At 33.6% G+C, this 72,089-nt stretch overlaps 4 protein-coding genes and 1 long non-coding RNA gene across 5 annotated transcripts in view; 2 read left to right on the top strand and 3 right to left on the bottom strand.

Moving 5' to 3' along the window:
* Positions 1-3,160: 3,160 nt before the first annotated feature.
* On the bottom strand, positions 3,161-10,499 carry LOC106674361. The gene is made up of 2 exons (XM_014407010.2): positions 10,404-10,499; positions 3,161-3,722 (listed from the first exon to the last, which is right to left on the bottom strand). Exons 1-2 carry the CDS (start codon positions 10,453-10,455, stop codon positions 3,295-3,297), a joined length of 480 nt encoding a protein of 159 aa, XP_014262496.1. The 5' UTR covers positions 10,456-10,499; the 3' UTR covers positions 3,161-3,294.
* A 10,612-nt stretch (positions 10,500-21,111) lies between these two features.
* Positions 21,112-26,451, top strand: LOC106674363. The gene is made up of 2 exons (XM_014407011.2): positions 21,112-21,217; positions 25,711-26,451. Exons 1-2 carry the CDS (start codon positions 21,169-21,171, stop codon positions 26,235-26,237), a joined length of 576 nt encoding a protein of 191 aa, XP_014262497.1. The 5' UTR covers positions 21,112-21,168; the 3' UTR covers positions 26,238-26,451.
* Positions 26,452-28,850: 2,399 nt separating this feature from the next.
* On the bottom strand, positions 28,851-35,162 carry LOC106674430 (glycine-rich RNA-binding protein 8-like). Its single transcript, XM_014407147.1, has 4 exons — positions 34,908-35,162; positions 31,842-31,963; positions 29,234-29,370; positions 28,851-29,166 (listed from the first exon to the last, which is right to left on the bottom strand). Exons 1-4 carry the CDS (start codon positions 34,981-34,983, stop codon positions 28,995-28,997), a joined length of 507 nt encoding a protein of 168 aa, XP_014262633.1. The 5' UTR covers positions 34,984-35,162; the 3' UTR covers positions 28,851-28,994.
* A 28,623-nt stretch (positions 35,163-63,785) lies between these two features.
* The window catches only part of LOC106674431, a 20,414-nt gene continuing 12,110 nt past the window's right edge, over positions 63,786-72,089 (top strand). Inside the window, exon 1 of the long non-coding RNA XR_001341522.2 lies at positions 63,786-63,827. This is a non-coding gene — a long non-coding RNA (uncharacterized LOC106674431). The remainder of the gene's footprint in view (positions 63,828-72,089) is intronic.
* Positions 65,406-67,795, bottom strand: LOC106674429 (glycine-rich cell wall structural protein-like). Its single transcript, XM_014407145.2, has 3 exons — positions 67,678-67,795; positions 67,262-67,374; positions 65,406-67,193 (listed from the first exon to the last, which is right to left on the bottom strand). Exons 1-3 carry the CDS (start codon positions 67,778-67,780, stop codon positions 65,640-65,642), a joined length of 1,770 nt encoding a protein of 589 aa, XP_014262631.1. The 5' UTR covers positions 67,781-67,795; the 3' UTR covers positions 65,406-65,639.

The following is a 72,089-nucleotide window of genomic DNA, read 5'->3' as shown; positions in this document are numbered from 1 at the left end:
CAGGAAATTATAGCGAACGACCCAGCAGTAGCACGACCAAACAGAAACCATAACCTTTGTTGGGATTGATTCAAAATAAACACGAGACACACAAGTAACACTGTATTGCATCGCACTAGCTTACAGGACTAACTAATAACAGAGGTTACAAAAAGGTTCCAATAATTTACATTTCTATTGGGGTCCTTCTGAGCTGAACCTTGCGGGCCCTCACAAGGGCCGGTATTGTACCCAGGAACTAGGAAGGTCCCAAACTCCCAACTGTTCTGCCCTACCGGGAAGGCCCGCTACCGTGAGCTCTACGGCACAAGACCCCCCCCCCTTTACCGGATAAAATGTCCGAGTGGATCGAGGTCACGATAGCTCAAGTGGTAGAGCAGCGGCGTATCTAGCCGAAGATCGTGGGTTATACATTACAATTAATTAAGGTTGGAGAATCTAATCCGATTACACGAAATTTTGAAAAATGGCAAAAAGGAGGGAAAATTCAAAAGGTGCCCCCCTTTACCGGATAAAATGTCCGAGTGGATCGAGGTCACGATAGCTCAAGTGGTAGAGCAGCGGCGTATCTAGCCGAAGATCGTGGGTTCGAATCCCGCTCGTGCCATTGACTTTTCTATCTCAACCAAAAAACCTTAATTAATTGTAAAAACTAAAATGTTTTCTATAAAAGATAACAGGTGAAAGTATTTATTATAATCCGTAAATTAGATTTGAGGATTTAGCTTTGTTTACAAGCACCTGCAAAAATAAAACAAATTTTAAAACTGCATTAATATTGCATCAACCAATAGTTCACCAATGTATGACAACGAAAATCTAATGATTCATTTTTGGTGGGTTGGCTGAGTCCAATTGTTAATTTTTTATTCTTTCTACTAGTAATTTTTCCTTAAATATTTCTTGGAACCCATTGTTTTAGCTAAGGTTTTAATTATTTGTAATTATTTTTTATAGTTAATAGGTGCTAATGGAAGTTTCAACATAAGGTCTATGAAATGAAATCAGCGTCTATTTCAATTAAGTTATTTAAAACAACCATCTTTATTTATTTCCAATCTAAAATTTATATTCGGGTGTAAAGAATTAATTAGTTGGAGAAATTTTTTTACATCCTCTATTGTTCTTGACCATATGCATAAAATATCGTGTACATAGCGTTTCCAAAAAAGAACAGATTTAATTAATTTTTTATTTGGTTTGAAAATAATTTTTTCGAAGTTATCCATGAATATTTCGGCACGAAGTGGGGATAATGGAGACGCCATTTGTAACCATTTCGTTTCATAAAATATATTATTGAATTTAAAATAATTAGAAAGAAGGCTATATATTTATTTTTGAATTTTTACAAATTGTTAATAGAATTTCTCCGTAAGTTTTGGTTTTATTAGTTTTGTTTATTCTTTAACAGGGATATTTGTGAATAAATTAGTAACATCAGGCACTAAAACACAATTGATAGGTACATATATGTTCTTTAACTGTTTTATTAATTCTAAATAATTGTTATTACTGAATGCAGGTTTGAAATTAGAGTGAGTTTTAATGATTTTGTCAATTATAATCGCGAGTTTTTGGCATTAAAAATTATAAAAAACACCACGCGTTTTATAGGTTTGTTTTCCTTGTGAATTTTGACCATGCCGTATAGCATTGGGAGTTTTGGGTACATTGGTATACGTTTTTTAATTGCATATTGGTCATTTGAGAATACGAACTCACTATTTTTTATGGCTGTTTGAACATTAGTTATTAATTTTAAGGTGGGGTCTTTTTGTATTTCTTTACAATCATTAGTGATTAGGAATTCTTCAACTTTAGAAACTTAATTATGGTGTCCAATGCTAACTATACTATTTCCTTTATCAGCTTTTAAAATATCGTTGTTGTTACTTTTTAACTTTTTATCAATAGCAGTAATTGTACGTGGAATATTGAGTTTTTGGCGTTTAGAGTTGCCAAGTGTGGTTTAATTAATTCAGCACATTTATATTTTATTTATTTTACCACAATTAACTGATGAACCAAGGGATAGTGTTTCGTTCTAACTAGTTCTGTTTTTGGGACAAATTTTAAGCCTTTATTTAATAAATTATTTTCTTCTTTGTTCAGGACCACGTTTGTTGAGTTAATAACACTTTGGGAGTTGTTTCGTCTTTGTGATTATTTTTAAGTGGGTCGTACTTTATGGTTTTAATTTTTTTTATCCAAGGTATTTTATTTTTTATCAATGATAAATTTAACTTTTGAAAGTTTCGCATAATCGAGTTTATCCCAATCTACTGGAGATAATAATGAGGCAAGCCTAATGTGAATAAGATCTTATCTCTTTGATTAAATAATTTATGTAATTCATTATTTAATATAGTTTTATGGCATTTACATTTTAAGAGAATTGAACAGTTCAATTTAATTTAGCCAGGACGAATTTTTGGGTTAGGTTTAATTTCAAGCATTGGGAATTGAACCAGATTAATTTGTTGATTTTCGTGCATGAAAGTCTTAATTTATAATAAGTTTTATAAGTTCCTGTTTACTGTTCAATTAAAATTTGCTAATCAAGGCATTTAATGGCTTATAAAACAATTAAAAACCATCCAGTAAAAAAAAACTTTTAAAATTTTATGATAAATCAAGACTTATGCTCAAAAATTCCCCACTTCAAAAGTCGGTTTCATGCTCAAAAATTCCCCTGTTCAAAAAGTCCCGGTTGTGAACACCATTGTTCGACCGTGTTTGCTGTTTTTGTTTAGTGCTCTTTGAGTGAGCTCTTTTAATGTTGAGTAGAATTTTCCCTGTCATCTGCATAGCCTTAGCTATAGATTCCGCTTTCATTTAGTTTGCATATGAGGTCATCCACTACCACATTCCACAACATAAGCGAGAGTATTCCTCCTTGCGGACATCTTCTCGTCACTACTGCTTCTACCTTTTCGTGTAACATGAAGGCCTGCACTTTTCTGCTTTTTAGCACTGATTCTATCATCTGCAGCAGGTTTCATCATTTCCTCGCTGTTTCAGTGATGTAACCATTGCTTTAAAATGTTATCAAATGGTCCTTCATTGTCTAAGAAGACTTTTAATTAAACTAGATGTACAATTACAAAAATTTCATTGGAATAAATGAGTTTGTTTGTAAAATTATGAAATAGTTTTATTGTTACAGTTCGAAAGACTAGACGTAGTTACATCATTACATTTTGATTTCAAAATAAGTTATTTTTTATAATCATTTAAAAAATTAGGAATAATTTAAAATAACCATATTCTAGAATATTCTAGAATTACAAATTATTCCTGTTTGGGTTCTTTTACTTCATATTGAGGAATTTCTCTTATTTGGCCGATTGCCTTTCTGGTCTCTTCCTTTGCCTTATGGGTCTGCTCGTCTTTGTTTTGAGGGGTTTGGTTCTTCTCGACAGGACTGGTTTCTACCAGTTCGACTTCTTTTTTCGGCTCTTCTTTCATTACTTCGTCCTCTTTCTCTTTCGTGACTTCGAGCTTCTCGGGGACTTCGAGTTTCATTGGTACGGGCTCAACCTCCTGCTGGAACCCTTCGGCGAAGTCCTTTCTTGGCGAAGTCTCCCGCTTCGGCGGTGAGAGGACTACGCTTTTGTACAAGGCCTCGATGTCTGGGGGCGTGTTGCCGGTTTGGATGTAGACGGGAATGTAGCCGGGGACGGCAGGCAAGACTTGCGGCTCTACGGGCCTTGCATCCCCTAAAAAAATCATAAATTAAACTTTCTGTAATATTTTTTTCATATAATTCATATTCGCAATACAATATATGGACAGGCAAAAGCAAGAAAAAATCTTGTGTGCTTCTGGATTACGCGATTTAGAAACATCCTTAACTTCCAAAATGTTGCTAAAGACATTTATAGAAAACCCCCAAAAAATCATACTTTTTTCAGTATACTGAAGCCTCTCTTACATCAAAACAAAAAAGTTTTGATTGGAATATTTTTAATTTTAAACTTTTTTCTCGTTAAATGGCTATAATCTGTACAAAATTCATCACACTTCAACAAACTCCTAGTGATAGATAATAAGCGTGTTTGTTGCAAAAATTTAACTTAATTTTCAATTAAAAAACAACAGTAGGACATGATAGAAATGTTTCTATTCAAATAAAATCAAAAGTGGTTAGCGTGTATTCTCGGCTCGTAGACCCCTCGGTCGTCAAAATTTGACAATTCTGTTTTTCATACAAATACTTCAGTGTTGAACACTGGAATTATCAAATTTCAACACTATTTCAGAAAGTTTTTAAAGCCTTGGATTCAGACAATTACACCTTAGAGACGTCATACCGTTGACCTAACTCGAAAGTGCTCTAAAATCCCGTTGGGTGACCCCCAATCTGCAACCAACACTCCTTTCCAGAACCGTTGGTTTTTAATATAAAAAAGAAAAACTGTACAAATAGTAATTTAAAACTAGAGAAAATAGTTTTTTATAAAAATAGGTGGCTACACACAGCAGTTTTTATATTTTTAGCAAGGAGGTACTTTGTAGGTAATCTAAGTTGCAGTAAGTTTCTCTTACGTTAACTATTGACTAAAATATTTATTTAGAAATCGTGAGATGGGGTCTGGTGTGATGTAGGTTTCAGAAAAGCATTTTCTTTATCGTGCCAACGTTTCGATCTTTATTTAGATCATCTTCAGGGCCTGGGATTTACAAACATTGTTTACATATAACAATTACATTTTGGATGTGGTAAAGTGAATTTATACAATGCAAAATATATTTTTTTATATATTCAATCAAAGTATTTCTACTCACTTAAAGTGTTTTGTAAAGTGTGTAGAAATACTTTGACTGAATATATAAAAAAATATATTTTGCATTGTATGAATGCACTTTTCCAACATCCAAAATGTAATTGTTTATATTCAATCAAAGTATTTAGTAGAAATATTTTGATTGAATATAGAATTGGAAAAAATATTTTTTGCATTGTATAAATTCACTTTTTTCCACATCCTACATGTATTGCTTAAATTTAAACTATATTTGTAAATCCCAGGCCCTGAAGATGTTCTCAATAAAGATCGAAACGTTGGCGCGATAAAGAAAATGTTTTTCTGAAACCTACATCACACCAGACCGCATCTCCCGATTTCTAAATAAATATCGATTAACGGTCACTAATCCCCATACATTGACTAAAATATTTTTTTGTATTATATATTTTCAACTATTGTTATTTTGAGCTATGCAGCTCAACTCTGGGATTTTGATGAGTATGCTGCGTCGGAAGGTGTCCTATGTATGTTTCTTAGGAATTTTCTTTACTTTCCTCATTACGTACTCAAGACCGAACTGAACAAAGTGTTAACCTACACATTGAATCTCTATCTTAGTTACTTAGTAAAGTTAGCCTACATGCCGAGCAACAACCTTTCGAAGAACAATGGTGGAACAATTCTCAGCAAGAAAGTACAATATCCTATACCACCTTTCACGAATGAATTGAAAGCCAGAAAAAAGACAAACTTCAGCGCCCTTCTACAAGTTTAACCTGTAACGCAAGATACCAGGTGTGCAAGCCTGAAAAGGATGCAAGCATAGATATCAAAGTGACGAGGTGGATTTTCAGCATAGGACAAACCGTATGATGGAGATAAGTGCAAGTGCTCGGTGTACAGCACAAATGAGGAGGACACTCTCCACTTCCTTTGCTCGATTTTTAATGAATTCAGAAAACCAGCGCTGGGGAAAACGCGGTTGATTTTTAAGGAAACAGTTGGCCTTCTGTGAGGAACAAACGGAGGCTGGAAAACCCTATCGAACTTCTGCAGATCCGCCTTTGGTACCGAATTTTGGTTGGAGAATTCAACTTTTAATTTCGTTTTTTGAATTAAAAATGATGATTTTCTTGATACCTTCCAGGAGTTCGTTTTATTTTAATTTAAAACTTTCAGTTAAGTTAAAAGTGTCAAGTTTGAGATTAATTTATTCAGTGTCGATTCAACATTTATTTTATTTAATTTTTTAAGTATATGTTAAATTTCCTAAAAACCTACAAAAGCCTCGGGAAGTCTCCTAGATCCATTTTGCGAAAAATGTTATATTTTCTGATCCACGGTGTAATATTATCCATTAATGTGTGGTGATAGTGACCGTTAGTCGATGATTATTCGGAAATCGTGAGATGCGGTCGGGTGTGATGTAGGTTTCAGAAAAATATTTTCTTTATCGTGCCAACGTTTCAATCTTTATTGAGATCATCTTCAGGGCCTGGGATTTACAAACATTGTTTAAATTTAACAAATACATGTAGAATGTGGAAAAAAGTGAATTTATGCAATGCAAAAAAATATTTTTTATATTCAATCAAAATATTTCTACTCACTTTTGAGTTTTCATTCATTTAATTCAATTCTGCATAACTATCTTGACAAGATGCTTTTTTAATTTTGGATTTTAAATATTGATTAAAGTTTATTATATATTTTCAATCATAACATCGTTTTTAAAAAAACAATTTAGAGTTTAGTACAGATTTAACATAGTAAATAATGATTTTTAATTAGTGATTTGGAATAGCAAGAATAGACATTTCAATAGACAACAGAAAAATATCGATTATAATATGTGTGTAATAAACTATGTATTAGCGTTAATAGATTCTGATATATTTATTAAAATGTATTTTTTGAATTGATCATTAAAATTAATTGTGCCAATGATTTATTTATTTAAATTGATCGTTAAAATTAATTGTTCCAATGTTTTATTTATTTTTTTTAAAGAGGAATTCTATATCCACTTTATTTCTTAATTTAATAATGATTTTTAATTAGAGATTTGGAATGGTAGGAAGGCATTTTTGTCAGAAAAATATTGATTTAATATTTGTGTAATAAATTATGTATTAGCGTTAATAGATTCTGATATATTTATTAAAATGTATTTTTTGAATTGATGATTAAAATTAATTGTTCCAATGTTGTTGTTTTTTTCACAAAAGGCACCGAGAAACAAGATAACGTTGAACCCCACACCTTACAAAAAGATTGTATTTCAAGATGCCGAAATGCTTCTTACAGACCAACCCAGGAAGATCAAAATGATCGATAACGACCAAATTCCAGGTTTATAAGCTCACTCTCTAAAAATTAATTTCGTCGGTAATTTTTTAGTTATTTTGAGTATTATTATTTAGTTGTTGCTTAGTATTACAAATTTCATTCATTGTAATAGAAACGTTAGGTTAAATGAAAATATATCGAAATACCATTATGTTATTAGGAATTTTAATATATATGTTTAAAATGATCTACTTTTTATTTATTTTTTAAATTTTAATTCAAATGCAATTTTTAATGGCTTATTAGTGAATCATTTAGACAGAAGAAGTATATAATTTAAAAATATTTTTCCAGAGATTTTGAAAATTAGCTTCTTATTAAATGTCGGAAAAATGTTTAAAAATAGATATTTTATTTTATTATTGATTTTGTGTATCAAGTTGTAGCTAGCTTGAGTGCTATGAACGAACATTTTTTTATATTGTGTTTATTTAATTGCTTAAATATTTTTTAATAATATATGACCTTTTCATTACTTTGTTTTAAAAATATTGTTTATTAAAACAAAAATAAGTAAAACATGACTGTTTCTAGAAGAAGTGTTTTTTTTTAATTTATGTATTTTTTTCCAGAGATAATTAAAAATCATTAGCCTCCTATTAAAGTTAGGAAACAATCTTTTTAAAAAAAATATTTTAAAAAACTATTATTTTAACATTAATTTTGCACATACATTTGTAGTAACCTTGAATGTTATTAAATGCAAAAACGTATTATGTATACAATTAAATCCCGCGAGTTAAAGCGTTAAGGTATAATTAACTCAGAGTGCAATCAACTTTAAACGGCAAGGGCAAATGGAAATCCTGTTTTATGTTCAATATGCATCAGCTCGGTGTTTTTATTAAATAATACCGTACACTCCTCTCTACCAGTTTAGCCATTAAGGATGAACGACCCTTGTGAAGAAATCTTGACCTAAACCTTTCTCCTATCCGGCGACTCGGCTTAATAATTTCAAATGATTCTTAACTGTGAGAAATCCCGTCCGTAATTGCAAGAACAACTGAACTGACTCAGGTCTGAGAGACAATTTATTGACATCGAACTTAAATCCATGGTGGAATGCTTGTGGAAAATGGAGGACAACGTTTAGGATTTGATTTGGCGAAGGCTTTAGCTTAGGGGACTTTTTTCTACAGATTAGGCCAGGTGCTATTGACCCAGGAGGCCGAACGGTCGGAAGAGCTATAAAATTGGCAACGGCACTTAACCAAGAAACGGGTACTGCAACATCGCTTGGTTGTACGGACAGATTTAAAAAATAAAAGAAGAATGGAATGCGATTTTACTTTTTTTTTTTAAATTGCGTTTCGGAAAACGTAAAAGAAAAATGTGAAATATGTACTTTTTGCTGTTGTCGAGGATATTAACTTTTACAGGAAGGTAACACCAATAAAAAATCACACAGATATTATTAAAATTTAAATAGAATCCGGATAAAAGGTAAATTTAAGTTCTTGAGTCATTGAGCTTCAACGCTGATAATTTTTTTTTTTTGAGATATTTACATCAATAAATTTTCATTATTATAAACTTTTACATTTGTTTAAAGTAATTGTGCTGTGAGATTTATATAAAATACCATAGCAACTTTGAAAAAATCCTTTTTCCTTTTACCCACGGACCTTTCTGGCTGTAAAGAAGACTTAGCCCATATTAAATATAATAAATAAAGTATATATAATAATATAGATTTTTTGAAACTGTGATAAAGCAAGAGCTGAATTATTTCTCAATAGCACATTATAATTATTATATAAACTATTGATTTTTTTATATTGATTACAGAACTTCTTCTGAGGGATTCTCATGGTTTGTAGGTAGAATTTCTTTTCGTTGAAATTTATTTTTAAGCATTTTTACCAATGACTGGTACTTTTTATGTTTCGTGACAGAACAAGTCGGCCTTTTTTCAAATATTTTAATGTTTTGACAATTCTGAATTGTAGCACAGCTGATTTAGAAAAAACATTCTAATCGACTATATTTACAACAAGCACGAAATGTATTTCAAGAAACTTATATTGGCAAAGCAAGTATTTCAGCATGTTAGGCGATTTGAACTCTAATCCTTTAAGGTTGCTCATGGAATCTTCCCCTTGTATGTCTTGAGAATGCAAACGCTTGTATGGAACGAGAGTTTGCGGACCAGGTGGTAAATGGCCGTCCTGAGCTCATTTAAGAACAAAATATGTTATGGTAAGTAAACAAAAAAGAAGAAAAAAGTGTTACAAGAAGGCTTAACGTCCAACTACCTGTTGGTTGTAGCGGATGAGGGGACATAACAATAATTTTTTCATCTTTGACCGCTAGAATGTTATGGTTAAATAAATCATATGTATCCATTTAATCTATATTTTTTATACCAACGTTTCTGTAAATACTTTTCAATTAATTAAATTCTAACCGTTTTATCTCTTTAATCTTTGTATTGTTCCATGTGTGAACATTATCCTAGCATAACGAAACGATTCGAGCCCATCTCGGTGTGTCAAGGAAATTTTAAATTAATACAATCTCAAGGGCTTTTATAATTGAACAAGGAAATCACAAACAATATAAAAAGTTGTGAAAGAAGTTGACCAATATTAATCGAGATTAGTCATTTTACACCATTTCTATTTGTTAGCGGTAAAGATCCTGTTGAGGAATAGCAAAGGAGTTTTGATATTTAAATTGAAAACAAGTCTGGAAAGTTTTATATAAAATGAAACACAAAGATAAATAAAAAACAATAAGCAAACCAATAAAAAGAAAATTCTTTGAAGATGATTATAGATTTATTGATCTGAAAAAAGGTCTCCCTTCTATCTCTTTTTCTTCTCTATTGCCATACTGTTGCTGTTACTAGCTACTAAGGCGTACTTAAAGGAGATGAATAACGAAAGCCATGGCGTGAACTTATTAAGTTCACGACCGAAGCGAGGATTAACCAAGCCATTGACGTTGGAGAAGCGTTACTACAACCACTTTAATCGGTAGTTTGGTGGTTCCCGAAATTTTTGCTATGCCCTAGACGTCATTGTCTGAAATGACAAAGATACAATAAACCTGCAGATCTAATCAAAAAATCTCACTAACAATCTACTCTGAGTGGACTTTTAAATAGGGATTTAATTGTACATGATTTCCATTGAAAAATAAATTTGTCGCGATTCTAAGGGCTAAAAGCTAAAAATTAAACAAAAATATAAACATGTTTGGTTAGTCGACATTGAAATCAATTTAGAGACCGAGAAAAAATTGTTCGTCCTTTTCAATATGTTAGACGTTTATGAACTGCCGAAAAGTACTTACCGACGGGGGAGTGCGCCAAGAAAAGAATGGGAATGAGCTTGATGAAGTTCATGGCTGATATGGCGGCTTGGAGAAAGAGCCAGCGAGATTTAAAGGACCCCCGCCCCGTGAATACCGCTACCAGCTCTAGTTTTGCCCCCATCCTCACCTTACCGTTCTCTTCTTTCCGTCGAGGGCCCGCTAAACACTAATTAATCCAGCGATTCTACACAGTCTGATTCTCACAGCACTGCATTTATATTTTTGTAGTCACAAAATCGCTTTTGGCGTTTCTCGAATTTAAAAACAGGAAAACATGATGTTATATGAATGTACATCTTCTCGACCAAAAATTTTTGTCTAACCTATTTTCGCATTGATTTCTTCTTGGTATTATTTTATAACTATGTATTTATAAATACTAACTTAATATACAAATTTTCGTCTACCCTTGAAGTTCAATACTAAAGCAAATATGAATTCAATACGAGATTGAGGTATTTGTCTTTTACTAGGTAAATTCCATTAAACCGAAATAGAATACATTTGTCAAGAAAACGATCTAATTTCAGTAAATCTCCCCGGTATAACTGTGGAAAAATTCACATACGAAGGAAAGTAAATTATGTCGGTATTCCGACCCATCATAATATAACATTCTTTAATATACTTATTATTAATAAATTCCAAAAGTCTTACCGTACCCACGTATGAGCTTCTTCCTGTTTTACTAAATAACTTTTTTTTTTCAAATCTCGCTAGAGGATAATTGTCGGTGTCCAGAAACTGTGCACTTCTTCTTCACCTAAATTGTTTTACCACAGAGTGATTTCAAACTTCACAGAAGGCGTCCTGCCAGCCTTCAAATCTTTTTTTTATTTTCTAAATGATTGTGTAAAAGACTGAAACTGATTTTTGCATTCTTAAAGTAGTGGTTTTGAAATTCAGGTCCACCTTCGATCAGACGATTTTCGTATTAGATTCAATGATGCTGACTATTAGACATGAAGTAGTTTGTACCGTTAGATCAAATTGCATTACGCTCACCTTTCGTGTGAACTTCTATTTGAAAGTTCGTGTACATGCCCATGCTATTCTAGAATTACATCGACATTGTTCTCCTTGGCCCCACGACAAAGCGTAAGCGTTACAGCTTTACTGTACTGGAGGTTTGCCTGAAGCGCCCTCAACATCATTCTTTACTATTCTTTTGATGACCGTTAGTGTTATCGTTGCAAAGCCAAGATAAAGTTTCAAGTTTGCTTTTCTTAGAGCCTCAAAGCAATCTATGTCTACCACAAATGTTAGACTTTTGCTTTCTACTCTCTGGCTGACGATCCTCCATTGCCCGATATTAATACCCGGGCTTTGGGATTTCATCAGGACGAGAATAGTGGCAGTGTCCGAGTGCTGACCTTCTGTACACTACGGACGCTGCCACTATAGTGGTCTTTTTAATTTCTCTATAGGGGCTCTAACCTGAGGTGCCGCTTTCCACGGGTGGACAGAAGACATCGTTTCCATGAGCAATTCCTTTACACTTTTGTTCTCACAGGTTATCGGGACAACCTTTTTTCAACGCATCCATTCCTGATGTGAGATCGTTTGGAATTTTTGCAGCTAGGATGGCCTATTGAACGGCCCTTCACGGATCGTCTGCGGAATTTTTTGTCCGAGTATTCCTCCAACACCACCTCTTTTTTAGCGCTTTGAGATATGTCCCGTTGCCTTCCCCGACAACTATCTTGGAGGGAAGGTTTGTTCGCTTACATCTTTTTTTTTGGGGGGGACATGTCCTCGTGCACTTCTGTTTGATGATGGGGTGCTATCCAGAGACCTATCCAAACACCTGGCAAACAGCATATCCAGATTTCTCCCCTTACTTGATTACTTTCCGAAAACAGGATTAAACAGCGAAAGTTGGTTTTATTTCGTTCCGATTAATACTCACTGCAATTACGGCGAAAGTGTTTTCAATTAAACATATCGATGTGCAAATTAATATATGTTAATTCGGTTTTATTTTGCGTAAAAACTTTCTGATGGGGAAAAATAGTACTTTGTATATAACCTCATGGTTTTTACCTCAAACCACCCCCTGGCTTCTGGGATTATGGACTTGCTTATACTTAATACTTATACTAATACTCAGTCTACTTATAATTCGTTGTTTTTTGTTTGTATATGTATCTCCACTGTGTAGATATTGTGAACAAACACAAACACACACACACACACACAACAAAAAACAAAGAATTATTCCTCGACTCACTCCATCGTAAATCGAAAAAAATAGTCTGCTTATTATTCAAATTCTTAAAGAAAAAGCTTAGGGCGACGCCAGGGGTCGAAATCAGGACCATAATACGAATACCAAATTTAAAAAAACATCAGATCTGATTATTAGATATGATGAACTGTTGAAACTTCCCTTGTATTGTTGTACCTGGAGTGCATTTTTTAACTATTTCTAATGGTCTTTCTCCGGATGTTTCTAATTGAAAATTGCCATGCAATTGCTGACAAAAGGTGTGCATGTAATTTCGACGTCAAGAAATATTAATTATTTTTGCGACCTAGTCGAAGAGAAATGCTATTATTGTGTCGTGTAAATGAAAGGTGAACGTGAACAGGCTCGAATTCGCTGAGATTTTCTCAATAGTACATTTCACAACCCCTAGGGTGAACTTGTTTCATTTTTCGTTACCAAAAAAGAATTAATAAGATTATAAATGGGGGGGCTGCAACAGTTTAGGCGTTGACACGGCAGTATCACTGAAAGGTAAGGTCCCGGGTTCGAATCTAGCGGCCCTGCATTCAAACTCACAATACTTACAAATAGGCATTTTTCAAAAACAAACACTATAAATGGAATGAAAACAGTATATACAAAAAGTGTTTTTATATTTTTAATTTACGATTTTTTAACTGCTTAAAAGTTTGCAATATTATTTTTCGTTTATTAATTGTACTTTCAATATGGAAGTGTTAAACCAAAAAAAAATTGCAATTCTACCAAACCCTTTCTACCGATTAATAACAATAATTACTATGAAAATACCAACTTGATTAATTGATTTCCAATAAAGGGTCGATTACAATTTCCGTGCTTCAATCAACAAGTTGAAATTTCTAATTGACTCCTTCCAAAATCTAAGCTAAGGTCAATAATTCCATAAATAAAAATGTATCAACAAGAGTGAAAATACTTTCTGCATTTTGATAATTGCTGATAATTTCTAATACAATTGCTTTATTTGAAATTTATCATAACTGCCTCTTTTTCCTTATTGCCGAAGTGATGGATCATTTGGATCGATTAAGTTCAGAATTTCCTAAATTAAAATTTCATCTGTTCGGTATCTGGTTTTACTCGTATAGTTTCATTTATAACACACAATCACAAAACATTAAACTGACAAGAGGAAACTACAGAGGTGAGATCATTTTAAATAGTAATAATAGGTCGAAAATATTATTAAGACACGTACGAGCGTAATTGCGAAAGGACAGTAAGAAGCGAGAGAAAAAAATATTTTAAGCAATTTACTCGCTTTTAATATGGTTCTGGCTTTAGTATGTATGGATTTTAAGATTATTATGGCATATATATCAGTCGAATTCGTTTTTTACTTATGATACGATAAAAACAGTCGAATTTGTTTTTTACTTCGATAAACAACTTTGTTTGGATTAGTTTGTAACCCCCATTCTCAAATACATATTTGTATAACTTAAAATAGACATGTTTGCACAGGACACAACATTGTTTCTATTTAGGTTTAGTAAATATTTTCAGTAATAATGACAGTAACACTAACAAAAATACATAATCCTTAAACAAATTACTACTGCCTTTAATAAGATATTTTTACGATATTTTTTAATTGGTAAATAATACATTTGTAAATTGTTACATTGACAGAAAAAAACGAATCTCTATGATGGTTAAAAACCTCGTTAATTTTCTTACTCCAAAACAAAATTCTCTTTAATTTATATTACAATAAAAAAAAGGAATTTTTCACTCTGTTCTCCTACAGTTTATGTAATCCTTTTTAGATTCGTGGTATTTTTAAAGTTAGTTTTTATAAAGGCGTTCTATTTAAAATATGGAATTTTTAACACTAAATTTCACTAAATAACACTATTTTCTCACTAAATTATCTTATGTAAATTGTTTAGGTTTATGTTACAAAAAAATTTGCATGAGGTGTTTTAATTTACAGTTATTTGGCCGTTCGTGAATTAACACCTATGTTGATGGTCTATATTTTTTTATAAAAAGATAAGTACAACAATGACATTCATATTTTACAATATTTTATTAAAAATATTATAAATATTATACTGAATTTATAATTAATATTATTAATTTTTAAGGGCGTTTTAGCGACTAAGGTCATTTCACGCCCTAACTGATATATTTAAAACTTCTATCTTAAACTAGCTACATCCCTTCTGAGCTCTATAAAGCTCTAACTCCAAACATTCATTCATAAACTACTCTGTCATATTGCCATCCAAAGCTTTACTTAGCCTTTTAAAATTTGGAAGGCCAAATGTATGCAGCAAAATTAAATTATAAAATTTATTCCTGTTCTTTAATTGGAATTTCGAATTTTTGTTACATAATTTAAAAATTACCCATTATTGCCAATAATAATAAATAATCTAATAATGGCAAAAATCAAAAGTCTCAGCATGAATATAGGCTCGTAGCACTTTTATTCTTCCACATATATACACAATAACACTTTTTTTTTGAGGGGGGGCTATCTTTCCTTATTTAAATTGCGATTTTAGGCATCGTAGTTTATTAGTTTAATTTGTAATTATGTTTTTTAAATTTCTTCTTTGAGTAAAGTAGGCACAAAATTTCTTAAAAGAACTAGTGGATTCGTTTTAAGCACGCTTTAAAGCCCTTAAATACTTAAATTTGTTGTTTTCTATTTTGTTGTACATGTACATCAAGGTTACATGTGTTATAATATACAAAGCATACAAAAATACATCATTCGTTCGGTTTTTCCTTAAAATAAGCTTATAAGAAGGAGGATTGGATTGTACAAAATTATATACATAAAAGGTTACAAAAACAAAAAAATTCTTTGTGTAATGTAGGCAAAAAAAGTGTCGGTGTATATTAGGTTTCGTTTTAAGCACCCTTCAAAGCCCTTAAATAATAATTTGCAAAGCAATAAAAAATTTAGAGTTTTTTGCATTGGTTCAGCCGAGCAAATGTTTTATTTATATATTCTTTTTTTGTGTCGGGGCGGATCCTGAGCTATATTACCAAGAAACAAAGTGAATATTAATTTTCAACCGTTGTGATTATATGTCCGTAGCTTCCCCTTATAAGAATTTATATCAATTGAAGAATGGTTAACAAACTTGTTGTACTAATACTTTTTTTTTGAGAGAGAGAGAGAGAGAAAACTGTACGGACAAAAATCAACCTGATCCACCTCCACGAACAGTTTTTCGTTGTGACAATTTTCAACTGTAAGTATTGCAAGAACTTTGGGCAAAGCAAGCATCAAGTTTGGGAAAGTGTGAAATATTTTGTATGCGTTGTTTAAACGTGGTTGTGACAATAGTTCAAAATCGTACTTTTATCTAAAAGGTTACAAATTTATTTTTAAGATGTTTAGTATGGCTTTGGTATAAAGCCGCTACAAAAATTGTCAGTGAAACCGAGCTAGATTCTGCATGTCGTTTAAGATAGGTTCAACAGAAAAATAACCATTACTAATTGTTATTAAAATGTAATCAAAAAAATTGGAGTAAATAATTTAAATATTATTTACATAATACGGCAATACACACATTTATTTTCAGAAATTATTAATTGATACTTTACTTAGAAAAAATGTAGGTTTTTCACCCACACAGTTGCCACTCGTGGAATGTATTACTTATTTATTAATCTTCATAATGATGATAATTTACTTTCAAACAACTGTAACATGAATGGTTATCATTATCATAACGACAGTGGTAAAACAAAACAATTTAACCCGGTTAATCATTGTGAAGCCAGCAGATGAACTTGCGGCTGAGCTGCACTGATGATTGGCCTTTTTACCAGTGTCGCATAACGGGTCGCACGGGGGTTTCGAGAACGGTTCATTCAGAACCCATTGTGCAAAAGCAGGAAAACAAAGCTTGTAGTACAAGATTCTTTATGTCATTGATGAAGAGATTTGTTTTTATTGTGTTTTTATTATACGATTAACGTATAAAATCCTAAATCAGTGTTGTTGATAAAATATGTAATTACAATGATTATTTTTATTTTGACACCTGTGACCTACTAAGACAAAGTCTTTTTTTCGTAGGAAAAAATAGCAAATGCAGGAGCGCTGCCGGTCTCTATGCAAAAATAAAAATGAAATGAAAATTTCACACATTAAAGAGTCCGATACGTTTTTCCTGATTTGACATAGGAAAAGATAAACGAATCAAGAAAGCAAGGGCTACACTGATGTTTTATATGCGATCTTGACACTCGCGGGAGCAATGAAAAAATTTGATTAGTTTTAAGTAGAATTGACTTTAAAAATAAACAGCTGGTTTGTAGGAGTCAAAAAGGGATGCGAACAGAACGACAAAACCGACAAACCACAGTGCGGGGGAGAGAGAGAGAGTGTGTGTGTGAGAGAGAGGGTGATGACGTGAAAAGATTATCTGAATGCAGAAGCCTGATTTCTGGAAAAAATCAAACAATTTATATCTTCGATTTTGGAGAGAACAAAAATTACTGAAAACAACAATTTAACAACAAAAACAGAGGAAAAATGTGATTATAACCTGTGTTTGCTAAACAAATGCGTCTTTAAGGACTTTAAAACATGCTTAAAACGAATCCAAATAGTTTTTTAAAACTATTTTTTTGTATGCTTTACTAATAGCATTTTTTAAAATTTTAATTTTTAAATTTTCTTGAGATACATCCACAGCAAAAGCAGAAAACCATATTAACAAAATTATTTAAATTATTTTTCTCAGTTCCTAGGGCCTAGGCAGTTTGGCAAGAAACGCTCAGACACATGTTTAATATGTTTTGACCTAGTATCTCACAAAATGTTTCATTCAAATCTTTCGGGATTATAATATTTTTTATTATATTATCAAACTAAATTACAATACAACGAAAATACTTATGTGCAGGATAATAAATTTAGTTTATAAATGTCCAACGTGACCACAAAATTTTTAATTGATTGATACAAACCACAGATGAAGATTATGGAATGAACTGTTGTACGAATGAATTTATAAATGATTGGATAAACCATATAGTGGAGAATTTCTTTTTTTATCGCATTATAAATTCAAGAGAATTTTGTTTCGAAGTAAGAAAAACAACGGGTTTTTTTTTAACCTTCATATAGACTGTTTTTTCCTGTTCATTTATAATTTTCAAAGTTCAAAATATAATAACCGTGGAAAATCGTAAAAACCAGGATCTGTGAATGTACAGTATGATGTTAATGGATAGTTTATTATGTCGTTATTAGTGCAGGTCCAGTTTATTGCATTATTGAAAGCAATAACAAAACTTAGCATTGAGTAGAACTTACAATATTTCACATTTGTTTATTTTAGTTTTATATGGAAATTTAACTTTTTAAAACTTTGTTATTTATTTTTTTAAATTGAAAGTTTTTCCTACCTACTTATGTCGTGCTTTAAAGTAGTAACGCCGCTCATAAGCTGACGATAAAATATTTATGAAATATATAAAACTGTAATTTTTCTTTTTTTGTTTTTACACAAAAGATGGCTGTTACCCCTATGTTTAAATAAAGATCCTTATTTCAACATTAAACGCTTATAATCAGGTTGAAGGAGTTACAAGTACGTCTCTCGTCGTGAATTGTGATTAATTAATCTAAGAAAAATAATTTTAAGTCAGCAATTAATATGTACGTCAAACATTATTTAGGGACATGTTTAAAATAGGGGGTAAATCCTAATCTATTATATTATTTATACATTCATTTCCATGTTTAATTTTACATTTTTATTTCAAATTTCTCAAACCAATCTAGTTCGCTCCCTTGGTTGAAACTTGGTAACACTTATATTTAAATTTAAATTGTGTTTTGTTTCATTTAGATGATCCTTAAATTCAGAAAATTTGCTCTATTTAGCCAAGTGTTCTTTAAGTTAGCGTTTTAATCTCGTTTTAATTTCTCTGTCTTAAAAACCTGTAATAGCCATCTTTTGCATAAAAGTGAATCGACAAACTCATCCCGCCTTCATTATTTCTAATAATTTTATTTTTGGCCAAAACACCTTTACAAACAGCTTTCGGTTTTCAAACGATTTTCTTGAAATGGAAGAACAATGGTTGGATTTTATGTCATCATATATGAATTTTTTAAGTCAAAAGTGAAATTGTATTTCTTGCTCGTATTTTAACGTACTTTGCAGCTTTGTCGGTAGTTCACAAAATAGGCATTTTCAGCTTATAGCTAGTTGGGAGATTCTTTCGTGTTTTCGGAGAGTTAGATAGATAAAAAAAATTCTGGCAAGGAACAAAGTTGATAATCGTATTCAGCACCTCGAATATAAATTTTTAGGAAAATCAAAATAATAGTTTTCACCACATTTTTTCCCTTCCAAATGTCTCGGTTTTTTTGGAAGCCACACAAAAAACTTTAACTTTTAACCGCATAAATAAATGAAAGGAGATGTAACATAAAACGTATGAGGAGTTTTTCCGTCAATTTCATCATCATTTTTCTGACTTATAACATCAAATTAAAACATTTACATAGTCTGAAAACAAAAAAGTCCAGTTTTCAAACGGTTTGTAATCCCATGGAGTCTGTAAAAATCCTGATGAGTTAGGAATATTTTAACTGGAAAATTAAACATAGAAATAAACATTGCCGCTGGCTAATACTTTACTGGATGGGCCTTTTTGACTACGTAATTTTGTCTGCACCAAATCTCATCAAATACAATCCTGATTATTATTATACAAATTTATTAAACAGTAATTTTTCTTTGTTCAAAATAGATTCACAATCACATTTCAGTTTCCAAATGATTCTTGAAATGGTAGATTGTTTACCGATGGTTAGATTTTATGCTCATCCAAACAATAACAAATAGCCCAAAGGTGTTAGTAAAAAGTTGATTCACGGTGGTTTCGTTAGATAACAACCGTCATCAAATAGATGGTGTAGAAAAAGTCCAGGGTACGTGCAAGATCGTTCTTCCGCATCTTCTTCCTCTTCCAAAAGCAACAAATCGACCCGATTGAACATTTCCAAAGGAAAGAATTTGTCCCGATGTTTTGCCGGAGCCGTATTCAGATCGTATGCAGCTGGGTTATTACGGGAAGGAGGTCGGACGTCCCGATTCGAAAGGTCGCAGCTCAACTCTCTCTTCTTTCACTTCACCCTGACCCTGAACCGCTCCGGTTCTCCGTATTTTTAATACATGAATATTTGCAACGTTGGAATACGGAACATTGTTGTTGTGAAAATAAACATTGAGCTGTAACGCAAGTTTCCGTTTTTTTGAACGGGTAGTAAAAATAAATTTACTAATATGCTAAGGCTTCGCTATGGTTCACTTTTGCTATGGCAGATATAACAAACTTTTAATCACGAGATCAAATAAATTTTTTTCTGACATGTGATATTCGATGGGGAGTAGATCAGAATAAAAAAGTACAAGCTGGATTTCATACCTAGCTTCTTTATTTTTTTCCCCAGTATGTAATATTCTATGATGTCGTCAAGGAATCTGAACGAACTTATCCTGCTCACCTGAGCCGGCTGCTTGTTTAAAAAATAGTGATGCATTTGGTCAATTTCTTGGTAGTCGTTGTTTCCTACTTCGGTAACTAAAAAATCGAGAAACCATAACCACAGATCACTATTATGTTTTTTCAGGTTAGATTCTACATCGGCATCCGGTCAGCTTATCGACATCTAACCACAGCGGCGTCAATTGTCATACATGATCCATTTTTTTTGTTGATATGTAAGCAGGTAAATAAAAACTCTTGACGTTCATTCGATTCATGCGGAACTAACTTGTCGAGCTGTTTAATTTTTGCGATTAATGTAAACTGCTTGAAATGCGCCGCCAGTCCTCTGTCGGTACGAACTTTCCTCAAGATGTTCGTCATCGATTGATGTCGGCGAAGTTGTTTTTCATAGGTGGTATCCTCTAAAGTAATCTTTCCAAACCATGGATAGTTCTTTCGTTAAAACTCCCTTCATCACAAACGTGATTGAAAATGAGTACCTACCTTAAGGTTTTGGCGCTGAGAATTTTAATATTACTAATTTTTATCATTGATTTTCCTGGGATTCCATGAGCTTCTTCTTGGTAGACCAAAGGTAATGTTTCTCTCGGTTTGCACAATTTAAATGTTAACAAGACAATCTGTAGACATTTTATGACTCTCGTTAAATCCCACTGGCTAATCAAAAACAACGGTTGACACACCTCGTCGATTTATTCCTTCGAGGTTTATAGAATAGTTGCGCCATTTATATCCACGGGGTCAATTAACGGTTCGAACAGTAAAATGTCTTTTTCGCCTTTGGGCTTCCAAAGACGCAGTCAATGATCCATGTCCTATTTCCGCGACAAAACGGATTCATTTTGCGATCAAAACCAATTAAGTGATAAAGAAATTGGTTGTTTTTTTAATATAAAAGGATGACGAACTCCCTTAATGGCGAATTTATCTTAATTGACTGCAAATTTTATAAGTTGGAATCTTTCCGTTGGAAAGTTAAACTGCCGAAGGATGCCGTCCAAACTGTTGTCGTTCTCCATCCTGTTGCTCGCTAATTTAGGTAAATGCATCACTGCCTACATTTTTTACATGATTTTTACCTACATATAAGTTTGAAAAATATTACTCTGTTCAGTATAGTAAACAGTATTTAATGATTATTTTCAAAACTTTCAAACTGGTTTTAAATTAAATAAATATAAAACAATTATTGAACTGTTTTTCAAAAGATATATCTTTGTTTTTGGCTTTTGAAGAAGAATCGATGTAAATTCTAAAATCAATTATCATTTAACAACTCACAAACTTAAATTTAAGTTGAAACTTACTTTTTGAAAGTTGTTTTTATACTGAAATCATGCCGTTAATTGTTATTGATTGGTTGTAACATGTAAAAATATCATAATAATATTGCTATTAATTTTTTAATGACATATGCCCCTTCAAAAATGGGATAATTATTGAAATATTATTTGAATATATGTACCTATAGAGAGTTGTCCTTTCCAGAAGGCCCGCTAAATGTTTCTTGAACAGATAACAATAAATATCGCAAAACTCAAAAGTACGTACTTAATACTAATTTTTACTGTTTTTGTTTTTTTTTAATATTTGTTTCCAGGATACTTCAAAGCCAGTACAACTTTGAAAATTTATATGAGACAATATAATATTTTTACCTGTTTTAAAGGTTTTTACACTGAAAACGATGGCACAATCAGATTTTAAAATGGTCAAATGGTTATTTTGGTCACAAGGTTATGGCACAGAATGTAAAAAGAAATATCTTAATTTCGGTTTCTTATTATTTTCAATACGCTATGATGGCTACTAAATACTACGCATTTTCAATAAGTTTAGTTATTCAACAAAATGATGGGTTCTTGATGGGCCCAAAATACGTTCTCATTTTAAAATTTCAAAGGTGTACTGGTTTTGAAATAGCCTGGAAACAAATATTTTAGCAAAGCAGTAAAAATTTAAACTGGACTAAAAATGATTGAATACGAACATTTTTAAATTGCTTCTTCGTTAAACATCTAGCAAAAGTGCTAGTTGGACAAAAGAAACAAATGAATAAATTAAATAAATATGTAGTAACAACAATAAAGAATTAAATAAAGAGCAATTTCAAAATCAGCAATCATAATTTACCTAAAAAGACTAATTGACAGGCAGTTAGTTACACCTAAGTAGAGGGCGTGGTACCAACTTTTTGGTTTTTTCGATAACGTTATTTGTTCAAGAGGAATTCGACCGGGCGAGTGACACCCTGTATATGGTAATATACTTTGAAATATCACATACAAATTTGAATTTTAACTTTTATAACAGTGTTCTGGCGTATTTGAAATTTTTGTGGCCTAGTCATTTCCGATCATTTTGATCGCTGTTTTCATCTGACCAACGCATTTCAGCTTTTCGTCATATTCTGGAATGGGTTTGAATTATTTAGTTCGCCTTACTTAACAATTTATTTAATCAAAAAATCAAATACAAACCTAGCCCGGAATATCAGGGCAAACCGAAACAGTTTTGGGATAAAAATATTGTTCGACAAGCAAATAACGGTAATCAAATAATTCAAACCTACCACTGGAAAAAGTGAAAAGTCAAAACGCTTCTGACAGACGAAAACAGTGAGTATAAACAGACAAGACTGACAGCATATAATCTGGATATCGTGTTTTGTTTGCGAGAGAGAGAGAGAGAGAGAGAGAGAGATTAAATAGAGCAATAGACAGAATGAATGAATGCCGTTTTACTTTGAAAATCTTCCAAATTTAGAACGCGCGAGAGAGTGCATATCATAATATAAATATTTGTTAAAATCACCTGATATATACATATGTAACGATTTTGATATAGAAAGTAACTAAATAAATTAATAAGAAGGTCAAGAAGGCATGGGAAAATCTACGTAAGTAAACAAATCTGTATTGGCATGCAAGTTTTGTTACAGCTGGAAGATCACTTAGGGGCGGAGAAAGAATCAAATAGCAAAATAATATAGATAATTGGACAAAATATGATAAATATACATATGATTTATATATTTACATACAGGGTGTCCTTTGTATATAGCCCTGCTGAATTTCTCTTAAGCCGCGCTTATACAAATACGCTATCACTATAACAACAAATACGTGTTTAATATTTTTTGTCTAGTTTCAATTTTTTATGTTCTAATGCCAAAACGACATTTGTGAAAGAAAATTTAGACTTAAATCATAATCAGAATACCGAGATCCCTGGACGAGATGAGAGGATACGGCTTAAAAATGTAAGTCCGGAGTACAACTCGAATTATTATTATTATTATTTTTTTTTTTTTAACAAAACCTCTTTCATCATTTCGGAGAGATTATTCCGATTTTCGCGAGTAAAATCATTCAATTAATTAAGGTTTTTAGTTGAGATAAAAAAGTCAGTGTCACGAGCGGGATTCGAACCCACGACCTTCGGCTTGATAAGCCGCTACTCTACCACTTCATCTATCGTGACTTCGATCCCCTCGGGCACCAACTTCTCATCTTAACCCCACCTTTTGAATTTTCCCTCCTTTTTGCCATTTTTCAAATGTCGTGGAATCTATTTGATTCTCTGCGACAATTGAAATGGCCACGGAAGTTGGTGCCCTAGGGGATCGAAGTCACGTTAGCTCAAGTGGAGGTGTATCAAGCCGAAGGTCGTGGGTTCGAATCCCGCTAGTGACACTGACTTTTTTATCTCAACTAAAAAGCTTAATTAATTGAATGATATTAATTGGTCAAGCGGACCACGAAAACTAGGGAATACAGTAAAATATTCAGCTCATCGTCGAAATTACACAACCGTCTCTTGGTGATGGAACAGTAACTGATCCGTATCTCCTCATATTGCGAGCAACACGAATAAACATTATGCTCAAACAAAGCAACACGACGCGCAATACCACCACTATCACTAAAGCAGTCGTATATATCAATTCGCTGTTGATCGGAAAAATGTGCTCTTCGGTTAATTTTTAATGGAACACTGAATGTAAGGAATAGGTACAATCGAAAATTTATTTACATCCAGGAAGATTTGTTCTCATAATGCGTGTTTGACAAACAATGACAATAATAAAATTTTTTTTTTTACAATTTTACCTGTTGTGCTACCTTAAAAATGTGTATAGTGTATATAATATACGTCTTTCTTATAGCTATGATTAAAATTTCTTCCCCTTTTTTTAGGTGCTATTGTCAAATTTATTTACTTCTAGGAATTAAGCTTTGCTCTCATAATGCGAATCTGATAAACAATGACAGAATGTAAACAATAAAGGCAATTAATGTTTACTTTAGTAAAGAAGCACATTATTAGAATTAACAACGAAACAAACAAAATGCAATGCACGAAATGCGGACTAACGTTTTGTCATTTTTTGACCAATTTAAAATCTGATTACACCATTCTTTTAGGCGTCAAAAATGGTTTAAAATGATGTGTCAGGATGTATTTGAAATTTTGAAGTTGAACTGAGCCTGAGAGACCCTGTGTTTCTAAAAAAAGGTAAAAATTGTAAAATAGACTTAAAAACACTTGTTTTTATAGCATCATTGGTTCAAGAGAAATTCACCTGGTCCATCTAAAAAGGACACCTTCTATAGTTACATAGAACTTCTGAAAGAGAGCGTCGGTGAAAAAGAGAGAGAGAGATAGATAGATGAGAGAGAGAGAGAGAGAGAGAGAGAGAGAGAGAGAGAGAGAGAGAAACTGATATATCGATAGATCGGTACAATAACGATTAAGTTTGGAATTAATTAAGTAGGTTTGGAAAAACAGAGCCAGACTGGAGTGCTAAATTTAGAGTTTTGGAGAGAAAAATAGAAAAATATATTAGTTTGCATAAAAGAGGGGAGAGAGAGAGTGAGAGTGAGAGTGAGTGAGAGAGAGAGAGAGAGAGAGAGAGAGACAGACAGACAGACAGACAGACAGAGAGAGACAGACAGAGAGTGATAGACGAAGCTGATTTTCACGGAGGTTTGCAACACGGGTAACTGGTGTTTTTCAACGAAAAAAAAAAAGATTTGGAAGTACGGGACCTTAATGTAATGAGTCGATGTGTGGCTTAATGCATTAACCGTTGTGGTTACCATCGCGGCGCCTCTGCGTACAAATATGTATTTTATGGATCCATAGATTGAGATGAGACATAATTACAATTATCACATTTAAGTTTTAGTTTATGTTAAGGTCTACATTAGTTTATCATTATAACGAAGTCTTAAGTTTCAAGTGAAATGAACAAATGGAAATTAAATGTGATTAGTTTCACAATATGCTACCAAGCGTCCGTCTGTGCTAGTTGGAATTATCCAATAACAGAATGCTCATTAAGCAGATATGTTCTAATACAAAAGTAATGTGCCTATGCGCAAAAAAAAAATTTAAACATTATATTTAAAAGTATGCACTAGATTTTTTTAATGAATCAATTTCGTTTTAACCATAGCCATGACTCTAGTGTCCGAGCAGTAATGTATATCATTGATATTAGATATTTAACATAGTCATTTTTTACAGGTCTTCTTAATGGGGAGTACACGGTTTCGGAAAACGTTGTTGAATACGTTTTACAATCAAGTCAATTGAAATCCGGAACAGAAGACGTCAAGAACAATACCTCTTTTCCTCAAAGGCTCGTTTTCAAGTGGACCGGACATGCAGTTGGTTATAGCAACCCTTCTACCCTCGTACCGTCGTACGTCGCGTCCGTCAGCTACGGCCCGCACAGCTCTTCTCTTATTTACACCTGCTTCTTGACGACTTTGCTGCCGGTTTATGCTCAAAATCAAACAGGTTTCGTCCATGGAGCCAACGGTTACAGTTGCAAGATCACTAAGGGAAAACCAGGCTCACTAACGGAACCAGTCGACACCACGCAAAAACCTGCAGTGAGCAATACGACCGTACCAGAAACGCAGCCGACTTCCCCCGGGCCATTCCCAGGTTCTGCAGGAAGCGAAAACGTCTCTAATGAAAACAGTGTGCCAAATCCCATGGTTCAACAGAGAGGTTCGATAAAAACACGTACCGCGCGTTACTTTTAGTCTTTGTATTGTCATTATCAGTCGGAGTTTCTTCCAGATTCTTTAAAAATATTCATATTTTTTAAGTTATACACATACTATCATTCAAAAAATAATAAAGTGAGTTATAAAAGTAATTGTACTATTATATTACCGCATGAATTTAGGTATAACTGAATACCGCATTATTTGATTCATTCGAACCTTAATAAAATAAAAACTAATATTTAGATTATTTGATCAAATAATTTTAAAAAAATCCCTCAATATTTTTCTAAAATTTTTATTTCTGACAAACTTTTTTAATTTTTACTAGTTTTTAAAAAGTTGACCAGAAGTGAATGTAATTTTATATTAAAAAAATCATTACTTATTATTTAATCTTTAATTAAATAAACTTTAAAATGAGTTTTTTCCATACATTTGGCCTTCCAAATTAAATATTTTAAAAGGATAAATTAAAGCTTTGGATGGCAATAGGATAGATTAGTTTGTGGGTGAATGTTAGAAGACAGAGCCTTATAGCATTCATAACGGATATAGCTAATCTAAGATCAAAAGTTTAAATGTTAGGGCGTGAAATGACCTTAGCTGTTAAAACGCCTTTAAAAATTAATAATTACAATTATAATTACATAAACATTATATCCATGGAAGTGTGAAAGAAAGTTAGATAATTTTGATTTATTTGATTTGCAAAAGATAGCAGCACCGCTCAAGAGTTCTACGATGTGTGAAGACCAAACATAACTACAAACTGTCATAGGTTTTATATTATCTAAAAGCGAGTTAGTGAAAAAAAGAGCGAAAAAGAGATAGATAGATAGGTAGAGAAAGAGAGAGAGAGAAAGAGAGAGAGATGATGTAGCTGGATAGATAGAGCTAGATGAATACAATATTGATGTCTTGGCTAGATCAGGTCAGGAGGCAAATTTTGTCCTATTATATTTGGTGTTCCACTTACAATTTCATAAACCCTTTGAATTTCATCCAATGTGAAGAACACCTATGTGAAGGAAAAAATGAGAAAAATAAGAATCACAAAAACACTTCAAAGGTTTTACTTTATATTTACGGTTCTAATTTATTTAAGTAGATCAAGTTCATGTCAATATGTAGATTTAGGTTACAAAAACACATAAAAATGCTTATAGATTTGTGCAGTCGTTTCATTTTCGAGAAGACACCCAGAAATGATTTTTGTTCGAAGAACTCTAACCGTATGACGATTTTTGTGATTGAAAATGAAATAATTGAAGGTGAAAAATTAAAAAAAAAACATATTTGTTGGATTTTTCCAAATTTGTGTTCGGCGATTTTTGTGAGTGCGAAAAGCAATATTAAATTTGATTTTAATGTGTTTTTTTATTAATTTAAAAAGGTTAATTCTTTTTCTTTTCAGGCATGCCTATAATTGGCTAGTTATTACCAATTTAAAACATAATTAGTTCAATCTGTTCTACATAAAAATGAGTCCTAGAAAATATCCATATTTTTTTTTAACTACTTTGGAAGGATGACTCGACCGTCAGGATATCGATAGTAAGTTCGAGATCAGGTATGCGGTCATCAAAGACAAATAAGCTTGGCATAAGCTACAAAACTTATTTTTTTTAATGACCGCATCCCTGATCTGGAACTTACTATTTAAACTACTTTATTACATCGCTCACTTCAGACGTGTAAACGCTATTGTGACTTGTAACACTTCTTTTCCCTTCCAATAATGTGTTCTTTGTGTGGGCTGCAGTATTTAGAAATTAATCGGAAATTTAAAATGCTTAAATTTTTCTATGTTTATCCGTCGCCTATTCGAGAAGAGACACAGAAATGATTTTTGTTCGAAGAACTCTAACCCATTTGACTCTTTTAACGATGATTCTTTAATTCATTTTTTAAAAGGTGAAATCAACCTTTTTCAAATCTTTGGCGACTACATTGTAGAAATAATATTTCAACATCTATAAACATTGATAGTCTCCGTTAGTAATGATTTTCATATAAAAACGACAACTGTTTCCCAATTGGTCCGATTTTATTTGTTAATAAAACACATTTTTAGTAGGTGGTATTTATTTAGAAATCGTGAGATGCGGTCTGGTGTGATGTAGGTTTCAGAAAAACATTTTCTTTATCGTGCCAACGTTTCGATCTTTATTGAGATCATCTTCAGGGCTCAAAGTGTTTGTCTTCTGTGTAACTGTGCCATTCTTGCGTGTCGTGTGCACTCTCTCACACGGGTCATCCTTCCAAAGTAGTTTAAAAAAAAATTATGGATATTTTCTAGCACTCATTTTTATGTAGAACAGATTGAACCAATTATGTTTTAAAGGATCTCAGGAGTGGATAGGTAACAACCTTAAATCGTATATTATTTCAAAACAATAGTATTTTTGGAATTTCAAACTGCTTTATAATTACTGTGATAATATTCTGGGTTCATTTAAAAACCCTGCATACTATCTGGATGGCACATTTATTTTTATTATCAATTCAATATACGTAATCATTTAATTGATAAGGCTTATTATCACAGGAAGATTGTTTGGACTCCCTTTCTTTCAGCATACTGGAATTGATGTGTAATAATATTTTTTTTTAAATATACTGACAAAAGGAAATTTGAAATATTACTAATTACAAAATCATTTATTTCATCCATGAACATAACATATTTTACAATTCTATTTTCACATTTACATTAAAAAAATGTTTCTGTCAGAAAAATCGATCAGCAGAATTGACTTAGTTCCGCTGATTTGAAATTTACGTCGCAGCTTATTTCTTTCCCCAGCTACTACTTCCTGAAGAACTGGATGCTTGGCTGTGGGACCAACTTCCTCCTCCTCCTCCGCCCACAGGGTATCCTCCACCTTCCTCGTATCTATCACCTCCACAACCGCTTAAACAGCCACCGCGGCCACCCTTGTGACCGTAGCCGCCACCACCCCTGTAAATTAATACGGTCAATCAATACATATTACATAACAAATGCCTTTTTTTAGAGATATATTTACCATCCTTTTTGTATCGAGACGGGTACCACGACAACCTTGGATGGTACAACATATCCGCCTCCATACCCACCACCGCCGTATGCACCGCTGCTGCACTTATGGCAATGATGCCTTTTGGTTCTTGTAACATCTTCACCCTGCGAAAATCCATATTAATGATTGAATTGTATAAATAAATGTGTTTATTTATAAAAATTGAATTCCAAAAATGTATGCATAGCTTACAACCATTTTTAATGCTTGGGTTGACTCAATTTGGATGAGTGGCCCAGGGAGAAAAAAATACGCTTATTTTACATTATTTATTTATTTTACTGATGATGTACGCCATGATAATATGGAGGTACCTTTCCAATAAAAACAAAACAAAAAAGTTATAACCTAAATCAAAATTGCCACCAACAGTCAAACATTTTCGGTGTTCTATAATCAACTTTTAAACAAATGAAATAGGGTAAAGGTGAAAGTCTACATGAAATAATTATAAAATTAAGTAAATTTGTCTATAATTTACAAATCGTACGTGATAAAATCATCATGAATATTACCCAAAAAAGACCAAAGCTTATCTCTTCTCTACAAATACCATTTAAAAAATCGTTATAGATTGTAAAATAAGTCCCTAGCGTTTTTGAATTATTCGATTTCATTCTTTCTGTGGTTTGAAGCAATGTGAATTTAGTCATTACTGTTCACACACTCTAAAAGAAATAAGGTAAGTAGTTTTTAATCGTCAGTTCCTTTCGAAATATTTAATTTTTACAAGCTGTTTTGCAAATTTAAAATGGAGGAAAAACTAGTGCATATTCTTCACTTAATGTGGTTGTTTTTTTGTCCATTTCAACTATATTTAAATCTTGGAATGGACATTCTAACAAAACTCAGCAGTTTTTTACTACTGCAAAGGGAACACCGCAGCTCAGCCTGATAGTAAAATTTATGATGTGTACAACGGATGCTTTAAGAGAAAGGTGTCCATGAGTGGTTTGCAATGATCATAAGCGCAAATTTTTAATTGGAAAAGGCAAAGCGCTCTGGTCGTCCTTCAACCATATTTAAGGTTTTGTCACAAGTAGCCCACACTCTATACTACGATAGAAGAGATCACAGGGACGTTTAACATTTTTCATACAAGTGTTTCAACAAATCTAAGAGCAGTTGAATATGTTTGTCGGAGTGAGCTCTTAACTGAGAATGATTTACTGGAACGCATCTCCATTTGTGATTCTCTTGTAAAATGCAAACGACCCATTTTTAAAAAGATTGTCAAGTGGAGGTGAAAAGTGGGTCTTTTCCAACAACGTCCAGAGTGAAACAGGGATAACGCAGAACCACCGTCGGTTGCTCCAACACCTCAGAAACTGGACTATACCCCACTTACATAATATTGTGAATTTTGTGAGATTGGAATGATTATTATTAACTTCTTCCACCCAACGTACCGTTAATTTTAGTGCACACGATTTAAGTGATTAAAGTCAGCCATCGACCAAAAACAACCAGCAATGGTAATCGCAACAGATTGTTTTGCTTGCCCCCACGATTCTTTGAAGACTCGTCAAAAATTGTTGCAGCTTGGCTACGATGTGTTTCCCCTTTCAGATTTTCACTAACCCCTGGGGGTCTGCATACACCTATTAAATGGGAAATCTCGATTTCAATTAACATATCGAGGTGTTCATCGCTCAAAATCCTGAGAAGCTATGGGAGGAAAGGAATCAGAATTACATGGGTGATGGCAACATGTAGTACAATAGAACAAAATCGTTCAATATCTTTGATTAAATTTATTTAGAAATACCTGAAATTTTCATTGAATTTACCTCCAAAAACGCTACCGACTTTTTTAACATTTGTTGATTTATACCTTTTACCTAAAAAGAGTTGACTTGTTCATTTATTTACTAAAATGACTTGTCATATAGAAGAATTAATTATGTTATTGCTTGGTCAATAATCAATACCTTTCTAGTTGATGTGATGGATTTTCTAGAACTCTATATCATCATGTCTTAACATTTTGGAGAGCGAACTTCGGTCTAAAAAGCTTTTACAATTATGTTATTTTTGCCAATTGTTACAGAGGTTTCGATTCGGGGGTTTAGGGGATGAGTAGTCTCATTTTTTGTTAAGAAAGCAATGTTAAAAACACCATTCAGACGAGCAAAGCAGTTTGTAAAAGTTGTTGAAAATGCATTCCAGATCACTGTTACAAATAATCCATACAAGTATTTAGTAGTCATAATTGACCGAATAGTTATTTTAATTAATTATACTTTTCATCTCAACCAAGACCTTGGATTAAAAGTATAATTAATTACAAATAATGTAAGAGAAATTATTTGTAGCAACTTTTTAGGTGATTGATTGTAAAATAGTGAGTACTTAATGTAAAAATTAAGATTAATTAAGGTTTTTAGTTGAGATAAAAAAGCCAATGGCACGAGCGGGATTCGAACCCACGATCTTCGGCTAGATACGCCGCTGCTCTACCACTTGAGCTATCGTGACCTCGATCCACTCGGACACTAACTTCCCATCCCAACCCCACCTTTTGAATTTTCCCTCCGTTTTTGCCATTTTTTAATTCTTGCCATTCTTAATTTACCTGGTTTAACGGTGCTAACAGGCCCTGCGCCAGTGGGCCATTTACTGGGGCATCTCTCGCAGTTGCCAAATCATCTTTTGGCGGTACGAAATTCGGGTCTGTCAGAGCCCTATTCAGAGGATCTGTTTGAAAAAAAAGAATTAAATGCAATAAAAAATTATAAATCCGAAGTTTAATAAATAACTTCTAACTACTAAATAACTACTACAACTAACAAAAATATAATCGCAGGTAGAAATTTCAAAGGAAGATTGATCATTCTCATGGAATACTTTGAGACATTTCCTATGTAGATCTTTCTGTCATGACAGGTGGAGTCCAAGACTCCGACGATATTTTAAATTAGAAAAACATATAAAACTGATAGGGTATTAAAAAGGATAACAGTTGTTAACTCATTAATGCAAGTGTCGCTAGGTCACCTAGCACCTTAGCAACCTTTGACTTCTAAAATCATTGTTGATTAATTGCTTGCAATTTAAAAAAAGATATTTCCGTTTTCAATATACTATTACTAACTTACAAGCATGACTCAAATGGCCTTGCTAACAACGGTTTAGAGATCCGGTTTAGTAGTTCTCATCCCGTGATTCTTCGTGCTTTGGATTCGCTAAATATGTATTTGAAGGCCAGAATTATAAGGATTTTCATAAATGCTTATTTAGGCAGTGTAATGATTATAAACAGATCAAACTATAAACGGTAATGTCACGATGACACTCGGTTTTGTAGGTGACACCCTTGAACTAATTCTACTTTCACAACTTATTTATTATGTTATTTCATAATTCCACTACATCGTATATGACAAATACCAATATGAAAGCGCTATTTCATAACTGCTCTTTAACCTGTATGACAAATGTGCACACACAATATCATAACAGCCCTGTATCGCATGTAACATCACACAATATGTAATAAAATATGGTAAAATTTATAACACCCGGGATTTATGTTTTAATAAAATTCACAAATTTCTGATCTCGTTTCATTTGGTTAACATTAAAATAAGTATTTTGAAATTAATTTAATGATAAAAATACCTATATTTGAAATAAACAACAAAATATGAGTGTTGAATTTTTTGCCTTTGAGTATATATGAAAACTGTATTTCATAATCGCATGATATCTACATGAAAAATGCATAAAATGAGTAATGAATCTTGATCAACTTTAGAAAAACCGATTGTCGTTAAATATATGAAAATTTTATTTCATAATAGCACTGTTAAAGGTAGGCAAACTTTATTTTTCTATGTTTAAATATAAATTATTTCACAAATATTTAAACTTTTACTCCTTAAGATTGAACTACTACCATGATTTATGCGGGAGCACTCTATGGAAATAGAATATTTATAAGTATTTGCAGAACTTAGTCTTGTGACAAAAAATCTTTTACATATATATATGCTTAACTAAAAAGATTAAGTTTCTTATTTTTCCCACAAATTAATATTATTTTTAAATTGTTTTATTATAATAAAAAGATATTGTTAATTTATAACGTCTGCTATCCAATACCAGAAGTTATAGTTGTGGAAAGCAGGCTATAATGGAAGAATAACAAATTATTATTATAATTATGTGCTATTTTTTTATTGTTAGATTTTGAATCCAAAAAGCTGTAATGTCTTGTATTTTCTATTTAAAAAATAGCGAAATACAGATTTATTATTATTTCATAATTGCACTGTATCTTATCCATATGATACGTATGAATACATAAAATATTTAATGAAAGAAACTTGCTAAAATTTAAAAGACAAACCAATTGTTGTCAAAAACATGACATTTTATTTCATCATCATGATTATGTAAAATATGTAATAAAATGTGTTCCAGTTTAGTCTGTGTTTTATATTACAAGTTCATAAAATGTGTAAACGTTTATAACAACAATTGCTGTTAAAGGTAGGCAAACTTTATTTTATAATTGCACTGTATCGCATATGATTACATAAAACGTGTAAAAATTTATAACGACGGATTGTTCTCAAAGTTATGCAAAATTTATTCCACAATTGCAATGTATCAAAAACGTAAAATATGTATTACAATTAATTAAGGTTTTTAGTTGAGATAAAAAAGTCAATGGCGCTAGCGGGATTCGAACCCACGATCTTGGGCTAGATACGCCGCTGCTCTACCACTTGAGCTATCGTGACCTCGATCCACCCGGACACCAACTTCTCATCTCAACCTCACCTTTTTGAATTTTCCCTCCTTGAGATGAAAAGTTGGTGTCCGGGTGGATTGAGGTCACGATAGCTCAAGTGATAGAGCAGCTGCGTATCTAGCCGAAGATCGTGGGTTCGAATCCCACTCGTGCCATTGATTTTTTTATCTTAACTAAAAACCTTAATTAATTGTAATATATTAATTGGTCAAGCGGACCACGAAATTAGTGAATTTAATGAGTAAAATTTTTATTAAAACGTGCTAAAATTTATAATAACCGGTTTTTCTTAAAGAGTAAAACTTTATTTTATAATTGCACTGGATCATATGTCAAAAATGCGTAAAATATGTAATAAAACGCGAACAAATCTAAAACAATTGATTGTTGTTAACTTTAGGAAACTTTATTCCATAGACATACTGTATCATAATGACTAATAAATTTAAATGACAAACCGTGTTAAAATTTATAACTACCGATAAGTGTTATATGTATGCAAATTAAAATAAGCTTTGAGTGAATGATTTTACCACCATAATTATTGATAATCGGCAGATTTATTAAATATTCAATGAAATTTCAAGATGAATTTGTTAACCAGACAATGAATTTTCTGAATACAATGAAAATAATTATTGCAAGCTAGAGTTTTCAATCTTAAACAATCTTAACCTTTCTTGTTTGTTTTTTTAAATTGAAACGACAATTAGTAAAATTGGTTCTATTATGATATTATGATAGGAATTTTATGAATTGGCTGATAGACAACTATCTTAATTTTAATGGGTTTACTTATCAAGGGATCTTTTGTCAAATAAATGATCCGTCATAATTTGGCGAACAATGAATCAATATGTTGAATGTGTTTTGTCTGTTTACCTGGTGGGCTTGTCGGAAGGGCGAGGCCCGAAGCTAGCAGGCCCAAACACGGTAGTAACACCAACGGTAGTAACATAGCAACTGTACGGCATCCTGCAGGACGGGGACGGTATATATCCGACTTCCCCCCCTGCACCCTTTTCGTCGGAGACTACTTTGATTCAAAGTTCCATCCGCTGATTAAATGCCAATTAAAATCTGTTGATCAGGGAATCCCCCTCCAGACAAATGATCTGTTAGACTTGAAGCAAGGTCGATCATTGAGCCAGCTCGTTCGCTGAACACTCACTCCCACCTCCGTTTTCTGTTGCTTGACCGCGCTAGGTTTCTAAGTCACGACATCCTCCAAGGACACGAATAAAGTGTTCTGTATATCTACGATGCAAATTCGACAAACAGGATGCAACTGATACGCATATGACGAATAAAAAAACAAGTCTTCAGCCACACAAGAAGGGAGATGGAGATGAGTATGAACCCTAATATAATCTCAAGGAAACCAACAAAAATATCAATATTTTCTTCATAAAAATGAACAAAACAGACTATTAAATAACCACTTTTTTTTCATTTCTCAAAATGTGTTTTTAACAGAATTATACTCAGAATTGTAAATATTTCAGTTTTTTTTGTGGTTTTTAACTTAGACTTAGCTTTTTCGTTTGGTTGTATTTCCTTAAGAAATTATCATTTTTGTAAATATTACTTTTTATTAAACATCTTAAATAAAGTAAAATGGAAGTGTTTTTCCTTGTATACTTTCTTCATGTTTTTAAAAAGGTAGCTACAGTTTTTAGGACGAACTCCTGGTGCTTTTCTGTTTTTACCTTTTTTTCTACTCAACGAATTTTAATTTTAAAATAAGCATTTCTTTTTCAGGAGAGTCTGTATTTTCTGTTTAAAATGTCAAATTTTAAAATTGTTTGAGGTTGTTCAGTCGTTCAAAGAAAGGTCGAAAAATTACATTTGTGGACCATTTTCTCGAACAGCGATTCGGTCTATTAAAATCATTTGTTCTTTGTTTGATTTTTCCTAACATACTAGGAATTTGTATCCAGGGGTTGTAAAACATATAAATTGATTAATTTTTGGCAATAAACTGAAATTGTTACATAAATTTACACCTTCTTTTATGTACAAAAAATATTTTAAATTCCCGATGTTTTTTTCGTTTGCTTTGTAAGACTGCATATTGCTCTATAGAATTTTTAAAAAATCGTGTCCATATGATGAAGAATTTTGGAGAAAAGTGTACGGAAAACTGATTTTTAAGGAAAATCGATCCTGGTCAAGCTAGATTTTTCCGATGGGATTACCCAAAATGTGCCTTGTTAGGCTTCACTTTTTTCGATACGATTTCAAACAAAATGTTCGTCTATTGAAATTTGTATATAGTGATACTTACGGTATGAGTCAAGGTTTGAATTAAATCCTATTACAAAATGAAAAAAATTACGTTTTTCATTTGTACCCAAATTAAAATATCACCTAGACAAATATTCTTCTTCAAACTTAATTATATCAATTTGTTTTCATCTTTAACATTGTTTAACCCTGATGATGTTCTTAAAACAGGTCGAAAGTTTGGCAGATAACAATTGAATTTGTTTTTTCGAGACCATACCGAGATCCAGATTATTCCTGACATAATTCTTTGTTAGAGTTTCACTGTAGTGTATTTTTAAAAGAGGTGAATTAAAATTTATTTGAAAGACTACAACAAATTTGTACCACTCTCACTCTTGTTAAAACATTCAAATAAAACTTGTTCTCCGGTTCGACAATAGTTTAAACTTGTTAACATAACAGAGGCTTTATAGCCATGAAACTACCACACCTAACATGAAAGGATGCTATAAATTAGGTACTCATGAATACGTATTAGTTAATGTTATGCGGCATGCTAAGTGACGTTCAATAAATGTAAACATGATGACAACAAAAGTAATTAGAAAAAATATATAGGTTGTATGAAATTTATACATTATTATTAATGAATCATATTTATTCACTCTAAAAGGTTATTAAATTAATCATATATTTGATGACAACTTATATGTCAATTGAAAGAAAAAGCTTTCATATTCAATATCAAAACTATTATAGGTATTATTTTATTATTGTAACTATATTTTATTTTTCACAAGTTTATCATAGTTTTATAAAGTTATAATGACGACTAATTTTTTTTTTCGAATGCAGGGCCGCTGGATTCGAACCCGGGACCTTTGCCTTACAGTGATGAGCGCCGTGTCAAAGACTAAACCTTGCGGCCACCGACGCCCCTTAACTAATTTATTAAAATTAGTTCAAACCTAAGAAGGATCGCGGCACGGTTCGAAACCGTTGTCGTACAACTTTATAAAGCAATGATATGCTTGGTAAGATTGAAATATAGTTGTACATAATATATTCCCCTTACGTATAATCTATTGAAACAACAAATAAATATAATTGCACATGTGTAGTAACTAGGTATGACCACACACTATGTAAATAAGTATGTTTCGTGATAAATATATAATTTTCCCGGTCGCATAGTCAATTATTCTTTACGAAAAAGACCCACGTGGAGAAAAATGACACACAGAATTCAAAAGTCTAAATATACGACAATTAAGAAAGCTTCTAATTTCCTTTCCGGTTCCGTGGGTTTCACAGGACATTTATATATCTTTCAGGAAAATCCCTGAGCACAAAACAGTGTAAATGAATAATAAGATAAAAAATAGTCACGCTCCGCCGGCCACATTATAAAATAAATACTAACTTTGATGAGATCCTTTATTTGCGAAGTAATAGTCACATTGCTAGAAGTGGTAAACACATGGGCTATAATTGTCAATAATAGCGCAAGTAACATCGTTGTTGACGGGAGGGCGAATATTACAAGTATTTATTCCAATAATTTTTATTGTAAAAATATTTCAACGTGAAATAGACCGAGTTCGTAAAAAAAAAGATGCCACGATCAATCTTTTTACTCTTTTACTAGACAATCTCTCAAGAGCATTTTGTACTGTTTTAAAGGATAATAATGGGGGCTACCGACAATGGAATCGCATCGGCCTCCGATGCACGGTGAGGTCCGGTAGGATACTCGATTCCGCCATATGCTCTCTGACATCCACATTAACACTTTTTACGTACACACATAAATTATATTACATATTTTATATGTATAACCTTACATACATTATATAAAATCTGTAAAATCTTTTTAAAAAGATTGAACAATGCACTCACTCCGCCATTTATCATTTCTAATATATACAATATTTCCCCTTACTGATTGTACAAAGGAAAGGTATAGAAGGAAACACCGACGTTTCCATTAAAAGTTTTCAAGTTGACTCAGTCTTTACAGACTTCTGCAAAGCATTTGTTAGTGTTGATCATTCTGTTTTGATTGCTAAATTAAAATGTGGAATACATAGCAATTTGTTAAAATGGCTACACTTCTATATAACCGGTAGAACACAGGTTGTAAAACGGAAATCATTTAAATCAAATCCAATTTCAGTTACATCTCGAGTTCCACAGGGATCAAATTTAGGCCCTATATTATTTCTAATCTTTTTAAAAGAGCTTCAGTCCTTTCTCTCTTCTCCACCAGTTCTATTAAATGCTGATGATCTTAAAATTTTCCTTTATATAAAATCAACACAAGACACTCTTCTCTTGCAGTAATCTATTGATAAATTTAGTTTATAATACAATTAATTAAGGTTTTTAGTCGAGATAAAAAAGTCAATGGCACGAGCGGGATTCGAACCCACGATCTTCGGCTAGATACGCCGCTGCTCTACCACTTGAGCTATCGTGACCTCGATCCGCTCGGACATTAGCTTCCTATCTCAACCGCACCTTTTGAATTTTCACTCCTAAACTAAAGACTAAAAACCTTATTTAATTGTAAAATATTAATTGGTCAAGCGGACCACGAAATTAGTGAATTTAGTTTATAATGTCAAATTAGCTACTTAAATTCAAATGTAGCTAAATGCTCAGTAATTTCCTTTAATCGTTCATCCAACATCGTTCTATACAGAGTGGTCGAGCATAAACCCCAAGAAATGGGGTATGGTACATTTTAAATAGAGTAAAATGTAACCAACCTAACTGTTCTATCTCAATCCCCTCGGAAGTTATGAATTTTTCCTTTTTTTTTTTTTTCAAAAAATCCCGACCTTAAGCCATAAATTCGCATTTTTTCAAGATCTCGATCATCTGTTACAATTCTCAACAAAAAATTTAATTTTGCATTAAATTTCCTATAAGAAGGACCTATTTTTAATCTCATCAAACGCGAATGTATGTTTATTAATTCAACCCAAAATTAAGTATTTTAAAAAAGGAGAAATTTTTATCAATTTCGAAAGATAACATTTTTCAATATACATTTTTGTAGGGGTCCCAATCAACATTGCAAGATTGTCTTCTTTTGGTAGTTTTGGTTCAAAACTCCTTTTTCGCCGGAAGTGACAAGTATAAAAAGGTTTCCATTTGAATCATAGTATTTCTGGAAGATGTAAAATGTCAAGCAAGTTCATCAATAAACTGAATTCTCTGTCTTAGAGTTGGTAAGGTCTAGGAGCTACATCTGCTCGTACACAGCCTTATATTCTTAGTAGATTTTTATGTATTTTTTCATTTTTAGAAAGCAAGCAATTTTAAAGAAGTGTAATAAAAGAATATTTAAATATATATATATGTAAACCGGAGATATACGGATTTTTGAAAATAGGACTTTTCCCCTTAAAACTTGCTATGTTCCGTTTAATTTTTTTAAAATTTTGTATTTCTTATTAAATCCAGAGAACAAAAAAAAATTATGATTCTAAGTATATGACAAAAATATATGTAAAGTTAAAGAAATAATAGTTCAGACAAACACGTTTTGTGGTTTGGTTGTTACCTCTGTGGATAGTAATAATTAAGTTTTTGTAAATATTTTATTTGATTGTTCCTCGAAAAATTACCATACATGCATCAACAGATTAACAAGCTGAACGCGTGGCTCGCACTGTTGGTTAGAAGAAAACGAAATTGCTCCTGAATAAATCATTCATGCATGTAATCACGGTAGTACGTGGTGCGGAGTGAAAAAAATTAATGATAGTCCACCAGATACTGAATTCCTGCATCTTCCTCTTATTGCCGGTTCATTGACTGCTCAACACGGAGAATTTTAAACAAATTTGCAACCAAAATATACAAAATCTATGAAGATATTTATTGTATCGAAACTAAATATGAAAAAAATTGCCATCGAAATTTTTGGAAGGAAGAAACAAGTACCAATCAAATTAATCATATATAGGAAACCTGATGAACATTGTCCGTATTAATTTATAAATATTCAAGCCACTATCATAAAAACAATTTTTTTAAACAAATTAATATAAAAGAAATTTTAAAAGAATTTTGGCTTACTTTTCATTTCTTCTCATCCGTTATTCAGCCAAGATTTAGTTGGTAATGATAACTAATTTCTCTTAAGTCTTTAAGCGACATCCATCCCATTGGAAACAATAAATTTAAAACAATTGAAAAATGGCACGAGACGGGTTGTAAAGGTGGCCATTCACCATCGCTCCCAGCAGTCCAAACGGAGCGACGCCGTTCCAAAAACCACGTCAATGGCAAAACTGAACTGGCGTGCCGGGATGCGCCCAATATTCGACCGGTCCAAACTCCATCGCGCCACTCCAAACAGCGCGACGACGGCATGGCGCTTTCGTGAATGGAAAAACCTGGCGTGAACGGTGGAATATTGGAGCTCTGGCTTGGTCGTGGATGGGAAAACCCGCGACTTTTTGGGGCAGTCACCGTCTTTCTGTCACTGAACAAACATCTCCGTCGTACATTCTCAAAAAGCCAAAAACGTTTATTCTTTATTGGTAAGGACATCCAATCGAGATTTTATTGTTGAGGTGACTGAACTGTATGAACGTTTACCATGTTTATGGAATGTTGTGGACAATGATTACCACGATAGAAATAAGAGAAAGTCGATCCTCAACCAGTTGGTCGACGTTTTCAAAACAAAGGATACAAATGCAACGAGAGATGCGGTATTGCTAACCGCTAACAATGATCAGAAATCGTAGTAGAGGACTTAAGTTCTTTGTAGATCATCCCTGTAGCGAGAAATTGTAATGTGGTTGCCAACCTTTCATGTAATGATGATTTCTCTCATGACTGTCTTTTGTTTTCTAATCAATGGGGTAACAAGTTGGAGTAAATATAAATAAGACGTTAATTTTTTTTTTTTTTTTGTAAGGTTTTGGTTGAAATGAAAAAATAGTCACGAGGGGATTCGAATCCATGACATTCGGCTAAATACTCCGCTGCGCTAACCACTTGAGCTATCGTGACTTCGATAGTTCGATCCACTCGGACATCAACTCCCCATCTCAACCTACAATCTTTCGAATTTTCTCTCTTTTTGCCATTTTTTGGTGTCGGAGAGGATCAAAGTTACGATAGCTCAAGTGGTAGAGCGTATTTTTCCGAAGGCCATGGATTCAGATCCCGCTCGTGGCACTAGCTTTTTCATTTCAACCAAAACCTTACAAAACAGATTAATTAATTGAAAGAAGTAATTTGGTCAATAGAACACTAAATATAATGAATAAATAAGACATTTCATCCATCCTTAAATAGTTCTTCCAATCAGCGGGTTCAAGGGAAAGATCTTTCATCAAATTGATATGGGTATTAGGGCTTCTGTTCAGGAGCCACTTCTTACACCATTTCCTCTTCGATTTTTTGCTTTTAATATATAAATAAACAGAAGCATAGCACAAGAGATCGTCATCCATTTTGAGAAGGTAATTCACTGGTTGACGTTCGGTGCGACTGGCTGTGGATCGGTCGTGAACGCCCCCTTAAATTTCAGGCACTCCAAATGGAGCTGTACGGCTTGGCGCGGTTCCATTTGGAGTGATCGTGAATGGCCACCTAAAGAAGGGCCAGACTATCTTTGCTGTGTCGAACCAGGACATACAAGTCGTTAGTTCCGTATACGGGATTCAAATGGGATTACGAGCCTCAACTGTTGATTGTCAAGCCTGCAAATGCATTAAAACCTGAGAAATGCTCAAAATTACTTGATGGCACCCGTTGCATCATCTCCAAGTCTTGAACTCCGAGCAAGCTTTCATTGGCTGAAAAGACTGACAGGTAATGGATTCCGGGTCAAAGTAGAGTTTTCGGCGTTTAAACGGAGACCCTAGTGTAAGAGAAAAAATCCTGACAGAAAACCGCAACCCAAAGTGTCAAGCGACCCGTGCTGATGGATGAATGGCATGGCATCTTGAACGGAGCTTCAGGGGCAATTGCCCCCCCCCCCACCGAATATTTAGTCGCCTTACTTATACACCCTAATTATCGTAGGAACTACACAAGTGAAAAACCTTAAAAATATACCTGCATCCCTAGTACCACAAATCGTGAAACATCGCGTATTGAATCACATCCTCCTGAAACCTGTCCATCCTTAAAGGGTAATACAAGTGGAACTAAAAGTAAGAACAATGCCTGTCTATACTAACGACTTGTCTAATGGGTTTCTTGGCCACTGTGGAACATAACCCCTTTTGTTTGGTCACGCAGCTCCGTAGATCACTGAATTGTGCATTAGTCGTAAGTGCCAAGTTATGCGAGAATTGCATCGCCAAACCCGCTGGTTTTCATGCAAACATATCCAATACCCACTGTCAGAAAAGCCCATCGTGAGCCTGTTCAGATATCAGGGAGTAATCTAACGGTAATATTCGTAATTGTTCCATCTGATATTTCCAGCCCATATAATTCTGTAACATGTTTTGAATATCTCCATAACTCATCCCTGACGCAAATAACGATGGGATTTTATATTATCAATATCCTCTGATAAGTTTTATTTCTCTTAGTGAGTTGAGTTTCAAAACAACCTAACCTATATCTGGGATCTGGGTATTAACACGATGTAGGTTCAACGGTGTTGTGCGTATCCCCGATACACTGCCGAGCCCCCCGAAAAGAGTGCCACCTAAGACTCCTAGCCTCAAATCCCCGGTAACAAAGTGGACAGCTTTTACGGAACCAGCCAAAGCTGTGTCAATGGATTCTGACCCCTTTACCTGTCCATCCAAGCTGAAAAGAACGCCACTAAAGAGCTCAGAGCATAATCTGATTCAAAGTTTGGTAATCCTTTATAGACCACCAAGTCAAATGACCTATGCTGCGTCTTGCTCCTTAGATGCTGTGATGTGATTTCAGATAGTAAAATAGATATAGTTTGCAGTGTAGCGAGAGGAGAAGTTATGCCTCATAGACCCCGAAATCGTTTATTTTAATTAATTAATTATTTTATTTTATTTATTTCCCACGATAAAATTTAAATTTCCCATGCAATAGTCCACAATAATCATTATTCATCTCTATTCATTGTACAGGGTGAGAAAAGTTACTCCATTTATGTTTTAGTACTTGAACTTTGGGATAAGTGAAAGAAATTTATTTATTTTCCCTCTTGTTTATTTTAAACTATTTGACCAACTATTAATGCAGCGATTCAATAAAACCCATGTTTTTCATATAAAACGTATACTGTTTTGGTTTTCTTTTACTGTTGTGAAAAAATCGAAATCAAAAACAAAAGATAAGGCCAAACGAAAAAAGAATAAATATTTTCATTTCCACTCCACATGTTGTAGTATTGTAATGTTCAGAGTTAGTAGAAATGCTAGAAAAATATGTGTGGTGATTAAAATATTTATTTAGAAATCGTGAGATGCGGTCTGGTGTGATATAGGTTTCAGAAAACATTTTTTTTTATCGTGCCAACGTTTCGATCTTTATTGAGCCCTGAAGATGATCTCAATAAAGATCGAAACGTTGGCACGATAAAGAAAATGTTTTTCTGAAACCTATATCACATCAGACCGCATCTCACGATTTCTAAATAAATGCTAGAAAAATATTCAGGCCTAACAATCTCTACAGTTGTCTAAGTCCCCTGTTAAGTTGTCTCAGTAAGGCTGTGTTAGGAGTCTATGTGAGTGTGATATAAGTGACTGACGAGTGGAAAGAAAATCGATAGCTCCTTCTCGTTGATGAACAGTGGACGGCAGACTGTTTTCTCAATTTAAATATACACTACGTACATTTTTCCTTGTTCATTCTTATCCTCAACTTTTGGTACCAGCCTTTGATAAACTCAATATATTCTTGGAAGTTGTGGGTTGTTTGCATATATTTTTTTAAACTTTTTATTTGTTTTTTACAACTGCATTCTTCGACGCAACAAGTAAAACATATAATATTTACATATAAACATATTAACGGTAGCATGAAAGCTTGAACAGCTACCAACCAATGATGGTAGCCGTTCGTATATCAATACGATGAGCGAGATGTACTCCATCGTGGGAGACTGATGTCAAATGTTAAGGTCGCGGGGCCACCGACTCTTCAGTCTTCTGTTTGGATTGTTAGGTAATGAGGTGGATGACAGGTTTTTGATGAAAGGGTTCGGATGATGGGGTAGTTTGGATTGGAACGTATAGGTCGGTATGGATGGTGTGATTGGATACATAGAAAGGGGCGTTGACTATTGTTCTGAGGATTTTAGATTGAGGTTGGAACGCTTAGCAGTCCCGTAAAGTTAAAGTCCATATGACCAAATGGGGGCCAGGAAGGAAATGTAAAGTTTTCTTTTGTTAGTTAGTGAGAGTTTTGATCGTCTGACGAGTTGTCGTTTAAGCATGAAAAATCGTAGGTTACAGTCTGTCGTGAATGGGGGTTCCACGTCAGTCGTTTGTCCAGGTAGAGTCCGAGGTATCGTACCTGGTTCGCAATTGGGATGGGAAAGTTGTTGAGGTATACGGGTGGGAGAGTTTACTTGTCGAGGGTAAATATTATGTTTGTAGTTTGGTTTCGTTGATGTTGATTCTCCACTGATGAAGCTACCATTCTAGGATGTTTAGATGATTTTGAAGATTACGGGAAGCTGTGACAGGATCTTTATCAGGAGAAAGGATTGCGGTATCATCGGCAAAGGTGAAGGTGATAGTGTTAGGTTGCGTAGGTAGGTATTGAATAACGGAGGTGTAAATTGAATAAAGGAAAGGAGCGAGCGCGCTGCCCTGTGAGACACCTGCTGGAATAGGATGGATAAGAGACAACGAATTTCTGTAAAATTCTTGTAAATAACGAACGTTAGGATAAGGTAATGGATTGCTGGTAGGATATTCTTGAGCTTCCACAGCAGCCCAGAGTGCCATACTCGGTCAAAGGCCTGGTGTATATCCAAGAACACACCCGGGCATAGGATAAGGTAATAGGTTGCTGGAAGGATATTCTTGAGCTTCCACAGCAGCCCAGATTGCCATACTCGGTCAAAGGCCTGGTGTATATCCAAGAGCACACCCGGGCATAGGATAAGGTAATAGGTTATTGGTAGGATATTCTTGAGCTTCCACAGCAGCCCAGATTGCCATACTCGGTCAAAGGCCTGGTATATATCCAAGAACACACCCGGGCAATACTGTTTTAGCTGAAGGGATGTGGAAATAACGTTGATTATGCGATGGCTTTTTGTACAGTTGAGTTGCATATAATTGAACGAAAAATTGCGATGACAAACGGATAAGAGGAAGTGATGGGTTTGGGACGTATGGTCTGATAGCTGAGTTTTCGTTGATGCACTCACAGGATTCCAGGCCAAAGTAATAAGGAAAGCATTTAAGAGTAAAAAGATGCCAGGTCTCATCAAAAACACTGCACCATATCCAGGAACACACTCGTGTCTTAGATAACACACGTCTTAGGAAAGGGGGGACGAAAAAAATGAACGAGGTTTAACTCTATGTAACTTTCGACTAAAATAAAACACCTATGTATGATTAATAATCCGTAATCATAAACATGGAACTTAGTACAAAGAAAGCTTTTTAGCTATGTGTTTTTATCGGTTTTAATAAATTTAACTTGGACACAACATTATAAAAATAATATTTAATACAAAGAAAAACGGACGTTTTTGATTTTGTTGGATGGTGCACATATGAAAATATCTTTTAAAACATCCATTCTCCGGAATAGAAAAAAAGTTATTACAGTTCATTCAAATTTATCGATTTAATTAGTAAATCATATTTAGACATTGTGTCCAGTTATTTATCTTAAATAATATTTTGTTATTCGGCATAATGAATTCGAGTATTTCTCAGTTAAAAAAAAGTTTTATTCACAACTTTTATCTACTTTTTATGCAAAGTAAACTTTAATCTATAAGTTAGTAGTAACTAATAACATTGCTGTCTGCTTACAGGGTTTCACCTTGTTCCACCAGATGGAGTATACGTAGTTTATTTTCGTATGTGACATATGAATGAAAATATTGTGTCTGTGAAATAAAAATATTCTTATTAACAAAAAACATCCATAAATAATGAAACCAAAATAATTAGATTAGCTTACGGCAGTTACAGCAAGCCACCTTGTGTATCTTTAGACGTACCAATTCACCCGGTTTTTCTCACCCTCATGCTTTCAGCTTCCCCTTAAGATGGGCTTTTGAAATTTGAAACACAAATTAAGCTTAGGTCGCTTAGGACATTGTAAAAATTTGAGCACTTAATATTAATCCTTTTCGAAAGGGATGTGCATTTTTGTTACTGACTGACTCACCGATCATCAAAATTATAAAGTAGATAGGTAGAAATCATAAAATTCGGTAGTAAAAATGGCTTCTGTATAGCAAGTAACGGAAAAGATCTGAAAAGTAGCAAAATAGGCACTTTCCGTACAGGTAGGTCTTATATTATTCCCAGGAGGCACTGCGTGGAAGTCGGGGTTGGTCTTGTACCATGGTTACCTTTCTCTGTATAGCCCGTAATGGCACAATTGAAATCCAATCTGCAGGTTGTATATATGTTATTGTATATAACACATATACAGTTGTAGACGAAAATAAATGAAGTAAAAATAAAAAATATTTTGTGACGTTCGTTTGTTCCAAAATATTTTTTTAAAAATCTTAAACCTTCTCGACAGAGTTAGAAAACCCATTTTTGGCATTCTCCTCCATTTATAGTTTACAATCACATTTTTTTACAACGATAGCAAACTGCTCTCTATATATTTTCAGTTTGATCATTTACATTAATGAATTTGTGGTGGTTTTCGAGGTGACGTGAAAGATTTCCATGCTGTCGTAGAAAAACGTAAATAAAAGAATTTTCAATTTTTCTGCTAGAATTTATTGTTTTAAATGGCTATGCTTCTACATTATATACAATATTCCTTCTATACAATATATATATATATATATATATATGTATATATTTATTTATTTATTTATTTATTTTAAACTGCCGTTCATTCTCTTCATGGTGATCGCGTCGCTGAATTATCCTGTCGAACAAATGAAAAAAAGAATTGATAAGAAATTGAAATGCTTTGTTATAAATATACATACCCGTTTACGTTGGGACGACGCCCGATTAAGTGGCGACTCCTGTTAAAAGTAAATTTAATTAGGTATTACGTAAGCAGTGAAAAATAAAAATAAGGTTATTTTTGGTATAAGCTGTATAGCTATAACTATGACGCATACGTCCCGAGCAACGACAGGAAGAACAGCGGCGAGCGCTCTCCGCACGCACCGCCAGAAAGGGCACAGACCGCCAACACCAGGACTAGCTCAGCCCATGACTAACAGCAATTCGCCCTCACTAAATTTTGTCTTGTCTGATATTGAAATGGGCTGACTATCTATGAAGGACGTGCATGTGTATGCGACGTCCACACCCTTCCTCCGTCGGGGGTAAAACACAACCCAGACTCCTGATTAGTCACTGGCAATATCCCCCGCGGAAAGCAGACTCACCAACCAACGACACGACGCGAAGCACGCTGCCCTGCTCTTCGTCAACCGACTCGAGTCAATCCTTATCTAAACGTTATATTTTACGTTTTTTAGGTTATTCAATAAAATGGTATAAACTTCTTTAATTTCTTTTTTATAACGTGTGCAGTTCATCACAGTATGTTCCATTAACTATTGTTCCTTGCAGGTATTGCAACTTTTAGATGTTCATACACCAATCTTTGCCTTGTATTCCTTACATAATGCGTTATTGCACCACAGTCTAATTTGTAGTTTTTTACATATGATTTCCCAACATTATCTTTTTGAAACATTTTTTATTTGCACATAACGGGTTGTATTTCTTTGTAAAACAAGCCTTTTATAGATTTTTCATATTTCGATTGATATTTCCTTAAGATAGATCGTTTCAGCTGAGGAATGAAGGTATAATATAGATCTATCTATTTGATATATAATGGACGTCTATGGACGTGGAGAGTAATTTGTCAAGAATATCCACTTTTAAACTTATAACTATGTAAAAAACAGTTAAACCGCTTTATTGTAAAAAAAAAGTAGCTGAAATGGTTTCTATTAGACCGAAACCCGTCTGACGAAATAAACACCTATTTTTGAAAAATTTTATTTTTTACTAATCAATTTAAGAGCATTAGATGTACGATTGAGTTCTGCTGAATATATACTGCATTCAATCGGCAATTTAATTAGGCATTCGTAATTGGTTGCTGGACCATAAAACGCTCAATTTGCGCCTAGAATAATTGAATATTTTTCAGTTTCACTCATTATATATTGACATGTTTTTTTTTTCCAATTAACGCTTTTGTCCAGCATCATGCCTAAGAATTTTACGTCTTTCCAAATTTGAAAATTTTCTTCGGCTAAAGTGATGTTTCCCTACGGGGAGTTTCCATTTTTCTTGAAAAAATGCAAATAACAGATTTTTGTCGGGAATCTTAAGGCATCTTCATATAACCGTTTTTTGATAATTACCTTCCCTTCGTTCAAAATGTCTATTGATATTTCTAAATCTCTCTGCGCTGAGTATAGACATATATCATCTGCGTATAGAAGAATTTTAGAGCAGTAGTAACGTTAAAATTAATATCTGTTTAAAAATTGAGAATTTAATGGGACTTAAGATCTCCCCTTGTGGTAACCCAAATAAAGTTCAATTAAATCAAACCCAGTTACGTTTATTTATAGGGGTTAAATTGAAATACTTTGTTGTAAACATATATACCGGTTTGCGCTAGGGCCGCAGGCGGTCCAGTGGCGACAGGAACTATTAAATTTAAATTTTATTAATTAATTTGTAAACAGTAAAAATACAAATAACGGTCAATTAAATCAAACCCAGTTACATTCATTCATAAGGGTGAAATTGAAATGCATTGCTGTAAATATACATACCTGCTTGCCCTGGGACGTCGGCCGCTCCAGTGGCGACAGGAACTCCTATTAAATTTACATTTAATTAATTAATTTGTAAACAGTAAAAATACAAATAAGGTTCAATTATATCAAACCCATTTACGTTTATTTATAGGGCTTAAATTGAAATACTTTGTTGTAAGTATACATACCTGCTTGCCCTGGGACGACGGCCGGTCCTGTGGCGACAGGACCTCCTATTAAATGTAAATTTAATTCGTTATTTTGTAAACAGTAAAAAATACAAATAAGGTTCAATTAAATCAATCCCAGTTACATTTATTCATTGGGGTAAAATCGAAATTTTTTGTTATAAATACACATAACCGCGGCGATGTGACCATACTCCATGATGTTCGAGTGCAAATAATTAAGGTTCATTTAAATCTAATCTTTTTCGAACCCATTGTTTACATTTGTTTCACAAAATATAAAATAGTTAGAAATCAGTTAAAAATAAAGTATATGCGAAAAATTATTGCTACTAATTTTTTAACCAGTTTCAATTAAAAGTTGAAATTTCTTTATATACATACCGTTTACCCCCTGTAGACCGTTTGCAAATCCTCCAAAGTCAGCTGTTAAAAGTAAACAAAATGGTTAAATATGTTGTAGTTTTTCTGTTTGGAGTTCTTTTAGTTTGCAAATGGAAACTATTGTATCGTTTATGTTCGTTTCTTTAATAACTTAAAATTAGAAAGTCTAGAATTACAAAACTAAACTAATTGGAAATTACTTATATACTATTTCAAAACTAACCCAAACGTAATTATTATTTTTTTAATCCTGTTATTTTATTAGAAGTAAATAATGGACTTTTATTATATACATACCACCCTTCTTCTCAAATTCCTGGAATGCATGATCTGTAGGAAAAAGTTGATAATTAGGTTAAAAATTGCATTTCGTCCTATAAGAAAAGCTCCAATTAAATTAAATTCAATTAAGTAAATGTTTGTTCAAGGTTATTTGAACTTTTTGACTGGATACATTTAACTTATGTTTCTCAAAATGAGCTTGTTTCGGAACTCAGAAGAAAAAAGAAAAATAAGAGAATTTAGCATTGCATTACATTTTGTTTGAAAACGTTCATTACATACATACCGAATCCAAAATGGAGACCTGTTTTTTCTTGTTCAGCTTCTTGGGCGCCAAAAAATGGCAAAGCTGAAAAAAACAACTAGCATTAGATACATTTATTTACACATCAAAGATTGATCTATTTTTTGATGTAGTCAAAGGATGTAAAATACATGATTTCACATTCTTTTTTATTTCGAGCATTTGCTTATATATAGAAATTTTATTTTTCCAACAAAACTGATAATATGCGGTGATTAGTGACAGTTAGTCGAAGATTATTCAGAAGTCGTGAGATGCGGTCTGGTGTGATTTAGGTTTCAGAAAAACATTTTCTTTTTCGTGCCAACGTTTCGACCTTTATTGAGATCATCTTCAGTGCCTGGGATTTACAAACATTGTTTAAATTTAACAAATACATGTAGGATGTGGAAAAAAGTGAATTTATACAATGCAAAATATATTTTTTGTATACAATCAAAGTATTTCTACTCACTCAAAGTGTTTGTTTTCTGAGTAATTGTGCCATTCTTGCGTGTCGTATTGAGAGTGCCAGTGAGACATTGCTGTTTCATCTTTATATACGTTGGATTTTGAAGGGGTGGGGAAGGAAGTCGGTATAGAAAAGACATTTTTGTATAAGGGGTCGGCTTCTTTGAGGTGAAAACACTGGCACTCTCAACACGACACGCAAGAATGGCACAATTACACAGAAAACAAACACTTTGAGTGAGTAGAAATACTTTGAATGAATATAAAAAAATATATATTTTGCATTGTATAAATTCAATTTTTCCCACATCCTACATGTATTTGTTAAATTTAAACAATGTTTGTAAATCCCAAGCCCTGAAGATGATCTCAATAAAGATCGAAACGTTGGCACGATAAAGAAAATGTTTTTCTGAAACCTACATCACACCTGACCGCATCTCACGATTTCTGAATAAACCTGATAATTTAATTTTGTGATTTATCTCTTTTTATATATGCCTTTTAAAAATCTGTTTGATCAAAATTTAAAAATTGGAACAATCCATAAAACCACTTTTATTATTTAAAACATCTTTGGTAAAATTTCTAAATCAGATTTGTACAAAGTTATATTTTAAAACATCTATAATCCACCCAAGCCCAATTCCTGTCTCTTGCTAAAAAAAAAAGGTAAAGGTTTATCACATATGTAACGAAAATCAACCATATCCTTAATTTATTAGAATTAATATATCCAAATTTTACGATGAAACACTACCACATCTTCTCCGGAACGCAATTTAAAAACGTAGCTTTAAAGCCAATTTATCCTCTGTGCGATTTCTGGTTTTCGAAATAATCTCTCCAGCTTTGGAAAATAATTGTTCAGAGGAAGCAGATGTGCCACTAAGGCAACAAATTGAACAACTCCTGACACGTTCTGACAGGACATTTTCATATCAGAAGAATATGGGTCCCCTGTTCATAAATGTGGAAATTAGGAAAAACTGAAAAAGTTTATAACACATCGACGGCCCACCATCGATGGTCAGAAAACATCGAACATCGGCCGCCTACCATCGATGTTTTCTAAACACCGACGCTCATCATATACATATATATAATAATATTAAATATTATATATATGTATACATATATATAATATATATGTATGTATATGCATAGAAACATATTTAGGAAAATCATGCTTTAAAGACTTCTACACTGTTCAGTGGTTTTTCTTTAAAAAGCCCTTTTGATGTTTTGGCAGTAGTTTTCATGAGGTCTTTAGTCTTTTGTCTTTAGTTCTTCTGGAATTAAATTATAAAGGTACGTCACTGTTTTTGGTTATATTTTCTAGACTGACAAATAGGAACATATGTTGCCATTGTTTCTCAGATATTAAACTATTTTTGTCCCCCTTAGTTACAAAAATCACCAAGGCAGTACTAATATGCAACCAGATCGTTCACAGCATCCAGAAAGCAAATTGGGACTTACATAGAACCCTGCTAAAATACCACATTCTTTTTTATTTCGAGCATTGTTTTAGAGAATCTATTTTTCCAACAAAACTTTTTAATTTTGTGGTATTTTGTGGCAATTTAATTTTGTGATTTATCTCTCGCACTTTATACGAAACTCACACCGTCTTCAGGCTCACTTTGACTTTGACAAATGGGTTTGTTTCCACTCTCCAGTAGGGTTCGGAGCAGGAGTTTGGGCTTGGAAATCTCCTTTTTGTTAAACTCTCAGACTGGTTATCGCTTCACTTTATTGACAAAGACATCTTTTGTTTCCTCTGACAGAATCGGCCTGTTTCCGGCTCATCATCTCTAGGAAGTAGTTCAGGGGCAGTGGCCAGTATTGAGGTCTATATTTTTTCTCAAATCTTGATTGATGAGAGAGAAGAACTATGCGTTCCTTTTTCAGAGGTATATATAGGTCCGTCACCATGAGGGATACCAGAACAGACACCGAAGAAAATGCTTAATTTCGTGGGGAAAAAGGCAGTTTCCATGGTAAGTCATAATTATAGGTGTTTCACAATAGAACTATATTATAGTTCGTAATGGAGAAAAGCTTGGAATTTTTCTTGACCCTCCCACACAAACACACACACACACACGCAAAAAAAAGACATTGATAATTGAACATAGGCCTAAGAAGGCCAATGCCACCATGAATATCGGAAAAGAGGGCATTTCCAATAAAATAATCACATCATGGAAAATACTGTCTGTCGGACATCATTGAATACACCAACAAGACAATAGTAAATATAAAAAGAAAATTAATGAACATCGAACGTAAAAATAAAGTCAGATATTGAAATAGAAAATACAGCCTGTTTAAGATTTATATTCTTTAACAAACTCATACATGTGATGTATGTATGTCTACCAAATTTTTTTGAATTTATTTGTTTACAGGAAACGTCGGCTTAGATAGAGCAGATGAATTTTTTTAACATAGGTAAACACATCCTATACCGACCCTAGCTTTACATAGAGTACACAAGTCAGATGAACCTTCCATTCAGGGAGTAGTAATTTAAGCATATTAGCTCTCACCTCATTTTTAACAACCATTGCAAATCACCGAAATTCAGATACCTTTCAGACTAGAATCAGAAATAAGTTGTAATTGGTAACCGAAAGATCAAGATCTTTATCTGCCTTCGGATACAAATTCAAATAAGGTTAGCAAACTTCAGGTTCGGATGAGGAATGTTTTCTATTCCTATCAGTTTTGAATTAAAAGTTAGCTGAGTTGAAAGCTGCTTAATTTAAAAAATATAGGAATATTTAAAGAATATATTGTATTGACAAGTGTTGCAAAAATATTTTTTGACGGACAGTTTGTTCTTTACTTACGAAATGTACCGCGAACAGCGGTCAGCCCAATAAGAAGCAGAAATAACCTCAACATCTTACTTGCTTTCTTGGCTTTGTCTTATGTCTCCAGGCGTTTGTTCTGAATATATAGAGACCTCCCCCACTACGTTCTCCTTTTATCTCAAATTCAATAGCAATGATGGGTGTGACAATATTTTTTAATTGTTATATTTTTATTTGCTACTTTTTCTAATGACAATGTGATCAAAAGACGTCGTAACTTATTTCAATTGTACAGAATTAGACAAATAGGGACGTTTATTTTCAATGTCTCTCTCTCAATGTCAATTTTGAAACTATACCCTTCGAATGATTAATGTGTAATTTTTAATAAAACTATTTTCTCAAAAATTGTAAAAAAGGATCAAAATGTTAGAAATTTGTCTTAAATGAAAAGGAATAAAAATGCTTGAATCAATATATTTAAATAAATGTACATTAAAAAACCTGTCATTTAAAATTAAATTCAATAACATATTGAATATAATACCTGAAATGTATTATCTATTGTTACATTTATTAAATACAATATTAGCCAAAATATTCACAGTTCTGTCAAATACACTTATACGAAAATTACATTTATAAACTTTTTCATTGTGAATAACCAAACGTTAATTGAAATGGATCTATCCTACTGCTGCAAATTATCTGTTATGCTTGCTGACAATGATTAAATTTGTGTATTTATTTGAATTTATAGTTTGTGATATGCACCAAATTACCTTAACGAATAAAAAAACAAATATGGTTAAAAAAATGTAAACCCCTTCCCAGGAGAATTTTAATTTTCAATTTTATACCAATTATATATGTTAGACCACAAACCAGTAAGATTTTTCACAACATTCATATGTTTTACTAAGAGTTTTATTTTTTTTGCTTATGTACATTTATAAAAAATGTTCAAACGAAATATACAAATACGTACTTAAAAGTACTTACTTAAAAAATTAACTGCCTAAAACCTTAAAGTTATTGCGGAATTTGTGTCACAGGCGGGATTCGAACCCATGACTTTCGGCTAATACCCCTCTGTTTTACCAACTGAGCTATCGTGACTTCGATCGCGCATGCCACAAACTTCCCATTTCGATTTCCTGTCTATTCCAATTGTAAGCAAATCGCGGAAACTCCGGAATTCATTTGTGCATAATTAATTGAGTATTTATATAATTTAGAATAAGCTGATAAAAATAATACGAAGTTAGTCTTAAAGTTATACATCATAATAATTTCTTTTTTAAACAGGTTTCCGTTTTTCAGTTAATCAGTGTTAACATCAAGCATTTCACAAAAATTCAATATTAATTTTTTTTTCTTTTTAAATAAAGTAAGTTAAGTAATTTATGCGGAGCACTTTACGTCCAATTACACTGTCGATGTCGTGGGTAAGGGTCAACCATTGTCCAATAGTTTTGTTAAATTACACTCAATTAGAAAGCCATGGGCTGTGCCTGGATTCGAACCAAGACCCGCTAGCGCGACAAATACGTGTCGGAAGCCTTAACCTCTTGGCCACCTGGTCACCAACTTTTCTGAAAAGAGTAGTTTTTGTTTTTCTTCCTACATTATTTTATAAAATCAATCCTGACCTATAAAATTATAAAATAATCCAAAAAACTGCAGAATAATTGTTCTGTTTTTTCGATAACAAAACGGCCCTTGTTCTATATTATACACCCAGTAAAAAAATTTATTGTTACAACGATACAAAAAAAATGTATTGTTATCGTCATATTAATTACAACATATTAAATTTTAACGTAAAGCATTTTACGAGATTAGAAATTCATGAGGTTTAATTAAAAAAATATTTAATTATTATGGTTTGGAAGAAAAAGCTCCAAAACACCGGAAAATCATTTAATGATAGATTAAAATTTAAATAACGATAAATGAATAAAAACGAAACTAAATTATTTTCCCATATTTTGTCCAATTTTTATTCAAACCATCATAATTCAATAATATTTATTAAAAATTATGAATTTCTGATCTCACTTAATTTGAGTTGCAATGTAAAATACGATTGTCCTTTTTTTTTGTATGTGCGTGGGTATGGGTGTGTTTGCCTGTGTGTGTGTTTTTGAGTAAATGTACAAATAGCATAGTATTTATGTGTCATATATATAGTTTACTTAGGTATTTTAATTTAAATAATTCAATAATTGTTTTTTGCTAAAAGTTAGTGACATCAGTTTTACATAACACAAATAATTGTTTTGTTTGTTAGAATGAACTCCAAAAACGTCATGTTTTAGAAACTGATGCGTGACGGAGAGCACGTTTACTAATTTGGCGTGGAGAACGGAGGCGAGAGATAAAAGTAAAACAAGCGGAAAGGATTTTGCCTAGAAAATATGTTTGATTATATAAATGTCGGGAGAAGTTCTATATTCAGCTAATTATTTGTGTAACTAATTGATAATTAATTGTGTAAACCCCACGGAGAGCCTTCTGGGGAGGTTTGCAAATAGCCGGAGCAACGGAAAGGGCAGTGAGTGGTTGTCATGAATACTGAATGGTCAGTCAGTAGTTGAGGGACAATTGAGAGTTAATCATGGAGACCAGTGGGGTAGACCTTTCTTAGTGTTTTACGGATTGAGCGAGCTTTGAAGGGGAGTGTCTGGCTACGACTTAGGTACATCCTTTGCAGTTTTTAGTTAATAAACGTTGTTATGAAATGTGAAGATCTGGATTAAATATTATCGTTCCAATGACGGATTCAGAAGAAAAACCAATTCTGACAATTGATCGACTCCCCTAGATATTATAATAATATTTCCCTCCTTTTTGCCAATTTTTGAATTCAAATGGTGGGGTTGGAATGGGAAGTTAGTGTTCGAGTGGTTCGAAGTCACGATAGCGCAAGTGGTAGAGTAGCGGCGTATCTAGCCGAAGGTCGTGGGTTCGAATCCCGCTCTTGACACTGACTTTTTTATCTCAACTAAAAACCTTAATTAATTGAAAGATATTAATTTGTCAAGCGGACCTCGAAAACTAGTGAATTATATATTATGTAGAGTCACTCTATAGACTAATTTAGATCTGTAAACCAAATTTATTAATAAATTACTTTTATATAATTTATAATTGATGATGTATGCCACTGGATGTACATATGTTTTTATACTGTCTTTTGTTTTTTGTAATGTCTTTTTCTCAATACTGGAGTATAAAGTAAATAAACTGAGTTCATGTGGGACGGTCAGGCCCCAGGCAGGTTATTTTTCACCTGGCTTTACCAAAGATACTGACAGCAATGAAGTATCTTCCCATCTCCAAATATACATTCACGGCTGATATAACTTAGATTTTATACTATTCATAGATTTTTTTTTAATCAGAACGGATTTTTATATCGAACAAAAAATATACATTTTTGGACTGGATCAAACGAGGGCATTTTTTTCTCGCAGATTACATTATTAATAAAAATTTTAAAACCTCTAGAAAGTTTATTTTCTCTTCTTTTTTCGTTAACCACAACATTTTGATTGTATGTCATTTCAAAGAGAAAAGTGAGGAATCGACAAAACATTTGAGGAGTCTAACGTTTTATTTTTCAAATTAGTACAATATTACGAAGTACTATTAAAATCATTTTTTTCCAAGTCCGATGTTTCAACTTTAATGATTATATGGATTTATTAGTCGATTTTATTTTTACGTAGGATAAGACAATGTACAAGGCTATCATATGCAAAATCGTTTTAAATGAGATTAGAAAATATAAAAATCTACAACAACCCAAACAAAGTAAAGTAGGTACGCCATTTAAAGCTCTTAAATGCGAATGTATGTAGCAATTAAACATGAGACATGTTTGGGCTGTATTAGCACACTTAAAAATTCGTGAATTCACTGGTATTGTTAAAATGTTTACCACGGTTAGTGGTAGTAAAACCGTTGTTTTCAACGCTCGCATGTCTCTTCTTTGAGCCTATATCAACAACCTTTGGTTTTTATATAAGTCATAATAAGTGAGAACAAGAAGGATGAAATCAACAAAAACTTGTCAAACATTTCCTATTATATTTCCGGTTCCGGATTTGTATATATATATATATATATATACATATTTATACGGAAGCCAGGTTTGTATGTATTACTTTGTAGGTTAAAGAGTTCTATACCATTTTAAACATTCCTGTGCATCATTCGTTGTTACAACCTTTTTTTCATTGTTAAAAAGAAAGGTTAGGGGCATTTGGAAGGCGAAAAATTTGATTATTTTCTATTTTCGAAAATTTATATTCAAGTGGTTTTGGGGTGAATATTGTTTCTTCGTAAACCGAAAAATAGTTTAACCTACTTTATTAAGTAACTTTATATCAAAATAATTATGTATTGTATTTCAATAAATGTCTCGAATGCCTATGCTCGTCTTTGCCTCTCCTTGTTAGTAAATGTGCATGAGAGTAAACAGACGAAACAGTAGCGAACAGTTTGAAAATTCCTTATTTTTCATAATTTTCAAACTATTTCGTGATTTCTGCATATAACTATGATTACGGTTTTTTCACAAATATATTTATTATTTTAAAAATTATCCGTACAAATTAATGTCTTAACATGTCAAAGTTTTCAAAAAGGAACTCGAGTCACTTCCTAGTCTGTCACATATTACCAATTTCCTAATCAATACATTTATATTTTTTTAACTTATTCTTTCAAATCAATAATGATATACGCATCTTAAAAAGATCCCTGAATTTTCTCAATCCCAGACAATTTGTCACATTTAATTGTTTGCATAAGTGAACCGAGTTATTTATGAGGGTTGAGTTTTTAAAATCTCTTTTTTTAAATATAAATCAAAAATGCCAATACCAATTCGTGTTCAAAGGAGAGTGGGGAGGCACCTGTAACAGACTATTGAAGAAACTGAAAGATGATAGCGAAGTTCGGTGTTCGTGACCCACAGTGTCGAGGAAACCCAAAGCCAGGTAAGACATTTTAGCTTTGTGTAAACATTACAAAAATATTAAAAAATATCAACGTTAACAAACAAAAATAAATATTGACATATGAATAAATGGCTATACTAGAAAATATTGTATCAGTCGAGCATTGTGAGATTATTTAGGCTGCGGGATGATGAACCTGTAGTTACCATTTATGATATAATTAATTCGACCAAACATTGACCTATAAAAAAAAAAATAACGTGAGAAGGTTAGGGGGCCGATAAACAGCTAAGGTCTCGCCGACCCTCTGCGTGTTTTTACTTATTTTTCGGGTCTTTCACGCATATCTTTCACTCTGCAGCCATTTCAGCATCTCAATCTGTTGCTGACTTTGTTTTTATGTGAAAATTAAGTCGTTAAAATTAAGTTAAATTAAGTGAAAAACCTAAAATGCTAGCCTCTTCTTTGTACTTCAGGTTGTCAACTATAGAATATAATAATAAATAAATAATCAAAAGAAATAAAATAATACAACACAATAATACAACAATAAATAAATAAAATAATATAACACATAGATACATCACCAAAAACATAGAATTCTGATCATATCCACTCCCCCAGAGTAATCTATATTCCTCGGGCGGGGTTAATCGGCCTCTTCCTTCCATGATAATAAATAAATTCATTCTAATAAAGTAATACAAACTCAACACCCGATACAAACATAGAAAACTGGCACATTCTCTTCTAGAGTAGTCGATATTCCTTGGGTGGGGTTAAAAAAACATTCATTTCACTCTAATAAAATCGACAATATTCGTATTAATCGTTGTGGATGAAAAATGTGTTAAAATAAACCAAATTAATAATTGGAGAAAAACGTCATGTCAAAATAATTTTAGTAGCGTAAGACCAGAAAAGAGGTCAGGCAAAATTGAAATCATGCCACAAAAAATAAAAACATTTAAAGAATAAGGTATTTTACGTTTTTTCTTAAAACCTACGGGATTTACGAGCTTAATTTTTATTCCAATTGACCCTTCAAGTCGAAAAAAAATATGAAAAAAAATTTTTCTGGAAAACTACATGGTTTACGAGCAATAATTCTTATTCCAATCGATTCAGCAAGTCATTTTACATTTCTTCATTAAAAAAATTTCAATTTTTTCGGATTTTTACGTTTTTTTCGAAAACTAGGTGGTTTACAAGCATAATTCATATGCCAACCGACCCAGCTGAACAACGGGCACCTTATTTTTAGTGAAGCTTCGTAAAAAGGTATACACATCTTAAGTAAGTAATCAGTTTTTCATTTACTAAAAATTATAAATCATAAATTGATAATTAAAATTAATTTATAATGTTTTAGTAATAAATACATTAATAGAATACATTTGATTATTTTTGAACTCATTTATTGAATGAATTACATTTATCTACTTACATCATATGTTGCCTAAATCTAAATATGATCATGACGGAAGTCCTCTGTGCTTAAACTATTTATTTAAAATGTATATCCTTTATACAACTTAGTTCAGATAATAGACTAAATCATGAGTAGTATACCAATCACAACACCTCACTCTCACTCTCTCACTCTCTCTCTCTCTCTCTCTCTCTCTCTCACCCACTCTCTCTCACTCTCCCTCTCTCACTCCCACTCTCTCTCACTTTCTTTCTCTCTCTCTTCCTGTTTTTTCTAGAAAAGAGATTCATTATGCGTTCGACTGATAAAATGTTCCAATCAAATACCAATTAGCCTTTATCAGAGCTAAACTTAAGCTGTTTAACTGTAATAAATTATTTATTCTTTAAATATATTATAATTTAAAGAATACGTATGGATGGGCTTCCAATCGAATGCGGGCATATCACAGTAAAGGTATCATAGAAGAATGTATCTTTAATTTATATTACAATAACTCCATCAGGGAACTGAATTTTCACGTTATATATGCGTTAGTGCGAATGTTCCCATTTCTTTATTCTTGTTCAATACACACTGCAGATATTCCTACACATTTTATCATTTCAACGCATACATTTGTTGATGATATAGCGATTCTTACACGTAACTCAGACCCCGCCATCAACGCTTACAACAACACCTGAATTAATTGGCAGTATGGTTCACAAACTGGAGAATCAAAGTAAACCTAAAAAAGGGTAAAGATAAATTTTAGCTCGTTTAAAAGTATCTGTCCCCCCAGTGGGCATAAATGGAACCCCATTGCCAGCCACTGGCCTTGTTCGTTATCTTTGAAGCTTCGTGAATGGACGACTGACTTCAAATCCCCACACGACTGAAAAGCCAAGATAATTAACCGACATTATACATTTCTAAAAGCGCTACTTGATTCACGATAAAAATTAGACATTGAAGAGAAACTTTTAATTTGCAAGACAAGACCTCGTTAGGCTTTCGGTTGTGAGGTGTGGGGCTCAACCAATGATTCCAATCCTCAACCGCTCCAATCTTCTCCGTCAAATTATAAATGCTCCTTTTTTAAATGATTTAATTAAAGTTTTAAATAATACTATTCATATCACACCCCGTTTGTACCCGACCTCTTCAAAACCAGCTATAAAAAATTTCATCAATCACTGAGCATCCATAATAATCCACTAGCACACAGTTATCTCATTCCAGTCCTACCAGAAAATATCCCAATGCGATTGAAGCGGAAATGGCCCTGAGACCCTCTCAGTGAGTGCCTTTTTTTAATTATTATTTATTTTTATTACAATCTGTAATTATTATTTACAATATGTAATTTGCGGATACATGAACTTATGTACAACTATTTACATTGAGGGGAGAAAATAATCAATGTTATCCTGCCTCTTCACTTTGTGTATGTTTTTTTACAGTTTACTCGGAAAGGAGGTCGCGGGGCCTTTCCTCTTAAGACGCCTTATGGGGTTGTAGGGATGGGTTCTATCGGACAGGGCTTGGGCAAGACTATTTGGATGGTGGGAGAGTTTTTTGTGAAAGTTGATAAATTTTTGGGGAATAAATTTTTGGATATAAGGAATTTGAAGGTCGTTGTGGAAGGTAGCATTTGAGACATAATAAGGAGCATTTACAATGGATCTGAGGACTTTAGATTGAAAGGATTGGAGACGTTGGATATTGGAAGGTTTAGCGGTTCCCCACAGTTCTATTCTGTATGTCCAAATCAGTTGTAGTAGTGTTTTGTAAATTGTAAACTTGTTTTTTGTCGATAGGTTAGACTGTCGTCCTATAAGTCTGTGCAGTAGACCATACCGTCTGTTTAGGTTTTGTCGTGTCAGTCGTGTATGTTGATTCCACGTTAGTCGTGAGTCTAGGTGGAACCCAAGGTAGCGAACGCAGTCGGATTTGGGGATAGGAACGTTGTTGTAGTATATCGTGAGAGGAGGTTTGCTTCGGAGTGTAAATGTGAGATGGACGCTCTTGCTTTCGTTTATCTTAATTTTCCATTGTCTACGCTAATCTGCTATACATGAGATATGTTCCTGCAGATCTTCCGAAGCAACCGCAGGATCGGAATTGGAGGATAGTACAGCTATATCATTGACGAAGGTTCAAGTAGGGTGGTTGGTTTAGAGGGAATATCTGCAGTATAAAGGATGTAGAGGATTGGTCCGATCACACTGCCCTGCGATACTCCCGCAGCCAGAGAGCAGTATTCGGAGTAATCTGATCCTGGTCGGACCCGAAAGAACCGCTCTGTTAGATAAGAGTGGAGAATTAGGTAAAGAGTATTTGGAAGGACACGCTTTAATTTGTACAGGAGTCCCCTGTGCCACACGCGGTCAAACGCTTGTGTCGTATCAAGGAAAGCTCCCATACAATATTCTTTGCGCTCGAGGGAGGAGGATATACGGTCAACAACGCGAAACACCTGCTGGACTGTGGAATGGTGGGGGCGGAAGCCAAACTGATGATCGGGGAGGAGGTTAGACTTTAATTGTCGCAATAGCCGTTTAAGGAGAATTTTTTCAAATAATTTGGACATGATGGGAAATAAACTAATTGATCGATAAGATGAGGATTTTTGAGCTGGTTTGCCAGGTTTCAGGAAGAGGATAATGTTGGAATATTTCCAAAGTAAGGGAAAATGGGTAGTGCGGAGTATACAATTGTAGAGGTATGTGAGGAATATAATGCCTTTTTTAGGGAGTTGTTGGAGAATTTGGGATGTTATCAGGTCAAAACCAGGAGCTTTGCGGTTCGGTAAACGAGACAGGATATACTTGACTTCGGCGGGAGTGACGGCTTTCGGAGTGAGTTAGTGAGTGACTAATGACGATGTTTCAGTGTGATAGAATTTGTCAGTGGGCAATTTCTCCTACAATTGTCAAAGTCGTCACAATCAGCGTATAATGGACCTATTTACTTAATACAATATTTGAAGTTGTCAATATTAAATAAACGTAATAACAAAATTCTTGGCAGCGTTTTTACTTTATTTTCTTATACGTTCTCATTGCCTTCGCATACTAATAATTGGTTATCTACAAAACCAGAACTTATTTTGCACATATTTTTGGCAAGTCGTCGAGATATAACATCTATAATTTTTGTCGAGGACATGCCCTCATCTATACCAACACATACTATTTATTACCTAAACGTGAGCTACCATGGAACTGTATATTCCCCCCTTCAGTATTTGCATAAAAAATACAACCTGCATACTTACAGAATCATCATCAATTTTGCTAATAAATACAATTTCTCATTATTTACTTATTCATAACATACATTTTGTACTATTTACAATTAAATATACCGGAATACTCAATATTACGCTAGTGGCCACTCCTCATTACTAATACATTATTCCATTACGCTTTTGTTAATGTTGTACCTTCGAATAATATTGTCTTTAGAATTTTTCAGCAATTGTTGCAAATTTTCATGCTTGTTATGTTTGTTACTAGATTTATGGAATTAAATACGGTCGTGGGTTCGATCCCCACCGTCGCCCTTGGACTTTTTCTGACGCCTAAGGGGAACGGTGGCCGCAATTGAAAGAAATTGACACGGCACTCATCAATGGAAGGAGCAGGATCAGATCTCAGCGACCCTGAATTTGGTGGGGGTCAAATTCACACTTGTGTTGCGAGCCCCAAAAAAAGTGGAGCCAGGGATAAAGTACAACAAGCTGTAGAGCTGCAGTGCTCAGGAGGGAACTCCTTTAGTTCCTGGTATCCATTATAAAAAAAATGGAATTAAAGAAAGGTAACAGACTAGTCAAATACTGTAGTCGTAATAATAGAATAACTTGTTAGAAGGAAAGATTTGCATTTTTATTACTTACTTTCATAAATTGTATTTTTGAATATCCAAAATTATATATTGTCACATTAACATATAGTTCATATTAAATCTGATCTATCTAGACGCAGTTTAAAACCGGTTTACGAAAATTTGTTATTTCTGTTCGTTTCTTGTTATTTATTCTACTAAAACGTGTGAAAGGGAAATTTTTTTTAAACTCTCCGATCTTGCTGAAACTCGTACAACTCAAAAATGACCGAGGAAAAACAAGAGAGGAGTGTGATATTGGTACTTTGTTTGAACATGATTTTGACAAAAGGTTTTTGAGAGAAAAAGTGTCAAGTCCGACAATTACTATCAAGGACGCGAAAAAACTGTCGGATAGGCAAACTGCAGTCGCGGACACACCAATCCCTACAGACAGTAGTCAAGTCTCAATTATTAGTGGATAAATTTTCTGAAATTGAGGGAGCCAAGAAAATTAATAGCGGGACAGCTAACACAAATACAATTACTTCAGGCCTCAATTGGTGGAGGGCTGAAAAAAATAAGAATCAGTGATTAGTCCACGGTGGATGCCAACGGGTAGCTTCCTCTATAACACCAATTAATATCACATTCAGAAAATAGAAATCAATCTGTTGGTTGTGAATAACAATAAATAAACAGTTATATGATAGATAAATAAAGTTTTAAAAAAATTTTCTTTTAAATGAAACTTGTACTCATTGTTCAAATCCTAAAAACTTAACTCTGGTTTTTCACTCTTGTTTTGCAGCATGTTGCATGTACATTGAATTTTTAAAACACTTTCAAAAGACTTAATTACCATTATTATGATTGTGAGGTATTCAATGAAAACAATTTTTGTCACATATTAATTTAAAAACTTTATTTATTAAAAATATTTTGTATTTGGTATTTGTTTTACACACAATACTTTTTAAAACTTAACCTAATCTCGTTGTTGAACTATTACTAGTATAGCCTTGGATTCCATTTGAATACTTTCAACAGAAGATCACGTCTGTAAAAGAACTGTTCTTTTACAGGTGTGTTTCGTTTCTAACGATGTTTTTCTTAATCAGCGTCCACTGAAAATTAATATAAAAACATTAGTGATTATTTTACCAGGGTAAATCACATGAAACTTACTATCCTGTGCTTGAAGCGGAACTTGTAGCGAAGCTAGAACTAGACGATGCAGACTTTCCTCCAGAAGTTACAAGATGGCCTTTAACTCCATCGTGACCACCTCCAAGACTACTGCTGGAAGAAGAAGAGTGACTCTTTGAAACACTTCCACTTCCTCCATGTCCTCCGCTAAGAAGTTCTCCATCCTCAGAGTGTCCAACACCGTGTCCTGAGAGACCGCCTTTGACAAATCCTCCCTCTGAATGGCCACCACCCAATCCACTTCCACCGTGTCCTCCCCCAAGTCCTCCTGTACTTAATCCACTTCCCCCTACACTTGACGAAGAAGATTGGCTAGATGAGAAGCTTCCACTTCCACCATGACCCGCACTGACTAATTTATTTCCGCTACCAAGCCCGCCGCCATAACCGCCTCCTGATCCACCACCATGTCCGCTTCCGCTGAGTCCACCACTACTGAATTCACCTCCACCAAATCCGCTTCCACCGTGTCCACCTCCAAGACCGCCGCCTTTTACTCCACCCCCTGAGAGACCACCGCCGAGTCCACTTCCGCCATGGCTTCCTCCAAAGCTTCCACCACTACCTCCTACACCACCGAATTCACCGAGTCCACTGCTACCGTGTCCTCCTGAGTCCGCTGCTACCGTGTCCTCCACCGAGTCCACTGCTGCCGTGTCCTCCTCCGAGTCCGCTGCTACCGTGTCCTCCACCGAGTCCGCTGCTACCGTGTCCTCCACCTAATCCGCTGCTACCGTGTCCTCCACCGAGTCCACTGCTACCGTGTCCTCCACCGAGTCCGCTACTGCCGTGTCCTCCTCCGAGTCCGCTGCTACCGTGTCCTCCACCGAGTCCGCTGCTACCGTGTCCTCCACCTAATCCGCTGCTACCGTGTCCTCCACCGAGTCCACTGCTACCGTGTCCTCCACCGAGTCCGCTACTGCCATGTCCTCCACCGAGTCCGCTACTGCCGTGTCCTCCACCTAATCCGCTGCTACCGTGTCCTCCACCGAGTCCACTGCTACCGTGTCCTCCACCGAGTCCGCTACTTCCGTGTCCTCCACCGAGTCCGCTACTGCCGTGTCCTCCACCTAATCCGCTGCTACCGTGTCCTCCACCGAATCCACCACTACTTAATCCACCTCCTGAGTGGCCACCACCTAATCCGCTTCCGCCGTGACCTCCGCCAAGTCCGCCGCCGCTCAATCCACTTCCACCAAAGCCTGATGATGAAGATTGGCTAGAAGCAAAACTGCTACTTCCGCTGTGGCCTGCAGACACTAACTTTTCGGGACCAAGTCCGCTGCCATGGCCACCACCTAATCCACTTCCACCGTGTCCTCCTCCCAGCTCGCCGCCGATAAATTCCCCTCCTGAGTGCCCTCCACCAAATCCACTTCCACCGTGTCCGCTTCCAAGACCGCCGCCTTTTACTCCACCTCCAGAGAGACTTCCACCGTGTCCACCTGATAATCCTCCGCCACTAAGTTCGCCTCCTGAGTGTCCACCAGTAAATCCACTACCACCGTATCTTTCTCCCAATCCACCGCTGCTAAAACCACCTCCTGAGTGACTAACTCCTGGTCCACTACTACCGTGTCCTCCTCCTAACCCGCCGCTGCTAAATCCGCCCCCTGAGTGACCACCACTCAGTCCACTTCCACCGTGCCCTCCTGACAGTCTCCCACTGCTAAATTCAGAGCCTGAGTGGTCACCACCGAGTCCACTTCCGCCATGACCTCCTCCAAAACCACCACCACCTCCTGAGCCACCATGTCCACCGAGACCACCCCCGCCATGTCCACCTCCAAAGCCGCCGCTTCCGCCGCCGCCTCCACCGCCGCCTCCTCTTCCACCGTATCCACCTCCGCTGAGTCCTCCTAAACCCCTGCCGCCATCACCTCCGCCTAGGCCGCTTCCTCCGTGTCCTCCAGCGCCACCACCGTAGCCCCCTGTTTGGAGTCCGCCCTGTCCATAACCTCCGCTTCCTCCTACGAGTACTTTCGAACTTGCAGCCGACGAAGCTGCTGACTGACTAAATCCTTTTGTTGCGGAACCATACCCTCCACCACCATGTGCGCCTCCGTATCCGCCTGATCCATATCCTCCTGATCCATAACCTCTCTTCTTTCTTATAAGTGATTCATGATATGAATAAGGTAACGGAAAATCCTTAATTAAAAAGTTGGTTAATACTTTTTCTATATTTTTTATCTCATCATATTCATAAAATAACTTACTTTTATAGGGCGAATACTCGGATTTATCGAATCTAATACCGAATAAATTAAGACCCTGTAATTAGGATGTTTATCTGACGTATCTCTTTCTACAATTGCATTGTCTCCCAGTTCTAAAAAATATTAATAATAATAATAAATGATTATGTTAAAAAAAAATCTTAAAAATATGCTTACAGATAAGTAATTATTAATTTATTTGTTACATCTTATTTGATTGTACACAAAAAACAATGGGTAACACAGAATTAAAGAAAACAATTTTTTTAGAACCTTTTTTTAATGAGTTCAGTCATTACTAAAACACCCAATATTAAATTCCATCGAAATATAAAATTTAATTACATTTTTTTCAATCAATAGGGCAGATAAATACTATAACACCATTTGTTGAAGAGATTATTTTTACTAATTACCTGGATTTTCAAAGTCCAATGCCAAGGCTGCGGTGAGCCCTACGGCTATTAGGAACAGCTTCAACAGCATATCTGATTTGACTTCTTCTGCAACAAGCGGCATATATAGCAGACGCCCCACTCTCCTTTAAACAAGGCCGAGATACCCTGGCGAGTTATTCTGTTAGAGCTTTTGAAATCTATACCTTGATCTTTTTTATATTTTTTGTATATGTATATAATAGTTCATCAAACGATTATAAAACATGTGTGTTTTAAGAGTGCGTTTAGAATAAGAAAATCTAAAATACAATTGCTTAAAATCAAATATAATTGAATTTTTTTATTAACAAAGTTTGTCAATCGTATAACAAAATTCATTTTTTAATTTAGTTTTTAAATTGAAACATTCCTTTTTACCATGTCCACATATGAGAAAGTTAAGAAACAATGCTTTTTATATACGGAAATAATTTGAAAAACAGTAGTTTTCATACATAGATAGATTAAGCCGTCATTATTTTTAAAATATTGAAAACGAAAGAAAAAATGTTTTTGCGAAAGTTGAAGTAGGTTCTACTTAGGCTTAAAATTCTTAGCAAATAGTAAATCTTTTTTTCAAACATGTTTTCAAAAAAATGAGACAAATATTTAAACCATGTGTTTGTTTAATATATCCTCGTTATTATTCTAATTGTTATATGTACTTAGTATATTTTTTAGTGTATTATTTTTTATTCCTAAGAAATAAAAATAAAAATTAATACACTAGAAAAATGTTAATAAGATAATGGAATAAAAAATATATAATGTACGGGACAAACAATTTTCATTAATTTTTTGAATCATAAATAACTTTTTGTTATATTTGAAATTTATCTTGTTAATTATTTGCCAGTTAAGTTCCTCTCCGTGGAAATAATAGCAAATATTCATTTTGAGTAGGGACAAAAAGATAGCTTACCCTTAAGTTGGGTATAATATGTTAAATTTTATGGTTTGCATTAATTTTTGTAATCATAAGAAAGTTTTTTGTTACATGTTAAATGCATCTTATTAATTACCTGCCAGTAAAGTATCAATCCGTCGAAATAATAGTAAATATTAACTTCCAGGTGGGACCAAAAGATAACCCACCCTAATATTTGGAAATAAGTTAAATTTTATTGTTTTCATTAATTTTTTAAATCATAAATTACGTTTTGTTACATTTTAAATGTATGTTCTTAATTATCTTCTCAGTAAAGTATCACTCCTTAGAAATAATAGTAATATTAAATTTCATGTGGGACAAAAATATATCACATATTTAGATGATTTTATTAAAACTTACAATTTTAAAAACGCTGAAAAAGAATTACAAAATAATTTTAATAGCCAGGGCCTTTGTCCTCCTAGTTAGCATCGATTTGGAGGCACTTTGAAATTTTTTTCTTCCAATTCTTCTTGGATCATGTGTTTCATCTCTTCTGTTTTTGGAACCTGATAAATAGCCTTGTATAGATGTCTAGATTTAGTCCCTAGACATTTTCAGTTATATTAAAATTTAGATCAATTACCATTCCAAAACGTCCTTTTTTTGAAAAATAATTTTAACATTTTCGCTGTATGGTCAGGCATTTGTCCCGCTAGATTATTATTATTCACTTGTTATTGTCTCTTTAATTTACTTTAATTTAAATTAAATTTCTATTAATTATAGATTTTGCATACTGTTTCATTCTACCAGAAACAAAAACAATTTCTGTTTTCTTGTTGTGACCGGTGTCACCCCATATCAGCACGCTTAAAAATAATAATCCGAAGAATCAGGGCCGTTGCGGTTACTATTTGTTACATCTGAAAACAGGATTTTTCTTGGTATTTCTTATGAACTTCATTTAGCGCTGATATCCGTTCCATTTTCTTCCTCTGGATCATGGCACCATTTATGACCCTCTTTAAGTTGTTCATGTTCGTTGATACTCCAGCTCTTTAATTTTTCCACGCTGTCAAGAAATTCGAAACCATCCTCAAAAAGTGCTCGTTTTTCAATAGTTATGACAGATGGCCTACGTGGTATTTTATTTTTTCTTCTGGATTATTTAAATAGGTAGGTGAAATGACTTTCCTACTTTGTCCTATGTTTCTTAATGTTTCCTAAATCTATATTACACGGTTTTTAATTGTTAATATTATATCGCGTTCAGGAAGCGTCAAAAACTTGCATGACCATAAGTATACATCGTTACTAGCAACAAACCTTTGCCTCATAACTTGGTATGCAATTCGATTTAGGTATTATTTTTGTTTACATACAACAGATGGGCCTACTTTCTGCCCTACCTTAAAGTCATTATTTACTATTAGAATTTTTCTAGCAAGTACGTAACAAAATTCAGTTAAATTTACTGAAAAAGTTATTTATTAAAAAAAACTTAATGAAACGTACAATTGTGATGTATACACAAAATAGTAGGGTGGGCTATTTTTTGTCCTGAACCTTATGTAGAGGCAAGTCCATCGTTAGTTTCTTATACATATACACATAGTAAACTATTCAGTTTCTCTTAGGGTCCACATCATTTTAGTAGCTCAAATTTTTAACTGTGATTCATTTGTTTATTGATGTGTGTATCTGACATTTAGTTTATTTGTGTATTGATTCTGATTAGATAGTTTTTCTCTCGTATGAATTTACGCCCTTATTTATGTCATATCGAAATGTAAAAGAGATCCAAAATTAAAATAAATCATAGTATTGCTGGAATGTCGGGTAGTTGATTATTTCTTTATACATTTTTATATATAGTTTTGAATGATTAGGTGCTCTTTTCATCATCGCAGATGATAAAACAATAAAACCTAAGGTAGGAGGCAAACCAAATCTTACATTATCTTAAAAAGAGACAATAACAAGTGAATAATTTGTACTCTAGCGGGACAAATGCCTGACCATACAGCGAAAATGTTAAAATTATTTCTCAAAAAAAGGACGTTAGGAATGGTAATTGATCTAGATTTTAATATAATTGAAAATGTCGAGGGACTAAATCTAGACATCTATACAAGGCTCCAAAAACAAGAGATGAAACACATGATCCAAGAAGAATTGGAAGAAAAAAATTTCAAAGTGTTCATCGCCTCCAAATCGATGCTAACTAGGAGGACAAAGGCCCAGCGCTAAATTAAATTATTAAAATTATTTTTCAGCGTTTTTAAAATTGTAAGTTTTAATAAAATCATCTAAATATGTGATATATTTTTGTCCCACATGAAATTTAATATTCATGTTCAAAAAATGTTGATTTGCCCGTAATAAAAGTAATAAAAGGGATGATCTATCTTGCTATCTGATTAATAAATTAAGTTTCAATTATCGCTATGCCCTTGAGACCAGGATTAATTATAGAAATGATCACTAGCAGGTAAATTATGAGTCGGTCACGATCCCTTGGTCGGTCATGCTTGCCCGGGCTTAGAAGCAAATTATAAGGTTGGGGATTTTCTCTCCGTAAAGTCAATTAAGTCGATACGAAAATGTTTGGGACAGACTTGCTCTCGTTTCTCATCATTCTTAGAACAGTTAAGGAAAACCAGTTTATCAAACCGCCCTTGCCCGAAATTTATGGTCTACAGGATCCTGTAAATCCCGGAGGAACCTGGGGATTTTTGTTATAATCATGAGCCTAATCCTTTATCCAATAATTACTGGTTTTTTTGCTCTGTTTTAGTAACATTGCATCGCCTCATTCTCGTTCACTCAGAAAATGTTATTTAATTGTATATTGTGATGTACTAATTTGCTATCTGAGAGACAGTGTTATCTCAAGATAACCCCAGTTTAATTAATCGCAAAGACGTAAATTCTTTATTCCAAATCATAATAAACATAAATTTCATTTGCTTAACCCAAACAAAAATAATTTATTGGCTGTCGACATAAGAATCGTGTTTGAATCAGTTTCTAATCTCTGATTTGTCAAAATATGCAACAGTATTTTTTATCATAACAAATACGGGTTTATTATTATTATTAATTTTTAAGGGCGTTTTAACGGCTAAGGTCATTTCACGCCCTAACATCCAAACTTTCTATCTTAGGTTAGCTATATATCTTCTGAGTGCTATAAAGCTCTGACTCCAAACATTCACTCGTAATCTAATTTATCCTTTTGCCATCCAAGCTTTAATTTTTCTTTTTAAAATTTTTAATTCGGAAGGCCAAATGTATGCAAAATTCCCATTTTAAATTGCATAAAATTGAATAAAATTTATTTCTGTTTCTTTTTTAATTAGAATTGTGAATTTTTGTTCCATAATTTAAAAATTCCTCGTAGGCTTGTGTGGCTAATAATAATAATAATAATAATAATAATAATGGAGTCAGACTAGCAACAGTCTCAGAATGAGTATAGGCTCATCCTTATCCTTTTATTCTTCCATTCAAATAT

Source organism: Cimex lectularius, unplaced genomic scaffold (genome assembly GCF_000648675.2).
Source record: "Cimex lectularius strain Harlan isolate CLEC.00 unplaced genomic scaffold, Clec_2.1 scaffold65, whole genome shotgun sequence".
NCBI lineage: Eukaryota > Metazoa > Arthropoda > Insecta > Hemiptera > Cimicidae > Cimex > Cimex lectularius.
Note: the sequence above shows the minus strand (reverse complement) of the source record. Positions and strands in the feature narration are given on the sequence as shown.

Bases quoted from the DNA above. Each gene is read 5' to 3' on its own strand.
- LOC106674361 (XM_014407010.2), bottom strand. From the start codon at position 10,455: ATGAACTTCATCAAGCTCATTCCCATTCTTTTCTTGGCGCACTCCCCC. The intron at 3,723-10,403 runs GTAAGTACTTTT...TGATTTTTTTAG, and splicing joins CTTGGCGCACTCCCCCGTCG to GGGATGCAAGGCCCGTAGAG.
- LOC106674363 (XM_014407011.2), top strand. From the start codon at position 21,169: ATGCCGTCCAAACTGTTGTCGTTCTCCATCCTGTTGCTCGCTAATTTA. The intron at 21,218-25,710 runs GTAAATGCATCA...CATTTTTTACAG, and splicing joins CCTGTTGCTCGCTAATTTAG to GTCTTCTTAATGGGGAGTAC.
- LOC106674430 (XM_014407147.1), bottom strand. From the start codon at position 34,983: ATGTTACTACCGTTGGTGTTACTACCGTGTTTGGGCCTGCTAGCTTCG. The intron at 31,964-34,907 runs GTAAACAGACAA...TTTTTCAAACAG, and splicing joins CCTTCCGACAAGCCCACCAG to ATCCTCTGAATAGGGCTCTG. The intron at 29,167-29,233 runs GTAAATATATCT...ATTAATTTACAG, and splicing joins GTCTCGATACAAAAAGGATG to GGGTGGTGGCGGCTACGGTC.
- LOC106674429 (XM_014407145.2), bottom strand. From the start codon at position 67,780: ATGCCGCTTGTTGCAGAAGAAGTCAAATCAGATATGCTGTTGAAGCTG. The intron at 67,375-67,677 runs GTAATTAGTAAA...AATATTTTTTAG, and splicing joins ATTGGACTTTGAAAATCCAG to AACTGGGAGACAATGCAATT. The intron at 67,194-67,261 runs GTAAGTTATTTT...TTTTTAATTAAG, and splicing joins CGAGTATTCGCCCTATAAAA to GATTTTCCGTTACCTTATTC.